Source organism: Schistocerca gregaria, chromosome 3 (assembly GCF_023897955.1).
Source record: "Schistocerca gregaria isolate iqSchGreg1 chromosome 3, iqSchGreg1.2, whole genome shotgun sequence".
Lineage (NCBI taxonomy): Eukaryota > Metazoa > Arthropoda > Insecta > Orthoptera > Acrididae > Schistocerca > Schistocerca gregaria.
In genome coordinates this window covers 11113686-11185774 of record NC_064922.1, presented here as the reverse complement: position 1 = coordinate 11185774, position 72089 = coordinate 11113686, and positions in this window count along the sequence as shown.

The following is a 72089-nucleotide window of genomic DNA, read 5'->3' as shown; positions in this document are numbered from 1 at the left end:
CAGTCTACTCTTTAATCGTTCCCTGTAAGACCAGTAGTAGTTTCCGATGCACATCTGGAGGCATTCTGTAATCTGTGGACTATCAGAGTGTTGATGAAACACAGAATATGCATCGGGATTGAATACAACAGTCACCATGGTCTCTTTCCTCCATGGGAGTTATGTCTCAAACAGTTTACGCCTTGATCGTTCCTTGGAAGACCAGTATTAGTTTCCGATGCACATCCGGGGACATTCTGTAATGTGTGGACTATCAGAGTGGTGATGAAACACAGAAATTGCATCAGGATTGAATACAACAGTCACCATGCGCACTTTCCTCCATGGGAGTAATGTCTCAAACAGTTTACGCTTTGATAGATCCCTGGAAGACCAGTAGTAGTTTCCGATGCACATCTGTGGACATTCTGTAATTTTGTGGACTATCAGAGTGTTGATGAAACACAGAAATTGCATCGGGGTTGAATACAACAGTCACCATGCGCAGTTTCCTCGATGGGAGTAGTGTCTCAAACAGTCTACGCTTTGATCGTTTCCTGGAAGACCAGTAGTAGCTTCCGATGCACATCTGGAGGCATTCTGTAATCTGTGGACCTTCAAAGTGATGATGAAACACAGAAATTGCATCGGGAGTAAATACAACAGTCACCATGCGCTCTTTACTCCATTTGAGTAATGTCTCAAACAGTCCACGCTTTGATCGATCCCTAGAAGACCAGTAGTAGTTTCCGATGCACATCTGGGTGCATTCTGTAATGTGTGGACTATCAGAGTGTTGATGAAACACAGAAATTGCATCGGGATTCAATACAACAGTCATCATGCGCACATTCCTCCATGGGAGTAATGTCTCAAACAGTTTACGCTTTGATCGTTCCCTGGAAGACCAGTAGTAGTTTCCGATTCACATCTGGAGCCATTCTGTAATCTGTGGACATTCAAAGTGTTGATGAAACACAGAAATTGCATCGGGATTGAATACAACAGTCACGATGCGCACTTTCCTCCATGGGAGTAATGTCTCAAACAGTCTACGCTTTTATCGTTCCCTGGAAGACCAGTAGTAGTTTCCGATGCACATCTGGAGGCATTCTGTAATCAATGGACTACCAGAGTGATGTTGAAACACAGATATTGCATCGGTATTGAATACAACAGTCACCATGCGCACTTTCCTCAATGAGAGTAATGTCTCAAACAGTTTACGCTCTGATCGTTATCTGGAAAACCAGTAGTAGATTCCGATGCACATCTGGGGGCATTCTGTAATGTGTGGACTATCAGAGTGTTGATGAAACACAGAAATTGCATCAGGATTGAATACAACAGTCACCATGCGCACTTTCCTCCAAGGGAGTAATGTCTCAAACAGTTTACGCTTGGATCGTTCCCTGGAAGACCAGTAGTAGTTTCCGATGCACATCTGTGGGCATTCTTTTATGTGTGGACTATCAGAGTGTTGATGGAACACAGAAATTGCATCGGGATTCAATACAACAGTCACCATGCGCACTTTCCTCCATGGGAGTAATGTCTCAAACAGTTTACTCTTTGATCGTTCCCTGGAAGACCAGTAGTAGTTTCCGATGCACATCTGTGGGCATTCTGTAATGTGTGGACTATCAGAGTGTTGATGAAACAAAGAAATTGCATCGGGATTGAATACAACAGTCGACTTGCGCACTTTCCTAAATGGGAATAATGTCTCAAACAGTCTACGCTTTGATCGTTCCCTGCAAGACCAGTAGTAGTTTCCGATGCACATCTGGAGGCATTCTGTAATCTGTGAACTATCAGAGTGCTGTTGAAACACAGATATTGCATCGGGATTGAATACAACAATCACCATGCGCTCTTTCCTCGATGGGAGTAATGTCAATAACAATCTACGCTTTGATCGTTCCCTGGAAGACCAGTAGTAGTTTCCTATGCACATCTGGAGGCATTCTGTAATCTGTGGACTATCAGAGTGTTGATGAAACACAGAAATTGCATCGGGATTTAATACAACAGTCACCATGCTCACTTTCCTCCATGGGAGTAATGTCTCAAACAGTTTACGCATTGATCGTTCCCTGGATGACCAGTAGTAGTTTCCGATGCACATCTGTGGGCATTCTGTAATGTGTGGACTCTCAGAGTGTTGTTGAAACACAGAAATTGCATCGGAACTGAATACAACAGTCGACATGCGCACTTTCCTCCATGGGAATAATGTCTCAAACAGTCTACTCTTTGAAAGTTCCCTGCAAGACCAGTAGTAGTTTCCAATGCACATCTGTAGGCATTCTGTAATCTGTGGACCTTCAAAGTGTTGATGAAACACAGATATTGCATCGGGATTCAATACAACAGTCACGATGCCACTTTCCTCCATGGGAGTAATGTCTCAAACAGTCTACGCTTTGATCGTTCCCTCGAAGACCAGTAGTAGTTTCCGATGCACATCTGGAGGCATTCTGTAATATGTGGACTATCAGGGTGTTGATGAAACACAGAAATTGCATCAGGATAGAATACAACAGTCACCATGCGCACTTCCTCCATGGGAGTAATGTCTCAAACAGTTTACGCTTTGATCGTTCCCTGGAAGACCAGTAGTAGTTTCTGATGCACATCTGGAGGCATTCTGTAATATGTGGACTATCAGGGTGTTGATGAAACACAGAAATTACATCAGGATGAAATACAATAGTCACCATGCGCACTTCCTCCATGGGAGTAATGTCTCAAATTGCCTACGACTTGATCGTTTAATGGAAGACCAGTAGTAGTTTCCGACGCACATCTGGAGGCATTCTGTAATCTGTGGACATTCAAAGTGTTGATGAAACACAGACATTGCCTCGGGATTAAATACAACAGTCACCATGCGCTCTTTCCTCCGTGGGAGAAATGTCAATAACAGTCAATGCTTTGATGGTTCCCTGGAAGACAGGTAGTAGTTTCCCATGCACAGCTGGAGGCATTCTGTAATCTGTGGACTATAAGAGTGTTGATGAAGCACATAAATTGCATCAGGATTGAATACAACAGTCACCATGCGCACTTTCCTCCATGGGAGTAATGTCTCAAAGAGTTTACGCTTTGATCGTTCCCTGGACGACCAGTAGTAGTTTCCGATGCACATCAGTAGGCATTCTGTAATGTGTGGACTATCAGAGTGTTGATGAAACACAGAAATTGCATCGGGATTGAATACAACAGTCACCATGCGCACTTTCCTCCATGGGAGTAGTGTCTCAAACAGTCTACGCTTTGATCGTTCCCTGGAAGACCAGTAGTAGTTTCCGATGCACATCTGGAGGCATTCTGTAATGTGTGGACTATCAGAGTGTTGATGAAACTCAGAGATTGCATCGGGATTGAATACAACAGTAACCATGGCCACTTTCCTCCATGGGAGTAATGTCTCAAACAGTTTTCGCTTTGATCGTTCCCTGGAAGACCAGTAGTAGTTTCTGATGCACATCTGGGGACATTCTGTAATGTGTGGACTATCAGAGTGGTGATGAAACACAGAAATTTCATCAGGATTGAACACTACAGTCACCATGCGCACTTTCCTCCATGGGAGTAATGTCTCAAATAGTTTACGCTTTGATCGTTCCCTGGATGACTAGTAGTAGTTTCCGATGCACATCTGTGGGCATTCTGTAATGTGTGGACTATCAGAGTGTTGATGAAACACAGAAATTGCATCGGGATTGAATACAACAGTCGACTTGCGCACTTTCCTCCATGGGAATAATGTCTCAAACAGTCTACGCTTTGATCGTTCCCTGGAAGACCAGTAGTAGTTTCCGATTCACATCTGGAGCCATTCTGTAATCTGTGGACCTTCATAGTGTTGATGAAACACAGAAATTGCATCGGGATTGAATACAACAGTCACGATGCGCACTTTCCTCCATGGGAGTAATGTCTCAAACAGTCTACGCTTTGATCGTTCCCTGGAAGACCAGTAGTAGTTTCCGATGCACATCTGGAGGCATTCTGTAATCTGTGGACTATCAGAGTGTTGTTGAAACTAAGATATTGCATCGGGATTGAATACAACAGTCACCATGCTTACTTTCCTCCATGGGACTAATGTCTTAAGCAGTCTACGCTTTTATCGTTCCCTGGACGACCAGTAGTAGTATCCGATGCACATCTGGAGGCATTCTGTAATCTGTGGACTATCAGAGTGTTGTTGAAACACAGTAATTGCATCGTAATTGAATACAACAGTCACCATGCGCACATTCCTCCATAGGAGTAATGTCTCAAATTGTCTACGACTTGATCGTTTAATGGAAGACCATTAGTAGTTTCCGACGCACATCTTGAGGCATTCTGTAATCTGTGGACCTTCAAAGTGTTGATGAAACACAGAAGTTGCATCGGGATACAATACAACACTCACCATGCGCACTTTCCTCCATGGGAGTAATGTCTCAAACAGTCTACGCTTTGATCATTCCCTGCAAGACCAGTAGTAGTTTCCGATGCACATCTGGGGGCATTCTGTAATGTGTGGACTATCAGAGTGTTGATGAAACACAGAAATTGCATCGGGATTGAATACAACAGTCACCATGCGCACTTACATCCATGGGAGTAATGTCTCAAACAGTTTACGCTTTGATCGTTACCATGAAGACCAATGTAGTTTACGATGCATATCTGGGGGCATTCTGTAATCTGTGGACTATCAGAGTGTTGATGGAACACAGAAATTGCATCGGGATTCAATACAACAGTCACCATGCGCACTTTCCTCCATGGGAGTAATGTCTCAAACAGTTTACGCTTTGATCGTTCCCTGGAAGACCAGTAGTAGTTTCCGATGCACATCTGTGGGCATTCTGTAATGTGTGGACTATCAGAGTGTTGATGAAACAAAGAAATTGCATCGGGATTGAATACAACAGTCGACTTGCGCACTTTCCTCCATGGGATTAATGTCTCAAACATTCTACGCTTTGATCGTTCCCCGCAAGACCAGTAGTAGTTTCCGATGCACATCTGGAGGCATTCTGTAATCTGTGAGCTATCAGAGTGTTGTTGAAACACAGATATAGCATCGGGATTGAATACAACTGTCACCATGCTCACTTTCCTCCATGGGACTAATGTCTTAAACAGTCTACGCTTTTATCGTTCCCTGGACGACCAGTAGTAGTTTCCGATGCACATCTGGAGGCATTCTGTAATCTGGGGACTATCAGAGTGTTGTTGAAACACAGAAATTGCATCAGAATTGAATACAACAGTCACCATGCGCACTTTCCTCCATGGGAGTAATGTCTCAAATAGTTTACGCTTTGATCGTTCCCTGGATGACTAGTAGTAGTTTCCGATGCACATCTGTGGGCATTCTGTAATGTGTGGACTATCAGAGTGTTGATGAAACACAGAAATTGCATCGGGATTGAATACAACAGTCGACTTGCGCACTTTCCTCCATGGGAATAATGTCTCAAACAGTCTACGCTTTGATCGTTCCCTGGAAGACCAGTAGTAGTTTCCGATTCACATCTGGAGCCATTCTGTAATCTGTGGACCTTCATAGTGTTGATGAAACACAGAAATTGCATCGGGATTGAATACAACAGTCACGATGCGCACTTTCCTCCATGGGAGTAATGTCTCAAACAGTCTACGCTTTGATCGTTCCCTGGAAGACCAGTAGTAGTTTCCGATGCACATCTGGAGGCATTCTGTAATCTGTGGACTATCAGAGTGTTGTTGAAACTAAGATATTGCATCGGGATTGAATACAACAGTCACCATGCTTACTTTCCTCCATGGGACTAATGTCTTAAGCAGTCTACGCTTTTATCGTTCCCTGGACGACCAGTAGTAGTATCCGATGCACATCTGGAGGCATTCTGTAATCTGTGGACTATCAGAGTGTTGTTGAAACACAGTAATTGCATCGTAATTGAATACAACAGTCACCATGCGCACATTCCTCCAAAGGAGTAATGTCTCAAATTGACTACGACTTGATCGTTTAATGGAAGACCAGTAGTAGTTTCCGACGCACATCTTGAGGCATTCTGTAATCTGTGGACCTTCAAAGTGTTGATGAAACACAGAAGTTGCATCGGGATACAATACAACACTCACCATGCGCACTTTCCTCCATGGGAGTAATGTCTCAAACAGTCTACGCTTTGATCGTTCCCTGCAAGACCAGTAGTAGTTTCCGATGCACATCTGGGGGCATTCTGTAATGTGTGGACTATCAGAGTGTTGATGAAACACAGAAATTGCATCGGGATTGAATACAACAGTCACCATGCGCACTTACATCCATGGGAGTAATGTCTCAAACAGTTTACGCTTTGATCGTTACCATGAAGACCAATGTAGTTTACGATGCATATCTGGGGGCATTCTGTAATCTGTGGACTATCAGAGTGTTGATGGAACACAGAAATTGCATCGGGATTCAATACAACAGTCACCATGCGCACTTTCCTCCATGGGAGTAATGTCTCAAACAGTTTACGCTTTGATCGTTCCCTGGATGACCAGTAGTAGTTTCCGATGCACATCTGTGGGCATTCTGTAATGTGTGGACTATCAGAGTGTTGATGAAACAAAGAAATTGCATCGGGATTGAATACAACAGTCGACTTGCGCACTTTCCTCCGTGGGAATAATGTCTCAAACATTCTACGCTTTGATCGTTCCCTGCAAGACCAGTAGTAGTTTCCGATGCACATCTGGAGGCATTCTGTAATCTGTGAGCTATCAGAGTGTTATTGAAACACAGATATAGCATCGGGATTGAATACAACTGTCACCATGCTCACTTTCCTCCATGGGACTAATGTCTTAAACAGTCTACGTTTTTATCGTTCCCTGGACGACCAGTAGTAGTTTCCGATGCACATCTGGAGGCATTCTGTAATCTGGGGACTATCAGAGTGTTGTTGAAACACAGAAATTGCATCAGAATTGAATACAACAGTCACCATGCGCACCTTCCTCCATAGGAGTAATGTCTCAAATTGTCTACGACTTGATCGTTAAATGGAAGACCTGTAGTAGTTTCCGACGCACATCTGGAGGCATTCTGTTATCTGTGGACCTTCAAAGTGTTGATGAAACACAGACATTGCATCGGGATTGAATACAACAATCACCGTGCGCTCTTTCCTCGATGGGAGTAATGTCAATAACAATCTACGCTTTGATCGTTCCCTGGAAGACAAGTAGTAGTTTCCTATGCACATCTGGAGGCATTCTGTAATCTGTGGACTATCAGAGTGTTGATGAAACACAGAAATTTCTTCGGGATTTAATACAACGGTCACCATTCTCACTTTCCTCCATGGGAGTAATGTCTCAAACAGTTTACGCATTGATCGTTCCCTGGATGACCAGTAGTAGTTTCCGATGCACATCTGTGGGCATTCTGTAATGTGTGGACTCTCAGAGTGTTGTTGAAACACAGAAATTGCATCGGGACTGAATACAACAGTCGACATGCGCACTTTCCTCCATGGGAATAATGTCTCAAACAGTCTACTCTTTGATCGTTCCCTGCAAGACCAGTAGTAGTTTCCAATGCACATCTGTAGGCATTCTGTAATCTGTGGACCTTCAAAGTGTTGATGAAACACAGATATTGCATCGGGATTGAATACAACAGTTACGATGCCACTTTCCTCCATGGGAGTAATGTCTCAAACAGTCTACGCTTTGATCGTTCCCTCGAAGACCAGTAGTAGTTTCCGATGCACATCTGGAGGCATTCTGTAATATGTGGACTATCAGGGTGTTGATGAAACACAGAAATTACATCAGGATAGAATACAATAGTCACCATGCGCACTTCCTCCATGGGAGTAATGTCTCAAATTGTCTACGACTTGATCGTTTAATGGAAGACCAGTAGTAGTTTCCGACGCACATCTTGAGGCATTCTGTAATCTGTGGACATTCAAAGTGTTGATGAAACACAGACATTGCATCGGGATTAAATACAACAGTCACCATGCGCTCTTTCCTCCGTGGGAGTAATGTCAATAACAGTCAATGCTTTGATGGTTCCCTGGAAGACAAGTAGTAGTTTCCCATGCACAGCTGGAGGCATTCTGTAATCTGTGGACTATAAGAGTGTTGATGAAACACAGAAATTGCATCAGGATTGAATACAACAGTCACCATGCGCACTTTCCTCCATGGGAGTAATGTCTCAAACAGTTTACGCTTTGATCGTTCCCTGGATGACCAGTAGTAGTTTCCGATGCACATCAGTAGGCATTCTGTAATGTGTGGACTATCAGAGTGTTGATGAAACACAGAAATTGCATCGGGATTGAATACAACAGTCACCATGCGCACTTTCCTCCATGGGAGTAGTGTCTCAAACAGTCTACGCTTTTATCGTTCCCTGGAAGACCACTAGTAGTTTCCGATGCACATCTGGAGGCATTCTGTAATGTGTGGACTATCAGAGTGTTGATGAAACTCAGAGATTGCATCGGGATTGAATACAACAGTCACCATGGCCACTTTCCTCCATGGGAGTAATGTCTCAAACAGTTTACGCTTTGATCGTTCCCTGGAAGACCAGTAGTAGTTTCCGATGCACATCTGTGGGCATTCTGTAATGTGTGGACTATCAGAGTGTTGATGAAACAAAGAAATTGCATCGGGATTGAATATAACAGTCGACTTGCGCACTTTCCTCCATGGGAATAATGTCTCAAACATTCTACGCTTTGATCGTTCCCTGCAAGACCAGTAGTAGTTTCCGATGCACATCTGGAGGCATTCTGTAATCTGTGAACTATCAGAGTGTTGTTGAAACACAGATATAGCATCGGGATTGAATACAACTGTCACCATGCTCACTTTCCTCCATGGGACTAATGTCTTAAACAGTCTACGCTTTTATCGTTCCCTGGACGACCAGTAGTAGTTTCCGATGCACATCTGGAGGCATTCTGTAATCTGGGGACTATCAGAGTGTTGTTGAAACACAGAAATTGCATCAGAATTGAATACAACAGTCACCATGCGCACCTTCCTCCATAGGAGTAATGTCTCAAATTGTCTACGACTTGATCGTTAAATGGAAGACCTGTAGTAGTTTCCGACGCACATCTGGAGGCATTCTGTTATCTGTGGACCTTCAAAGTGTTGATGAAACACAGACATTGCATCGGGATTGAATACAACAATCACCATGCGCTCTTTCCTCGATGGGAGTAATGTCAATAACAATCTACGCTCTGATCGATCCCTGGAAGACAAGTAGTAGTTTCCTATGCACATCTGGAGGCATTCTGTAATCTGTGGACTATCAGAGTGTTGATGAAACACAGAAATTTCATCGGGATTTAATACAACAGTCACCATGCTCACTTTCCTCCATGGGAGTAATGTCTCGAACAGTTTACGCATTGATCGTTCCCTGGATGACCAGTAGTAGTTTCCGATGCACATCTGTGGGCATTCTGTAATGTGTGGACTCTCAGAGTGTTGTTGAAACACAGAAATTGCATCGGGACTGAATACAACAGTCGACATGCGCACTTTCCTCCATGGGAATAATGTCTCAAACAGTCTACTCTTTGATCGTTCCCTGCAAGACCAGTAGTAGTTTTCAATGCACATCTGTAGGCATTCTGTAATCTGTGGACCTTCAAAGTGTTGATGAAACATAGATATTGCATCGGGATTGAATACAACAGTCACGATGCCACTTTCCTCCATGGGAGTAATGTCTCAAACAGTCTACGCTTTGATCGTTCCCTCGAAGACCAGTTGTAGTTTCCGATGCACATCTGGAGCCATTCTGTAATATGTGGACTATCAGGGTGTTGATGAAACACAGAAATTACATCAGGATAGAATACAATAGTCACCATGCGCACTTCCTCCATGGGAGTAATGTCTCAAATTGTCTGCGACTTGATCGTTTAATGGAAGACCAGTAGTAGTTTCCGACGCACATCTTGAGGCATTCTGTAATCTGTGGACATTCAAAGTGTTGATGAAACACAGACATTGCATCGGGATTAAATACAACAGTCACCATGCGCTCTTTCCTCCGTGGGAGTAATGTCAATAACAGTCAATGCTTTGATGGTTCCCTGGAAGACAAGTAGTAGTTTCCCATGCACAGCTGGAGGCATTCTGTAATCTGTGGACTATAAGAGTGTTGATGAAACACAGAAATTGCATCAGGATTGAATACAACAGTCACCATGCGCACTTTCCTCCATGGGAGTAATGTCTCAAACAGTTTACGCTTTGATCGTTCCCTGGATGACCAGTAGTAGTTTCCGATGCACATCAGTAGGCATTCTGTAATGTGTGGACTATCAGAGTGTTGATGAAACACAGAAATTGCATCGGGATTGAATACAACAGTCACCATGCGCACTTTCCTCCATGGGAGTAGTGTCTCAAACAGTCTACGCTTTTATCGTTCCCTGGAAGACCACTATTAGTTTCCGATGCACATCTGGAGGCATTCTGTAATGTGTGGACTATCAGAGTGTTGATGAAACTCAGAGATTGCATCGGGATTGAATACAGCAGTCACCATGGCCACTTTCCTCCATGGGAGTAATGTCTCAAACAGTTTACGCTTTGATCGTTCCCTGGAAGACCAGTAGTAGTTTCTGATGCACATCTGGGGACATTCTGTAATGTGTGGACTATCAGAGTGGTGATGAAACACAGAAATTTCATCAGGATTGAACACTACAGTCACCATGCGCACTTTCCTCCATGGGAGTAATGTCTCAAATAGTTTACGCTTTGATCGTTCCCTGGATGACTAGTAGTAGTTTCCGATGCACATCTGTGGGCATTCTGTAATGTGTGGACTATCAGAGTGTTGATGAAACACAGATTTTTGCATCGGGATTGAATACAACAGTCGACTTGCGCACTTTCCTCCATGGGAATAATGTCTCAAACAGTCTACGCTTTGATCGTTCCCTGGAAGACCAGTAGTAGTTTCCGATTCACATCTGGAGCCATTCTGTAATCTGTGGACCTTCATAGTGTTGATGAAACACAGAAATTGCATCGGGATTGAATACAACAGTCACGATGCGCACTTTCCTCCATGGGAGTAATGTCTCAAACAGTCTACGCTTTGATCGTTCCCTGGAAGACCAGTAGTAGTTTCCGATGCACATCTGGAGGCATTCTGTAATCTGTGGACTATCAGAGTGTTGTTGATACTAAGATATTGCATCGGGATTGAATACAACAGTCACCATGCTTACTTTCCTCCATGGGACTAATGTCTTTATCGTTCCCTGGACGGCCAGTAGTAGTATCCGATGCACATCTGGAGGCATTCTGTAATCTGTGGACTATCAGAGTGTTGTTGAAACACAGTAATTGCATCGGAATTGAATACAACAGTCACCATGCGCACATTCCTCCATAGGAGTAATGTCTCAAATTGTCTACGACTTGATCGTTTAATGGAAGACCAGTAGTAGTTTCCGACGCACATCTTGAGGCATTCTGTAATCTGTGGACCTTCAAAGTGTTGATGAAACACAGAAATTGCATCGGGATAGAATACAACACTCACCATGCGCACTTTCCTCCATGGGAGTAATGTCATAAAACAGTCTACGCTTTGATCGTTCCCTGGAAGACCAGTAGTACTTTCCGATGCTCATCTGGAGACATTCTGTAATCTGTAAAATATCAGAGTGTTGTTCAAACACAGAAATTGCATCCGGATTGAATACAACAGTCACCATGCGCACTTTCCTCCATGGGAGTAATGTCTCAAACAGTTTACGCTTTGATCGTTTCCTGGAAGACCAGTAGTAGTTTCCGATGCACATCTGGGTGCATTCTGTAATACGTGGACTATCAGAGAGTTGATGAAATACAGGAAGTGCATCGGGATTGAATACAACTGTCACCATGGGCACTTTCCTCCATAGGAGTAATGTCTCAAACAGTTTACGCTTTTATCGTTCCCTGGAAGACCAGTATAGTTTCCGATGCACATTTGGGGCATTCTGTAATCTGTGGACTATCAGAGTGGTGATGAAACACAGAAATTGCATCAGGATTGAATACAACAGTCACCATGCGCTCTTTCCTCCATGGGAGTAATGTCAATAACAGTCTATGCTTTGATCGTTCCCTGGAAAACAAGTAGTAGTTTCCGATGCACATCTGGAGGCATTCTGTAATCTGTGGACTATCAGAGTGTTGATGAAACACAGAAATTGCATCGGGATTGAATACAACAGTCACCATGCTCACTTTCCTCCATGGGACTAATGTCTCAAACAGTTTACGCTTTGATCGTTCCCTGGAAAACCAGTAGTAGTTTCCGATGCACATCTGGGGACATTCTGTAATGTGTGGACTATCAGAGTGGTGATGAAACACAGAAATTGCATCAGGATTAAATACAACAGTCACCATGCGCACTTTCCTCCATGGGAGTAATGTCTCAAACAGTTTACGCTTTGATCGTTCCCTGGATGACCAGTAGTAGTTTCCGATGCACATCTGTGGGCATTCTGTAATGTGTGGACTATCAGAGTGTTGATAAACACAGAAATTGCATCGGGATTGAATACAACAGTCGACTTGCGCACTTTCCTCCATGGGAATAATGTCTGAAACTGTTTACGCTTTGATCGTTCCCTGGAAGACCAGTAGTTGTTTCCGATGCGCATCTGGAGGCATTCTGTAATCTGTGGACTGTCAGAGTGTTGTTGAAACACAGAAATTGCATCGGAATTGAATACAACAGACACCATGAGCACATTCCTCCATAGGAGTTATGTATCAAATTGTCTACGACTTGATCGTTTAATCGAAGACCAGTAATAGTTTGCGACGCACATCTTGAGGCATTCTGTAATCTGTGGACCTTCAAAGTGTTGATGAAGCACAGACATTGCATCGGGATTGAATACAACAGTCACCATGCGCTCTTTCCTCCATGGGAATAATGTCAATAACAGTCTACGCTTTGATCGTTCCCTGGAAGACAAGTAGTAGTTTCCGATGCACATCTGCAGGCATTCTGTAATCTGTGGAATATCAGAGTGTTGATGAAACACAGAAATTGGATCGGGATTGAATACAACAGTCACCATGCTCACTTTCCTCCATGGGAGTAATGTCTCAAACAGTTTACGCTTTGATCGTTCCCTGGAAGACCAGTAGTAGTTTCCGATGCACATCTGGGGACATTCTGTAATGTGTGGACTATCAGAGTGGTGATGAAACACAGAAATTCCATCAGGATTGAATACAACAGTCGACTTGCGCACTTTCCTCCATGGGAATAATGTCTCAAACTGTCTACGCTTTGATCGTTCCCTGGAAGACCAGTAGTTGTTTCCGATGCGCATCTGGAGGCATTCTGTAATCTGTGGACCTTCAAAGTGTTGATAAAACACAGAAATAGCATCGGGATTGAATTCAACAGTCGACTTGCGCACTTTCCTCCATGGGAATAATGTCTCAAACTGTCTACGCTTTGATCGTTCCCTGGAAGACCAGTAATTGTTTCCGATGCGCATCTGGAGGCATTCTGTAATCTGTGGACCTTCAAAGTGTTGATAAAACAAAGAAATAGCATCGGGATTGAATACAACAGTCACGTTGCGCACTTTCCTCCATGGGAGTAATGTCTCAAACAGTCTACGCTTTGATCGTTCCCTGGAGGACCAGTAGTAGTTTCCGATGCACATCTGGAGGCATTCTGTAATCTGTAAACTATCACAGTGTTGTTCAAACACAGAAATTACATCGCTATTAAATACAACAGCCATCATGCGCACTTTCCTCCATGGGAGTAATGTCTCAAATAGTTTACGCTTTGATCGTTTCCTGTAAGACCAGTATTAGTTTCCGATGCAAATCTGGGTTCATTCCTTAATGTGTGGAATATCAGGGTGTTGATGAAACACAGAAAGTGCATCGGGATTGAATACTACAGTCACCATGCGCACTTTCCTCCATAGGAGTAATGTCTCACACAGTTTACGCTTTTATCGTTCCCTGGAAGACCAGTATAGTTTCCGATGCACATCTGGGGGGCATTCTGTCATCTATGGACTATCAGAGTGTTGATGAAACACAGAAATTGCATCGGGATTGAATACAACAGTCACCATGCGCACTTTCCTGTATGGGAGTAAAGTCTCAAACAGTTTACGCTTTGCTCGTTCCCTGGAAGACCTGTAGTAGTTTCCGATGCACATCTGGGGCATTCTGTAATCTGTGGACTATCAGAGTGTTGATGAAACACAAAAATTGCATCGGGATTGAATACAACAGTCACCATGCGCACTTTCCTCATTGGCAGTAATGTCACAAACAGTCTACGCTTTGGTCGTTCCCTGGAAGACCAGTAGTAGTTTCTGATGCACATCTGGAGGCATTCTGTAATTTGTGGACTATCAGTGCGTTGATGAAACACAGAAATGGCATCGGGATTGAATACAACAGTCACCATGCGCACTTTCCTCCATGGGAGTAGTGTCTCAAACAGTCTACGCTTTTATCGTCCCCTGGAAGACCAGTATAATTTCCGATGCACATCTGGGGCATTATGTAATCTGTGGACTATCAGAGGTGGTGATGAAACACAGAAATTGCATCAGGATTGAATACAACAGTCACCATGCGCACTTTCCTGTATGGGAGTAATGTCTCAAACAGTTTACGCTTTGATCGTTCCCTGGTAGACCAGTAGTAGTTTCCGATGCACATCTGGAGGCATTCTGTAATCTGTAAACTATTACAGTGTTGTTCAAACACAGAAATTACATCGCTATTGAATACAACCGCCACCATGCGCACTTTCCTCCATGGGAGTAATGTCTCAAATAGTTTACGCTTTGATCGTTTCCTGGAAGACCAGTATTAGTTTCCGATGCAAATCTGGGTTCATTCTGTAATGTGTGGACTATCAGGGTATTGATGAAACACAGAAAGTGCATCGGGATTGAATACTACAGTCACCAAGCGCACTTTCCTCCATAGGAGTAATGTCTCACGCAGTTTACGCTTTTATCGTTCCCTGGAAGACCAGTATAGTTTCCGATGCACGTCTGGGGGCATTCTGTAATCTATGGACTATCAGAGTGTTTATGAAACACAGACATTGCATCGGGATTGAAAACAACAGTCACCATGCACACTTTCCTCAATGGCAGTAATGTCACAAACAGTCTACGCTTTGATCGTTCCCTGGAAGACCAGTAGTAGTTTCCGATGCACATCTGGAGGCATTCTGTAATTTGTGGACTATCAGTGTGTTGATGAAACACAGAAATGGCATCGGGATTGAATACAACAGTCACCATGCGCACTTTCCTCCATGGGAGTAATGTCTCAAACAGTTTACGCTTTGATCGTTACCTGGAAGACCAGTAGTAGTTTCCGATGCACATCTGGAGGCACTCTGTAATCTGTGGACCTTTAAAGTGTTGATGAAACACAGAAATTGCATCGGGATTGAATACAACAGTCACCATGCGCACTTTTCACCATGGGAGTAGTGTCTCAAACAGTCTACGCTTTGATCTTTCCCTTTAAGATCAGTAGTAGTTTCCGATGCACATCTAGAGGCATTCTGTAATCTGTGGACTATCAGAGTGTTGATGAAACACAGAAATTGCATCGGGATTGAATACAACAGTCACCATGCACACTTTCCTCAATGGCAGTAATGTCACAAACAGTCTACGCTTTGATCGTTCCCTGGAAGACCAGTAGTAGTTTCCGATGCACATCTGGAGGCATTCTGTAATTTGTGGACTATCAGTGTGTTGATGAAACACAGAAATGGCATCGGGATTGAATACAACAGTCACCATGCTCACTTTCCTCCATGGGAGTAATGTCTCAAACAGTTTACGCTTTGATCGTTATTTGGAAGACCAGTAGTAGTTTCCGATGCACATCTGGAAGCACTCTGTAATCTGTTGACCTTTAAAGTGTTGATGAAACACAGAAATTGCATCGGGATTGAATACAACAGTCAGCATGCGCACTTTCTTCCATGGGAGTAGTGTCTCAAACAGTCTACGCTTTTATCGTTCCCTGGAAGACCAGTATAGTTTCCGATGCACATCTGGGGCATTCTGTAATCTGTGGACTATCAGAGTGGTGATGAAACACAGAAATTGCATCAGGATTGAATACAACAGTCACCATGTGCTCTTTCCTGTATGGGAGTAATGTCTCAAACAGTTTACGTTTTGATCGTTCCCTGGATGACCAGTAGTAGTTTCCGATGCATATCTGGGGGCATTCTGTAATGTGTGGACTATCAGAGTGTTGATGAAACACAGAAATTGCATCAGGATTGAATACAACAGTCACCATGCGCACTTTCCTTCATGGGAGTAATGTCTCAAGCAGTCTACGCTTTGATCGTTCCCTGGAAGACCAGTAGTAGTTTCGGATGCACATCTGGGGACATTCTGTAATGTGTGGACTATCAGAGTGGTGATGAAACACAAAAATTGCATCGGGATTGAATACAACAGTCACCATGCACACTTTCCTCAATGGCAGTAATGTCACAAACAGTCTACGCTTTGATCGATCCCTGGAAGACCAGTAGTAGAATCCGATGCACATCTGGAGGCATTCTGTAATTTGTGGACAATCAGTGTGTTGATGAAACACAGAAATGGCATCGGGATTAAATACAACACTCACCATGCGCACTTTCCTCCATGGGAGAAATGTCTCAAACAGTTTGCGCTTTAATCGTTCCCTGTAAGACCAGTAGTAGTTTCCGATGCACATCTGGAGGCACTCAGTAATCTGTGGACCTTTGAAGTGTTGATGAAACACAGAAATTGCATCGGGATTGAATACAACAGTCACCATGCGCACTTTCCTCCATGGGAGTAGTGTATCAAAAAATCTACCCTTTTATCGTTCCCTGGAAGACCAGTATAGTTTCCGAAGCACATCTGGGGCATTCTGCAATCTGTGGACTATCAGAGTGGTGATGAAACACAGAAATTGCATCAGGATTGAATAAAACAGTCACCATGCGCGCTTTCCTGTATGGGAGTAATGTCTCAAACAGTTTACGCTTTGCTCGTTCCCTGGAAGACCAGTAGTAGTTTCCGATGCACATCTGGGGCATTCTGTAATCTGTGGACTATCAGAGTGTTGATGAAACACAAAAATTGCATCGGGATTGAATACAACAGTCACCATGCGCACTTTCCTCATTGGCAGTAATGTCACAAACAGTCTACGCTTTGATCGTTCCCTGGAAGACCAGTAGTAGTTTCTGATGCACATCTGGAGGCATTCTGTAATTTGTGGACTATCAGTGCGTTGATGAAACACAGAAATGGCATCGGGATTGAATACAACAGTCACCATGCGCACTTTCCTCCATGGGAGTAGTGTCTCAAACAGTCTACGCTTTTATCGTTCCCTGGAAGACCACTATAATTTCCGATGCACATCTGGGGCATTATGTAATCTGTGGACTATCAGAATGGTAATGAAACACAGAAATTGCATCAGGATTGAATACAACAGTCACCATGCGCACTTTCCTGTATGGGAGTAATGTCTCAAACAGTTTACGCTTTGATCGTTCCCTGGTAGACCAGTAGTAGTTTCCGATGCTCATCTGGGGCAATTCTGTAATCTGTGGGCTATCAGAGTGATGATGAATCACAGAAATTGCAGCGGGATTGAATACAACAGTCACCATGCGCACGTTCCTCCATTTGAGTAGTGTCTCAAACAGTCTACGCTTTGATCGTTTCCTGGAAGACCAGTAGTAGTTTCCGATGCACATCTGGAGGCATTCTGCAATCTGTAGACCTTCAAAGTGTTGATGAAACACAGAAATTGCATCGGGAGTTAATACAACAGTAACCATGCGCACATTCCTCCATGGGAGTATTGTCCCAAACGGCCTACGCTTTGATCGTTAGCTAGAAGACCAGTAGTAGTTTCCGATGCACAACATGGGGCATTCTGTAATGTGTGGACCGTCAGAGTGTTGCTGAAACACAGAAAATGCATCGGGATTGAATACAACAATCACCATGCGCACTTTCCTCCATGGGAGTAATGTCACAAACAGTCTACGCTTTGATCGTTCCCTGGAAGACCAGTAGTAGTTTCCGATGCACATCTGGGGATATTCTGTAATGTGTGGACTATCAGAGTGTTGATGAAACACAGAAATTGCATCAGGATTGAATACAACAGTCACCATGCGCACTTTCCTCCATGGGAGTAATGTCTCAAACAGTTTACGCTTTGATCGTTACCTGGATGACCAGGAGTAGTTTCCGATGCACATCTGTGGGCATTCTGTAATGTGTGGACTATCAGAGTGTTGATAAACACAGAAATTGCATCGGGATTGAATACAACAGTCGACTTGCGCACTTTCCTCCATGGGAATAATGTCTCAAACTGTCTACGCTTTGATCGTTCCCTGGAAGACCAGTAGTTGTTTCCGATGCGCATCTGGAGGCATTCTGTAATCTGTGGACCTTCAAAGTGTTGATAAAACACAGAAATAGCATCGGGATTGAATACAACAGTCACGTTGCGCACTTTCCTCCATGGGAGTAATGTCTCAAACAGTCTACGCTTTGATCGTTCCCTGGAGGACCAGTAGTAGTTTCCGATGCACATCTGGAGGCATTCTGTAATCTGTAAACTATCACAGTGTTGTTCAAACACAGAAATTACATCGCTATCGAATACAACCGCCACCATGCGCACTTTCCTCCATGGGAGTAATGTCACAAATAGTTTACGCTTTGATCGTTTCCTGGAAGACCAGTATTAGTTTCCGATGCAAATCTGGGTTCATTCTGTAATGTGTGGACTATCAGGGTGTTGATGAAACACAGTAAGTGCATCGGGATTGAATACTACAGTCACCAAGCGCACTTTCCTACATAGGAGTAATGTCTCACACAGTTTACGCTTTTATCGTTCCCTGGACGACCAGTATAGTTTCCGATGCACGTCTGGGGGCATTCTGTAATCTGTGGACTATCAGAGTGTTTATGAAACACAGACATTGCATCGGGATTGAATACAACAGTCACCATGCACACTTTCCTCAATGGCAGTAATGTCACAAACAGTCTACGCTTTGATCGTTCCCTGGAAGACCAGTAGTAGTTTCGGATGCACATCTGGGGACATTCTGTAATGTGTGGACTATCAGAGTGGTGATGAAACACAGAAATTGCATCAGGATTGAATACAACAGTCACCATGCGCACTTTCCTCCATTTGAGTAATGTGTCAAACAGTTTGCGCTTTGATCGTTACCTGGAAGACCAGTGTAGTTTCCGATGCACATCTGGGGCCATTCTGTAATCTGTGGACTATCAGAGTGTTGATGAAACACAGAAATTGCATCGGGATTGAATACAACAGTCATCATGCGCACTTCCTTCCGTGGGAGTAATGTCTCAAACAGTCTTCGCTTTGATCGTTCCCTGTAAGACCAGTAGTAGTTTCCGATGCACATCTGGAGACACTCTGTAATCTGTGGACCTTTAAAGTGTTGATGAAACACAGAAATTGCATCGGGATTGAATACAACAGTCACCATGCGCACTTTCCTCCATGGGAGTAGTGTCTCAAACAGTCTACTCTTTTATCGTTCCCTGGAAGACCAGTATAGTTTCCGATGCACATCTGGGGCATTCTGTAATCTGTGGACTATCAGAGTGGTGATGAAACACAGAAATTGCATCAGGATTGAATACAACAGTCACCATGCGCACTTTCCTGTATGGGAGTAATGTCTCAAACAGTTTAAGCTTTTATCGTTCCCTGGAAGAAAAGTAGTAGTTTCCGATGCACATCTGTGGGCATTCTGTAATGTGTGGACTATCAGAGTGTTGTTGAAACACAGAAATTGCATCGAAATTGAATACATCAGTCACCATGCGCACTTTCCTCCATGGGAATAATGTCTCAAACAGTGTACGCTTTGATCATTCCCTGGAAGACCAGTACTAGTTTCCGATGCACATCTGGGGGCTTTCTGTAATGTGTGGACTATCAAAGCGTTGATGAAACACAGAAATTGCATCGGGATTGAGTACAACAGTCACCATGCGCACTTTCCTCCATGGGAGTAATATCTTAAAGAGTCTACGTTTTGATCGTTCCCTTTAAGACCAGTAGTAGTTTCCGATGCACATCTGGAGGCATTCAGCAATCTTTAAACTATCAGAGTGTTGGTCAAACACAGAAATTGCATCGGGATTGAATACAACAGTCACCATGCGCACTTTCCTCCATGGGAGTACTGTCTCAAACAGTTTACGCTTTGATCGTTCCCTGGAAGACCAGTAGTAGTTTCCGATGCACATCTGGGGACATTCTGTGATGTGTGGACTATCAGAGTAGTGATGAAACACAGAAATTGCGTCAGGATTGAATACAACAGTCACCATGCGCACTTTCCTCCATGGGAGTAATGTCTCAAACAGTCTACGCTTTGATCGTTCCCTAGATGACCAGCAGTAGTTTCCGATGCACATATGGGGGCATTCTGTAATGTGTGGATTATCAGAGTGTTGATGAAACACAGAAATTGCTTCGGGATTGAATACAACAGTCACCATGCGCACTTTCCTCCATGGGAGTATTGTCACAAACAGTCTACGGTTTGATCGTTCCCTGGAAGACCAGTAGTAGTTTCCGATGCACATCTTTAGGCAATCTGTTATCTGTGGACTATCAGATTGTTGATGAAACACAGAAATTGCATCGGGATTGAATACAACTGTCACCATGCGTTCTTTCCTCCATGGGAGTAATGTCTCAAACAGTCTACGCTTTGATCGTTCCCTGGAAGACCAGTAGTAGTTTCCGATGCACATCTGGGGACATTCTGTAATGTGTGGTCTATCAGAGTGTTGATGAAACAGACAAATTGCATCAGGATTGAATACAACAGTCACCATGCGCACTTTCCTCCATAGGATTAATGTCTGAAACAGTTTACGCTTTTATCGTTCCCTGGAAAACCTGTAGTAGTTTCCGATGCACAACTGTGGGCATTCTGTAATGTGTGGACTATCAGAGTGTTGATGAAAGACAGAAATTGAATCGGGATTAAATACAACAGTCACCATGCGCACTTTCCTCCATTGGAGTATTGTCTCCAAGAGTCTACGCTTTGATCGTTCCCTGCAAGACCAGTAGTAGTTTACGATGCACATCTGGGGACATTCTGTAATGTGTGGACTATCAGAGTGTTGATGAAACAGACAAATTGCATCAGGATTGAATACAACAGTCACCATGCGCACTTTCCTCCATAGGATTAATGTCTGAAACAGTTTACGCTTTTATCGTTCCCTGGAAAACCTGTAGTAGTTTCCGATGCACATATGGGGGCATTCTGTAATGTGTGGACTATCAGAGTGTTGATGAAACACAGAAATTGCATCAGGATTGAATACAACAGTCACCATGCGCACTTTCCTTCATGGGAGTAATGTCTCAAACAGTCTACGCTTTGATCGTTCCCTGCAAGACCAATAGTAGTTTCCGACGCACATCTGGAGGCATTCTCTAATCTGTGGACCGTCAAAGTGTTGATGAAACACAGATATTGGTGCGGGATTGATACAACAGTCACCATGCGCACTTTCCTCCATGGGAGTAATGTCTCAAACAGTCTACGCTTTGATCGTTCCCTGGAAGACCAGTAGTAGTTTCAAATGCACATCTGGAGGCACTCTGTAATCTGTGGACTTTCGAAGTGTTGATGAAACACAGGAATTGCCGCGGGATTGAATACAACAGTCACCATGCGCACTTTCCTCCATGGGAGTAATGTCTCAAACAGTCTACGCTTTGATCGTTCCCTGGAAGACCAGTAGTAGTTTCAAATGCACATCTGGAGGCACTCTGTAATCTGTGGACTTTCGAAGTGTTGATGAAACACAGGAATTGCATCGGGATTGAATACAACTGTCACCATGCGCACTTTCCTCCATGGGAGTAATGTCTCAAACAGCCTACGCTTTGATCGTTCCCTTTAAGACCAGTAGTAGTTTCCGATGAACATCTGGAGGCATTCTGTAATCTGTAAACTATCAGAGTGTTGTTCAAACACAGAAATTGCATCGGGATTGAATACAACAGTCACCATGCGCACTTACCTAAATGGGAGTAATGTCTCAAACAGTTTACGCTTTGATCGTTCCCTGGAAGACCAGTAGTAGTTTCTGATGCACATCTGGGTGCATTCTGTAATGAGTGGACTATCAGAGTGTTGATGAAACACAGAAAGTGCATCGGGATTGAGTACAACAGTCACCATGCGCACTTTCGTCCATAGGTGTTATGTCTCACAAAGTTTACGCTTTTGTCGTTCCCTGGAAGACCAGTATAGTTTCCGATGCACATCTGTGGGCATTCTGTAATCTGTGGACTATCAGAGTGTTGATGAAACACAGACATTGCATCGGGATTGAATACAACTGTCACCATGCGCACTTTCCTCCATGGGAGTAATGTCTCAAACAGCCTACGCTTTGATCGTTCCCTTTAAGACCAGTAGTAGTTTCCGATGAACATCTGGAGGCATTCTGTAATCTGTAAACTATCAGAGTGTTGTTCAAACACAGAAATGGCATCGGGATTGAATACAACAGTCACCATGCGCACTTTCCTCCATGGGAGTAGTGTCTCAAACAGTCTACGCTTTTATCGTTCCCTGGAAGACCACTATAATTTCCGATGCACATCTGGGGCATTATGTAATCTGTGGACTATCAGAATGGTAATGAAACACAGAAATTGCATCAGGATTGAATACAACAGTCACCATGCGCACTTTCCTGTATGGGAGTAATGTCTCAAACAGTTTACGCTTTGATCGTTCCCTGGTAGACCAGTAGTAGTTTCCGATGCTCATCTGGGGCAATTCTGTAATCTGTGGGCTATCAGAGTGATGATGAATCACAGAAATTGCAGCGGGATTGAATACAACAGTCACCATGCGCACATTCCTCCATTTGAGTAGTGTCTCAAACAGTCTACGCTTTGATCGTTTCCTGGAAGACCAGTAGTAGTTTCCGATGCACATCTGGAGGCATTCTGCAATCTGTAGACCTTCAAAGTGTTGATGAAACACAGAAATTGCATCGGGAGTTAATACAACAGTAACCATGCGCACATTCCTCCATGGGAGTATTGTCCCAAACGGCCTACGCTTTGATCGTTAGCTAGAAGACCAGTAGTAGTTTCCGATGCACAACATGGGGCATTCTGTAATGTGTGGACCGTCAGAGTGTTGCTGAAACACAGAAAATGCATCGGGATTGAATACAACAATCACCATGCGCACTTTCCTCCATGGGAGTAATGTCACAAACAGTCTACGCTTTGATCGTTCCCTGGAAGACCAGTAGTAGTTTCCGATGCACATCTGGGGATATTCTGTAATGTGTGGACTATCAGAGTGGTGATGAAACACAGAAATTGCATCAGGATTGAATACAACAGTCACCATGCGCACTTTCCTCCATGGGAGTAATGTCTCAAACAGTTTACGCTTTGATCGTTACCTGGATGACCAGGAGTAGTTTCCGATGCACATCTGTGGGCATTCTGTAATGTGTGGACTATCAGAGTGTTGATAAACACAGAAATTGCATCGGGATTGAATACAACAGTCGACTTGCGCACTTTCCTCCATGGGAATAATGTCTCAAACTGTCTACGCTTTGATCGTTCCCTGGAAGACCAGTAGTTGTTTCCGATGCGCATCTGGAGGCATTCTGTAATCTGTGGACCTTCAAAGTGTTGATAAAACACAGAAATAGCATCGGGATTGAATACAACAGTCACGTTGCGCACTTTCCTCCATGGGAGTAATGTCTCAAACAGTCTACGCTTTGATCGTTCCCTGGAGGACCAGTAGTAGTTTCCGATGCACATCTGGAGGCATTCTGTAATCTGTAAACTATCACAGTGTTGTTCAAACACAGAAATTACATCGCTATCGAATACAACCGCCACCATGCGCACTTTCCTCCATGGGAGTAATGTCACAAATAGTTTACGCTTTGATCGTTTCCTGGAAGACCAGTATTAGTTTCCGATGCAAATCTGGGTTCATTCTGTAATGTGTGGACTATCAGGGTGTTGATGAAACACAGTAAGTGCATCGGGATTGAATACTACAGTCACCAAGCGCACTTTCCTACATAGGAGTAATGTCTCACACAGTTTACGCTTTTATCGTTCCCTGGACGACCAGTATAGTTTCCGATGCACGTCTGGGGGCATTCTGTAATCTATGGACTATCAGAGTGTTTATGAAACACAGACATTGCATCGGGATTGAATACAACAGTCACCATGCACACTTTCCTCAATGGCAGTAATGTCACAAACAGTCTACGCTTTGATCGTTCCCTGGAAGACCAGTAGTAGTTTCGGATGCACATCTGGGGACATTCTGTAATGTGTGGACTATCAGAGTGGTGATGAAACACAGAAATTGCATCAGGATTGAATACAACAGTCACCATGCGCACTTTCCTCCATTTGAGTAATGTGTCAAACAGTTTGCGCTTTGATCGTTACCTGGAAGACCAGTGTAGTTTCCGATGCACATCTGGGGCCATTCTGTAATCTGTGGACTATCAGAGTGATGATGAAACACAGAAAGTGCATCGGGATTGAATACAACAGTCATCATGCGCACTTCCTTCCGTGGGAGTAATGTCTCAAACAGTCTTCGCTTTGATCGTTCCCTGTAAGACCAGTAGTAGTTTCCGATGCACATCTGGAGACACTCTGTAATCTGTGGACCTTTAAAGTGTTGATGAAACACAGAAATTGCATCGGGATTGAATACAACAGTCACCATGCGCACTTTCCTCCATGGGAGTAGTGTCTCAAACAGTCTACTCTTTTATCGTTCCCTGGAAGACCAGTATAGTTTCCGATGCACATCTGGGGCATTCTGTAATCTGTGGACTATCAGAGTGGTGATGAAACACAGAAATTGCATCAGGATTGAATACAACAGTCACCATGCGCACTTTCCTGTATGGGAGTAATGTCTCAAACAGTTTAAGCTTTTATCGTTCCCTGGAAGAAAAGTAGTAGTTTCCGATGCACATCTGTGGGCATTCTGTAATGTGTGGACTATCAGAGTGTTGTTGAAACACAGAAATTGCATCGAAATTGAATACATCAGTCACCATGCGCACTTTCCTCCATGGGAATAATGTCTCAAACAGTGTACGCTTTGATCATTCCCTGGAAGACCAGTAGTAGTTTCCGATGCACATCTGGGGGCTTTCTGTAATGTGTGGACTATCAAAGCGTTGATGAAACACAGAAATTGCATCGGGATTGAGTACAACAGTCACCATGCGCACTTTCCTCCATGGGAGTAATGTCTTAAAGAGTCTACGTTTTGATCGTTCCCTTTAAGACCAGTAGTAGTTTCCGATGCACATCTGGAGGCATTCAGCAATCTTTAAACTATCAGAGTGTTGGTCAAACACAGAAATTGCATCGGGATTGAATACAACAGTCACCATGCGCACTTTCCTCCATGGGAGTACTGTCTCAAACAGTTTACGCTTTAAAAGTTTCCTGGAAGACCAGTACTAGTTTCCGATGCACATCTGGATGTATTCTGTAATGTGTGGTCTATCAGAATATTGATAAAACACAGAAATTGCAACGGGATTGAATACAAAATTCACCATGCGCACATTCCTCCATAGAAGTAATGTCTGACACAGTTTACGCTATTATCGTTCCCTGGAAAACCAGTGTAGTTTCCAATGCTCATCTGGGGGCATTCTGTAATCTGTGGACTATCAGAGTTTTGATGAAACACAGAAATAGCATCGGGATTGAATACAACAGTCACCATGCTCACTTTCCTCCATGGGAGTAATGTCTCAAACAGTTTACGCTTTGATCGTTCCCTGGAAGACCAGTAGTAGTTTCCGATGCACATCTGGGGACATTCTGTGATGTGTGGACTATCAGAGTGGTGATGAAACACAGAAATTGCGTCAGGATTGAATACAACAGTCACCATGCGCACTTTCCTCCATGGGAGTAATGTCTCAAACAGTCTACGCTTTGATCGTTCCCTAGATGACCAGCAGTAGTTTCCGATGCACATATGGGGGCATTCTGTAATGTGTGGATTATCAGAGTGTTGATGAAACACAGAAATTGCTTCGGGATTGAATACAACAGTCACCATGCGCACTTTCCTCCATGGGAGTATTGTCACAAACAGTCTACGGTTTGATCGTTCCCTGGAAGACCAGTAGTAGTTTCCGATGCACATCTTTAGGCAATCTGTTATCTGTGGACTATCAGATTGTTGATGAAACACAGAAATTGCATCGGGATTGAATACAACTGTCACCATGCGTTCTTTCCTCCATGGGAGTAATGTCTCAAACAGTCTACGCTTTGATCGTTCCCTGGAAGACCAGTAGTAGTTTCCGATGCACATCTGGGGACATTCTGTAATGTGTGGACTATCAGAGTGTTGATGAAACAGACAAATTGCATCAGGATTGAATACAACAGTCACCATGCGCACTTTCCTCCATAGGATTAATGTCTGAAACAGTTTACGCTTTTATCGTTCCCTGGAAAACCTGTAGTAGTTTCCGATGCACAACTGTGGGCATTCTGTAATGTGTGGACTATCAGAGTGTTGATGAAACACAGAAATTGAATCGGGATTAAATACAACAGTCACCATGCGCACTTTCCTCCATTGGAGTATTGTCTCCAAGAGTCTACGCTTTGATCGTTCCCTGCAAGACCAGTAGTAGTTTACGATGCACATCTGGGGACATTCTGTAATGTGTGGACTATCAGAGTGTTGATGAAACAGACAAATTGCATCAGGATTGAATACAACAGTCACCATGCGCACTTTCCTCCATAGGATTAATGTCTGAAACAGTTTACGCTTTTATCGTTCCCTGGAAAACCTGTAGTAGTTTCCGATGCACAACTGTGGGCATTCTGTAATGTGTGGACTATCAGAGTGTTGATGAAACACAGAAATTGCATCAGGATTGAATACAACAGTCACCATGCGCACTTTCCTTCATGGGAGTAATGTCTCAAACAGTCTACGCTTTGATCGTTCCCTGCAAGACCAATAGTAGTTTCCGATGCACATCTGGAGGCATTCTCTAATCTGTGGACCGTCAAAGTGTTGATGAAACACAGATATTGGTGCGGGATTGAATACAACAGTCACCATGCGCACTTTCCTCCATGGGAGTAATGTCTCAAACAGTCTACGCTTTGATCGTTCCCTGGAAGACCAGTAGTAGTTTCAAATGCACATCTGGAGGCACTCTGTAATCTGTGGACTTTCGAAGTGTTGATGAAACACAGGAATTGCCGCGGGATTGAATACAACAGTCACCATGCGCACTTTCCTCCATGGGAGTAATGTCTCAAACAGTCTACGCTTTGATCGTTCCCTGGAAGACCAGTAGTAGTTTCAAATGCACATCTGGAGGCACTCTGTAATCTGTGGACTTTCGAAGTGTTGATGAAACACAGGAATTGCATCGGGATTGAATACAACTGTCACCATGCGCACTTTCCTCCATGGGAGTAATGTCTCAAACAGCCTACGCTTTGATCGTTCCCTTTAAGACCAGTAGTAGTTTCCGATGAACATCTGGAGGCATTCTGTAATCTGTAAACTATCAGAGTGTTGTTCAAACACAGAAATTGCATCGGGATTGAATACAACAGTCACCATGCGCACTTACCTAAATGGGAGTAATGTCTCAAACAGTTTACGCTTTGATCGTTCCCTGGAAGACCAGTAGTAGTTTCTGATGCACATCTGGGTGCATTCTGTAATGAGTGGACTATCAGAGTGTTGATGAAACACAGAAAGTGCATCGGGATTGAGTACAACAGTCACCATGCGCACTTTCGTCCATAGGTGTTATGTCTCACAAAGTTTACGCTTTTGTCGTTCCCTGGAAGACCAGTATAGTTTCCGATGCACATCTGTGGGCATTCTGTAATCTGTGGACTATCAGAGTGTTGATGAAACACAGACATTGCATCGGGATTGAATACAACTGTCACCATGCGCACTTTCCTCCATGGGAGTAATGTCTCAAACAGTTTACTCTTTGATCGTTCCCTCGAACACCAGTAGTAGTTTCCGATGCACAATTGGGGGCATTCTGTAGTGTGTGGACTATCAGAGTGTTGATGAAAAACAGAAATTCCTTCGGGATTGAATTCAACAGTCACTATGCGCACTTTCCTCCATGGGAGTAATGTCTCAAACAGTCTACGTTTTGATCGTACCCTGCAAGACCAGTAGTAGTTTCCGATGCACATCTGGAGGCATTCTGTAATCTGTGGACCTTCAAAGTGTTGATGAAACACAGAAATGGCATCGGGATTGAATACAACAGTCACCATGCTCACTTTCCTCCATGGGAGTAATGTCTCAAACAGTTTACGCTTTCATCGTTCCCTGGAAGACAGTAGTAGTTTCCGATGCACATCTGGGGACATTCTGTAATGTGTGGACTATCAGAGTGGTGATGAAACACAGAAATTGCATCGGGATTGAATACAACAGTCACCATGCTCACTTTCCTCCATGGGAGTAATGTCTCAAACAGTTTACGCTTTGATCGTTCCCTGGAAGACCAGTAGTAGTTTCCGATGCACATCTGGGGACATTCTGTAATGTGTGGACTATCAGAGTGGTGATGAAACACAGAAATTGCGTCAGGATTGAATACAACAGTCACCATGCGCACTTTCCTCCATGGGAGTAATGTCTCAAACAGTCTACGCTTTGATCGTTCCCTATATGACCAGCAGTAGTTTCCGATGCACATATGGGGGCATTCTGTAATGTGTGGATTATCAGAGTGTTGATGAAACACAGAAATTGCTTCGGGATTGAATACAACAGTCACCATGCGCACTTTCCTCCATGGGAGTATTGTCACAAACAGTCTACGGTTTGATCGTTCCCTGGAAGACCAGTAGTAGTTTCCGATGCACATCTTTAGGCAATCTGTTATCTGTGGACTATCAGATTGTTGATGAAACACAGAAATTGCATCGGGATTGAATACAACTGTCACCATGCGTTCTTTCCTCCATGGGAGTAATGTCTCAAACAGTCTACGCTTTGATCGTTCCCTGGAAGACCAGTAGTAGTTTCCGAAGCACATCTGGGGACATTCTGTAATGTGTGGACTATCAGAGTGTTGATGAAACAGACAAATTGCATCAGGATTGAATACAACAGTCACCATGCACACTTTCCTCCATAGGATTAATGTCTGAAACAGTTTACGCTTTTATCGTTCCCTGGAAAACCTGTAGTAGTTTCCGATGCACAACTGTGGGCATTCTGTAATGTGTGGACTATCAGAGTGTTGATGAAACACAGAAATTGAATCGGGATTCAATACAACAGTCACCATGCGCACTTTCCTCCATTGGAGTATTGTCTCCAGGAGTCTACGCTTTGATCGTTCCCTGCAAGACCAGTAGTAGTTTACGATGCACATCTGGAGGCATTCTGTAATCTGTTTACCTTCAAAGTGTTGATGAAACACAGAAATTGCATCGGGATTGAATACTACAGTCACCATGCGCACTTTCCTCCATGGGAGTAATGTCTCAAACAGTTAATTCTTTGATCGTTCCATGGAAGACCAGTAGTAGTTTCCGATGCATATCTGGGGGCATTCTGTAATGTGTGGACTATCAGAGTGTTGATGAAACACAGAAATTGCATCAGGGTTGAAAACAACAGTCACCATGCGCACTTTCCTCCATGGGAGTAATGTGTCAAACAGTCTACGCTTTGATCGTTCCCTGCAAGACCAGTAGTAGTTTCCGATGCACATCTGGAGGCATTCTCTAATCTGTGGACCGTCAAAGTGTTGATGAAACACAGATATTGGTGCGGGATTGAATACAACAGTCACCATGCGCACTTTCCTCCATGGGAGTAATGTCTCAAACAGTCTACGCTTTGATCGTTCCCTGGAAGACCAGTAGTAGTTTCAAATGCACATCTGGAGGCACTTTGTAATCTGTGGACTATCGAAGTGTTGATGAAACACAGGAATTGCCGCGGGATTGAATACAACAGTCACCATGCGCACTTTCCTCCATGGGAGTAATGTCTCAAACAGTCTACGCTTTGATCGTTCCCTGGAAGACCAGTAGTAGTTTCAAATGCACATCTGGAGGCACTCTGTAATGTGTGGACTTTCGAAGTGTTGATGAAACACAGGAATTGCATCGGGATTGAATACAACTGTCACCATGCGCACTTTCCTCCATGGGAGTAATGTCTCAAACAGCCTACGCTTTGATCGTTCCCTTTAAGACCAGTAGTAGTTTCCGATGAACATCTGGAGGCATTCTGTAATCTGTAAACTATCAGAGTGTTGTTCAAACACAGAAATTGCATCGGGATTGAATACAACAGTCACCATGCGCACTTACCTAAATGGGAGTAATGTCTCAAACAGTTTACGCTTTGATCGTTCCCTGGAAGACCAGTAGCAGTTTCTGATGCACATCTGGGTGCATTCTGTAATGAGTGGACTATCAGAGTGTTGATGAAACACAGAAAGTGCATCGGGATTGAGTACAACAGTCACCATGCGCACTTTCGTCCATAGGTGTAATGTCTCACAAAGTTTACGCTTTTGTCGTTCCCTGGAAGACCAGTATAGTTTCCGATGCACATCTGTGGGCATTCTGTAATCTGTGGACTATCAGAGTGTTGATGAAACACAGACATTGCATCGGGATTGAATACAACAGTCACCATGCACACTTTCCTCCATGGTAGTAATGTCTCAAACAGTTTACTCTTTGATCGTTCCCTCGAACACCAGAAGTAGTTTCCGATGCACAATTGGGGGCATTCTGTAGTGTGTGGACTATCAGAGTGTTGATGAAAAACCGAAATTCCTTCGGGATTGAATTCAACAGTCACCATGCGCACTTTCCTCCATGGGAGTAATGTCTCAAACAGTCTACGTTTTGATCGTTACCTGCAAGACCAGTAGTAGTTTCCGATGCACATCTGGAGGCATTCTGTAATCTGTGGACCTTCAAAGTGTTGATGAAACACAGAAATGGCATTGGGATTGAATACAACAGTCACCATGCTCACTTTCCTCCATGGGAGTAATGTCTCAAACAGTTTACGCTTTGATCGTTCCCTGGAAGACCAGTAGTAGTTTCCGATGCACATCTGGGGACATTCTGTAATGTGTGGAATATCAGAGTGGTGATGAAACACAGAAATTGCATCGGGATTGAATACAACAGTCACCATGCTCACTTTCCTCCATGGGAGTAATGTCTCAAACAGTTTACGCTTTGATCGTTCCCTGGAAGACCAGTAGTAGTTTCCGATGCACATCTGGGGACATTCTGTAATGTGTGGACTATCAGAGTGGTGATGAAACACAGAAATTGCGTCAGGATTGAATACAACAGTCACCATGCGCACTTTCCTCCATGGGAGTAATGTCTCAAACAGTCTACGCTTTGATCGTTCCCTATATGACCAGCAGTAGTTTCCGATGCACATATGGGGGCATTCTGTAATGTGTGGATTATCAGAGTGTTGATGAAACACAGAAATTGCTTCGGGATTGAATACAACAGTCACCATGCGCACTTTCCTCCATGGGAGTATTGTCACAAACAGTCTACGGTTTGATCGTTCCCTGGAAGACCAGTAGTAGTTTCCGATGCACATCTTTAGGCAATCTGTTATCTGTGGACTATCAGATTGTTGATGAAACACAGAAATTGCATCGGGATTAAATACAACTGTCACCATGCGTTCTTTCCTCCATGGGAGTAATGTCTCAAACAGTGTACGCTTTGATCGTTCCCTGGAAGACCAGTAGTAGTTTCCGATGCACATCTGGGGACATTCTTTAATGTGTGGACTATCAGAGTGTTGATGAAACAGACAAATTGCATCAGGATTGAATACAACAGTCACCATGCGCACTTTCCTCCATAGGATTAATGTCTGAAACAGTTTACGCTTTTATCGTTCCCTGGAAAACCTCTAGTAGTTTCCGATGCACAACTGTGGGCATTCTGTAATGTGTGGACTATCAGAGTGTTGATGAAACACAGAAATTGAATCGGGATTAAATACAACAGTCACCATGCGCACTTTCCTCCATTGGAGTATTGTCTCCAGGAGTCTACGCTTTGATCGTTCCCTGCAAGACCAGTAGTAGTTTACGATGCACATCTGGAGTCATTCTGTAATCTGTGGACCTTCAAAGTGTTGAAGAAACACAGAAATTGGTGCGGGATGAATACAACAGTCACCATGCGCCCTTTCCTCCATGGGAGTAATGTCTCAAACAGTTAATTCTTTGATCGTTCCATGGAAGACCAGTAGTAGTTTCCGATGCATATCTGGGGGCATTCTGTAATGTGTGGACTATCAGAGTGTTGATGAAACACAGAAATTGCATCAGGATTGAATACAACAGTCACCATGCGCACTTTCCTTCATGGGAGTAATGTCTCAAACAGTCTACGCTTTGATCGTTCCCTGCAAGACCAATAGTAGTTTCCGATGCACATCTGGAGGCATTCTCTAATCTGTGGACCGTCAAAGTGTTGATGAAACACAGATATTGGTGTGGGATTGAATACAACAGTCACCATGCGCACTTTCCTCCATGGGAGTAATGTCTCAAACAGTCTACGCTTTGATCGTTCCCTGGACGACCAGTAGTAGTTTCAAATGCACATCTGGAGGCACTCTGTAATCTGTGGACTTTCGAAGTGTTGATGAAACACAGGAATTGCCGCGGGATTGAATACAACAGTCACCATGCGCACTTTCCTCCATGGGAGTAATGTCTCAAACAGTCTATGCTTTGATCGTTCCCTGGAAGACCAGTAGTAGTTTCCTATGCACATCTGGTGTCATTCTCTAATCTGTGGACTATCAGAGTGTTGATGAACCTCAGAAATTGCATCGGGATTGAATACAACTGTCACCATGCGCACTTTCCTCCATGGGAGTAATGTCTCAAACAGTCTACGCTTTGATCGTTCCCTGGAAGACCAGTAGTAGTTTCCGATGCACATCTGGGGGCATTCTGTAATGTGTGGACTATCAGAGTGTTCATGAAACACAGAAATTGCTTCGGGATTGAATACAACAGTCACCATGCGCACTTTCCTCCTGTGGAGTAATGTCTCAAACAGCCTACGCTTTGATCGTTCCCTTTAAGACCAGTAGTAGTTTCCGATGAACATCTGGAGGCATTCTGTAATCTGTAAACTATCAGAGTGTTGTTCAAACACAGAAATTGCATCGGGATTGAATACAACAGTCACCATGCGCACTTACCTAAATGGGAGTAATGTCTCAAACAGTTTACGCTTTGATCGTTCCCTGGAAGACCAGTAGTAGTTTCTGATGCACATCTGGGTGCATTCTGTAATGAGTGGACTATCAGAGTGTTGATGAAACACAGAAAGTGCATCGGGATTGAGTACAACAGTCACCATGCGCACTTTCGTCCATAGGTGTAATATCTCACAAAGTTTACGCTTTTATCGTTCCCTGGAAGACCAGTATAGTTTCCGATGCACATCTGTGGGCATTCTGTAATCTGTGGACTATCAGAGTGTTGATGAAACACAGACATTGCATCGGGATTGAATACAACAGTCACCATGCACACTTTCCTCCATGGTAGTAATGTCTCAAACAGTTTACTCATTGATCGTTCCCTCGAACACCAGTAGTAGTTTCCGATGCACATCTGGGGGCATTCTGTAGTGTGTGGACTATCAGAGTGTTGATGAAAAACAGAAATTCCTTCGGGATTGAATTCAACAGTCACCATGCGCACTTTCCTCCATGGGAGTAATGTCTCAAACAGTCTACGTTTTGATCGTTCCCTGCAAGACCAGTAGTAGTTTCCGATGCACATCTGGAGGCATTCTGTAATCTGTGGACCTTCAAAGTGTTGATGAAACACAGAAATGGCATCGGGATTGAATACAACAGTCACCATGCTCACTTTTCTCCATGGGAGTAATGTCTCAAACAGTTTACGCTTTGATCGTTCCCTGGAAGACCAGTAGTAGTTTCCGATGCACATCTGGGGACATTCTGTAATGTGTGGACTATCAGAGTGGTGATGAAACACAGAAATTGCATCAGGATTGAATACAACAGTCACCATGCGCACTTTCCCCCATGGGAGTAATGTCTCAAACAGTTTACGCTTTGATCGTTCCCTGGATGACCAGTAGTAGTTTCCGATGCACATCTTTGGGCATTCTGTAATGTGTGGACTATCAGAGTGTTGATAAACACAGAAATTGCATCGGGATTGAATACAACAGTCGACTTGCGCACTTTCCTCCATGTGAATAATGTCTCAAACTGTCTACGCTTTGATCGTTCCCTGGAAGACCAGTAGTTGTTTCCGATGCGCATCTGGAGGCATTCTGTAATCTGTGGACCTTCAAAGTGTTGATGAAACACAGAAATTGCATCGGGATTGAATACTACAGTCACCATGCGCACTTTCCTCCATGGGAGTAATGTCTCAAACAGTTAATTCTTTGATCGTTCCATGGAAGACCAGTAGTAGTTTCCGATTCATATCTGGGGGCATTCTGTAATGTGTGGACTATCAGAGTGTTGATGAAACACAGAAATTGCATCAGGATTGAATACAACAGTCACCATGCGCACTTTCCTTCATGGGAGTAATGTCTCAAACAGTCTACGCTTTGATCGTTCCCTGCAAGACCAGTAGTAGTTTCTGATGCACATCTGGAGGCATTCTCTAATCTGTGGACCGTCAAAGTGTTGATGAAACACAGATATTGGTGCGGGATTGAATACAACAGTCACCATGCGCACTTTCCTCCATGGGAGTAATGTCTCAAACAGTCTACACTTTGATCGTTCCCTGGATACCAGTAGTAGTTTCAAATGCACATCTGGAGGCACTCTGTAATCTGTGGACTTTCGAAGTGTTGATGAAACACAGGAATTGCCGCGGGATTGAATACAACAGTCACCATGCGCACTTTCCTCCATGGGAGTAATGTCTCAAACAGTCTACGCTTTGATCGTTCCCTGGAAGACCAGTAGTAGTTTCCTATGCACATCTGGTGTCATTCTGTAATCTGTGGACTGTCAGAGTGTTGATGAACCTCAGAAATTGCATCGGGATTGAATACAACTGTCACCATGCGCACTTTCCTCCATGGGAGTAATGTCTCAAACAGTCTACGCTTTGATCGTTCCCTGGAAGACCAGTAGTAGTTTCCGATGCACATCTGGGGGCATTCTGTAATGTGTGGACTATCAGAGTGTTCATGAAACACAGAAATTGCTTCGGGATTGAATACAACAGTCACCATGCGCACTTTCCTCCTGTGGAGTAATGTCTCAAACAGCCTACGCTTAGATCGTTCCCTTTAAGACCAGTAGTAGTTTCCGATGAACATCTGGAGGCATTCTGTTATCTGTAAACTATCAGAGTGTTGTTCAAACACAGAATTTGCATCGGGATTGAATACAACAGTCACCATGCGCACTTACCTAAATGGGAGTAATGTCTCAAACAGTTTACGCTTTGATCGTTCCCTGGAAGACCAGTAGTAGTTTCTGATGCACATCTGGGTGCATTCTGTAATGAGTGGACTATCAGAGTGTTGATGAAACACAGAAAGTGCATCGGTATTCTGTACAACAGTCACCATGCGCACTTTCGTCCATAGGTGTAATGTCTCACAAAGTTTACGCTTTTGTCGTTCCCTGGAAGACCAGTATAGTTTCCGATGCACATCTGTGGGCATTCTGTAATCTGTGGACTATCAGAGTGTTGTTGAAACACAGACATTGCATCGGGATTGAATACAACAGTCACCATGCACACTTTCCTCCATGGTAGTAATGTCTCAAACAGTTTACTCTTTGATCGTTCCCTCGAACACCAGTAGTAGTTTCCGATGCACAATTGGGGGCATTCTGTAGTGTGTGGACTATCAGAGTGTTGATGAAAAACAGAAATTCCTTCGGGATTGAATTCAACAGTCAACATGCGCACTTTCCTCCATGGGAGTAATGTCTCAAACAGTCTACGTTTTGATCGTTCCCTGCAAGACCAGTAGTAGTTTCCGATGCACATCTGGAGGCATTCTGTAATCTGTGGACCTTCAAAGTGTTGATGAAACACAGAAATGGCATCGGGATTGAATACAACAGTCACCATGCTCACTTTCCTCCATGGGAGTAATGTCTCAAACAGTTTACGCTTTGATCGTTCCCTGGAAGACCAGTAGTAGTTTCCGGTGCATATCTGGGGACATTCTGTAATGTGTGGACTATCAGAGTGGTGATGAAACACAGAAATTGCATCGGGATTGAATACAACAGTCACCATGCTCACTTTCCTCCATGGGAGTAATGTCTCAAACAGTTTACGCTTTGATCGTTCCCTGGAAGACCAGTAGTAGTTTCCGATGCACATCTGGGGACATTCTGTAATGTGTGGACTATCAGAGTGGTGATGAAACACAGAAATTGCGTCAGGATTGAATACAACAGTCACCATGCGCACTTTCCTCCATGGGAGTAATGTCTCAAACAGTCTACGCTTTGATCGTTCCCTAGATGACCAGCAGTAGTTTCCGATGCACATATGGGGGCATTCTGTAATGTGTGGATTATCAGAGTGTTGATGAAACACAGAAATTGCTTCGGGATTGAATACAACAGTCACCATGCGCACTTTCCTCCATGGGAGTATTGTCACAAACAGTCTACGGTTTGATCGTTCCCTGGAAGACCAGTAGTAGTTTCCGATGCACATCTTTAGGCAATCTGTTATCTGTGGACTATCAGATTGTTGATGAAACACAGAAATTGCATCGGGATTGAATACAACTGTCACCATGCGTTCTTTCCTCCATGGGAGTAATGTCTCAAACAGTCTACGCTTTGATCGTTCCCTGGAAGACCAGTAGTAGTTTCCGATGCACATCTGGGGACATTCTGTAATGTGTGGACTATCAGAGTGTTGATGAAACAGACAAATTGCATCAGGATTGAATACAACAGTCACCATGCGCACTTTCCTCCATAGGATTAATGTCTGAAACAGTTTACGCTTTTATCGTTCCCTGGAAAACCTGTAGTAGTTTCCGATGCACAACTGTGGGCATTCTGTAATGTGTGGACTATCAGAGTGTTGATGAAACACAGAAATTGAATCGGGATTAAATACAACAGTCACCATGCGCACTTTCCTCCATTGGAGTATTGTCTCCAAGAGTCTACGCTTTGATCGTTCCCTGCAAGACCAGTAGTAGTTTACAATGCACATCTGGAGGCATTCTGTAATCTGTGGACCTTCAAAGTGTTGATGAAACACAGAAATTGCATCGGGATTGAATACTACAGTCACCATGCGCACTTTCCTCCATGGGAGTAATGTCTCAAACAGTTAATTCTTTGATCGTTCCATGGAAGACCAGTAGTAGTTTCCGATGCATATCTGGGGGCATTCTGTAATGTGTGGACTATCAGAGTGTTGATGAAACACAGAAATTGCATCAGGATTGAATACAACAGTCACCATGCGCACTTTCCTCCATGGGAGTAATGTCTCAAACAGTATACGCTTTGATCGTTCCCTGGAAGACCAGTAGTAGTTTCAAATGCACATCTGGAGGCACTCTGTAATCTGTGGACTTTCGAAGTGTTGATGAAACACAGGAATTGCCGCGGGATTGAATACAACAGTCACCATGCGCACTTTCCTCCATGGGAGTAATGTCTCAAACAGTCTACGCTTTGATCGTTCCCTGGAAGACCAGTAGTAGTTTCCTATGCACATCTGGTGTCATTCTCTAATCTGTGGACTATCAGAGTGTTGATGAACCTCAGAAATTGCATCGGGATTGAATACAACTGTCACCATGCGCACTTTCCTCCATGGGAGTAATGTCTCAAACAGTCTACGCTTTGATCGTTCCCTGGAAGACCAGTAGTAGTTTCCGATGCACATCTGGGGGCATTCTGTAATGTGTGGACTATCAGAGTGTTCATGAAACACAGAAATTGCTTCGGGATTGAATACAACAGTCACCATGCGCACTTTCCTCCTGTGGAGTAATGTCTCAAACAGCCTACGCTTTGATCGTTCCCTTTAAGACCAGTAGTAGTTTCCGATGAACATCTGGAGGCATTCTGTAATCTGTAAACTATCAGAGTGTTGTTCAAACACAGAAATTGCATCGGGATTGAATACAACAGTCACCATGCGCACTTACCTAAATGGGAGTAATGTCTCAAACAGTTTACGCTTTGATCGTTCCCTGGAAGACCAGTAGTAGTTTCTGATGCACATCTGGGTGCATTCTGTAATCAGTGGACTATCAGAGTGTTGATGACACACAGAAAGTGCATCGGCATTGAGTACAACAGTCACCATGCGCACTTTCGTCCATAGGTGTAATGTCTCACAAAGTTTACGCTTTTATCGTTCCCTGGAAGACCAGTGTAGTTTCCGATGCACATCTGTGGGCATTCTGTAATCTGTGGACTATCAGAGTGTTGATGAAACACAGACATTGCATCGGGATTGAATACAACAGTCACCATGCACACTTTCCTCCATGGTAGTAATGTCTCAAACAGTTTACTCTTTGATCGTTCCCTCGAACACCAGTAGTAGTTTCCGATGCACATCTGGGGGCATTCTGTAGTGTGTGGACTATCAGAGTGTTGATGAAAAACAGAAATTCCTTCGGGATTGAATTCAACAGTCACCATGCGCACTTTCCTCCATGGGAGTAATGTCTCAAACAGTCTACGTTTAGATCGTTCCCTGCAAGACCAGTAGTAGTTTCCGATGCACATCTGGAGGCATTCTGTAATCTGTGGACCTTCTAAGTGTTGATGAAACACAGAAATGGCATCGGAATTGAATACAACAGTCACGATGCGCACTTTTCTCCATGGGAGTAATGTCTCAAACAGTCTACGCTTTGATCGTTCCCTGGAAGACCAGTAGTAGTTTCCGATGCACATCTGGAGGCATTCTGTAATCTGTAAACTATCACAGTGTTGTTCAAACACAGAAATTACATCGCTATTGAATACAACAGCCATCATGCGCACTTTCCTCCATGGGAGTAATGTCTCAAATAGTTTACGCTTTGATCGTTTCCTGGAAGACCAGTATTAGTTTCCGATGCAAATCTGGGTTCATTCCTTAATGTGTGGAATATCAGGGTGTTGATGAAACACAGAAAGTGCATCGGGATTGAATACTACAGTCACCATGCGCACTTTCCTCCATAGGAGTAATGTCTCACACAGTTTACGCTTTTATCGTTCCCTGGAAGACCAGTATAGTTTCCGATGCACATCTGGGGGGCATTCTGTCATCTATGGACTATCAGAGTGTTGATGAAACACAGACATTGCATCGGGATTGTATACAACAGTCACCATTCGCACTTTCCTCCATGGGAGTAATGTCTCAAACAGTCTACGCTTTGAACGTTCCCTGCAAGACCAGTAGTAGTTTCCGATGCACATCTGGGGGCACTCTGTAATGTGTGGACTATCAGAGTGTTGATGAAACACAGAAATTGCATCGGGATTGAATACAACAGTCACCATGCGCACTTTCCTCCATGGGAGTAATGTCTCAAACAGTCTACGCTTTGATCTTTCCCTTTAAGATCAGTAGTAGTTTCCGATGCACATCTGGAGGCATTCTGTAATCTGTGGACTATCAGAGTGTTGATGAAACACAGAAATGGCATCGAGATTGAATACAACAGTCACCATGCGCACTTTCCTCCATGGGAGTAGTGTCTCAAACAGTCTACGCTTTTATCGTTCCCTGGAAGACCAGTATAATTTCCGATGCACATCTGGGGCATTATGTAATCTGTGGACTATCAGAGTGGTGATGAAACACAGAAATTGCATCAGGATTGAATACAACAGTCACCATGCGCACTTTCCTGTATGGGAGTAATGTCTCAAACAGTTTACGCTTTGATCGTTCCCTGGTAGACCAGTAGTAGTTTCCGATGCACATCTGGGGCAATTCTGTAATCTGTGGACTATCAGAGTGATGATGAATCACAGAAATTGCAGCGGGATTGAATACAACAGTCACCATGCGCACATTCCTCCATTTGAGTAGTGTCTCAATCAGTCTACGCTTTGATTGTTTCCTGGAAGACCAGTAGTAGTTTCCGATGCACATCTGGAGGCATTCTGCAATCTGTAGACCTACAAAGTGTTGATGAAACACAGAAATTGCATCGGGAGTTAATACAACAGTAACCATGCGCACATTCCTCCATGGGAGTAATGTCCCAAACGGCCTACGCTTTGATCGTTAGCTAGAAGACCAGTAGTAGTTTCCGATGCACAACATGGGGCATTCTGTAATGTGTGGACCGTCAGAGTGTTGCTGAAACACAGAAAATGCATCGGGATTGAATACAACAATCACCATGCGCACTTTCCTCCATGGGAGTAATGTCACAAAGAGTCTACGCTTTGATCGTTCCCTGGAAGACCAGTAGTAGTTTCCGATGCACATCTGGGGATATTCTGTAATGTGTGGACTATCAGAGTGGTGATGAAACACAGAAATTGCATCAGGATTGAATACAACAGTCACCATGCGCACTTTCCTCCATGGGAGTAATGTCTCAAACAGTTTACGCTTTGATCGTTACCTGGATGACCAGTAGTAGTTTCCGATGCACACCTGTGGGCATTCTGTAATGTGTGGACTATCAGAGTGTTGATAAACACAGAAATTGCATCGGGATTGAATACAGCATTCGACTTGCGCACTTTCCTCCATGGGAATAATGTCTCAAACTGTCTACGCTTTGATCGTTCCCTGGAAGACCAGTAGTTGTTTCCGATGCGCATCTGGAGGCATTCTGTATTCTGTGGACCTTCAAAGTGTTGATAAAACACAGAAATAGCATCGGGATTGAATACAACATTCACGTTGCGCACTTTCCTCCATGGGAGTAATGTCTCAAACAGTCTACGCTTTGATCGTTCCCCGGAAGACCAGTAGTAGTTTCCGATGCACATCTGCAGGCATTCTGTAATCTGTAAACTATCACAGTGTTGTTCAAACACAGAAATTACATCGCTATTGAATACAACCGCCACCATGCGCACTTTCCTCCATGGGAGTAATGTCTCAAATAGTTTACGCTTTGATCGTTTCCTGGAAGACCAGTATTAGTTTCCGATGCAAATCTGGGTTCATTCTGTAATGTGTGGACTATCAGGGTGTTGATGAAACACAGAAAGTGCATCGGGATTGAATACTACAGTCACCAAGCGCACTTTCCTCCATAGGAGTAATGTCTTACACAGTTTACGCTTTTATCGTTCCCTGGAAGACCAGTATAGTTTCCGATGCACGTCTGGGGGCATTCTGTAATCTGTAAACTATCAGAGTGTTTATGAAACACAGACATTGCATCGGGATTGAATACAACAGTCACCATGCACACTTTCCTCAATGGCAGTAATGTCACAAACAGTCTACGCTTTGATCGTTCCCTGGAAGACCAGTAGTAGTTTCCGATGCACATCTGGAGGCATTCTGTAATTTGTGGACTATCAGTGTGTTGATGAAACACAGAAATGGCATCGGGATTGAATACAACAGTCACCATGCGCACTTTCCTCCATGGGAGTAATGTCTCAAACAGTTTACGCTTTGTTCGTAACCTGGAAGACCAGTAGTAGTTTCCGATGCACATCTGGAGGCACTCTGTAATCTGTGGACCTTTAAACTGTTGATGAAACACAGAAATTGCATCGGGATTGAATACAACAGTCACCATGCGCACTTTCCACCATGGGAGTAGTGTCTCAAACAGTCTACGCTTTGATCTTTCCCTTTAAGATCAGTAGTAGTTTCCGATGCACACCTAGAGGCATTCTGTAATCTGTGGACTATCAGAGTGTTGATGAAACACAGAAATTGCATCGGGATTGAATACAACAGTCACCATGCACACTTTCCTCAATGGCAGTAATGTCACAAACAGTCTACGCTTTGATCGTTCCCTGGAAGACCAGTAGTAGTTTCCGATGCACATCTGGAGGCATTCTGTAATTTGTGGACTATCAGTGTGTTGATGAAACACAGAAATGGCATCGGGATTGAATACGACAGTCACCATGCGCACTTTCCTCCATGGAAGTAATGTCTCAAACAGTTTACGCTTTGATCGTTACCTGGAAGACCAGTAGTAGTTTCCGATGCACATCTGGAAGCACTCTGTAATCTGTGGACCTTTAAAGTGTTGATGAAACACAGAAATTGCATAGGGATTGAATACAACAGTCAGCATGCGCACTTTCTTCCATGGGAGTAGTGTCTCAAACAGTCTACGCTTTTATCGTTCCCTGGAAGACTAGTATAGTTTCCGATGCACATCTGGGGCATTCTGTAATCTGTGGACTATCAGAGTGGTGATGAAACACAGAAATTGCATCAGGATTGAATACAACAGTCACCATGCGCACTTTCCTGTATGGGAGTAATGTCTCAAACAGTTTACGTTTTGATCGTTCCCTGGATGACCAGTAGTAGTTTCCGATGCATATCTGGGGGCATTCTGTAATGTGTGGACTATCAGAGTGTTGATGAAACACATAAATTGCATCAGGATTGAATACAACAGTCACCATGCGCACTTTCCTTCATGGGAGTAATGTCTCAAACAGTCTACTCTTTGATCGTTCCCTGGAAGACCAGTAGTAGTTTCGGATGCACATCTGGGGACATTCTGTAATGTGTGGACTATCAGAGTGGTGATGAAACACAGAAATTGCATCAGGATTGAATACAACAGTCACCATGCGCACTTTCCTCCATGGGAGTAATGTCTCAAACAGTTTACGCTTTGATCGTTCCCTGGATGACCAGTAGTAGTTTCCGATGCACATCTGGAGGCATTCTGTAATGTGTTGACTATCAGAGTGTTGATAAACACAGAAATTGCATCGAGATTGAATACATCAGTCGACTTGCGCACTTTCCTCCATGGGAATAATGTCTCAAACTGTCTACGCTTTGATCGTTCCCTGGAAAACCAGTAGTTGTTTCCGATGCACATCTGGAGGCATTCTGTAATCTGTGGACCTTCAAAGTGTTGATGAAACATAGAAATTGCATCGGGATTGAATACAACAGTCACCGTGCGCACTTTCCTCCACGGGAGTAATGTCTCAAACAGTCTACGCTTGGATCGTTCCCTGCAAGACCACTAGTAGTTTCCGAAGCAGATCTGGAGGCATTCTGTAACTTGTGGACCTTCAAAGTGCTGATGAAGCACAGAAATTGCTTCGGGATTGAATACAACAGTCATCATGCGCATTTTCCTCCATGGTAGTAATGTCTCAAACAGTCTACGTTTTGATCTTTCCCTTTAAGATCAGTAGTAGTTTCCGATGCACATCTGGAGGCATTCTGTAATCTGTAAACTATCACAGTGTTGTTTAAACACAGAAATTACATCGCTATTGAATACAACAGCCACCATGCGCGGTTTCCTCCATGGGAGTAATGTCTCAAACAGTTTACGCTTTGATCGTTTCCTGGAAGACCAGTATTAGTTTCCGATGCACATCTGGGTTCATTCTGTAATGTGTGGACTATCAGGGTGTTGATGAAACACAGAAATGGCATCGGGATTGAATACAACAGTCACCATGCGCACTTTCCTCCATGGGAGTAATGTCTCAAACAGTTTGCGCTTTGATCGTTACCTGGAAGACCAGTGTAGTTTCCGATGCACATCTGGGGCCATTCTGTAATCTGTGGACTATCAGAGTGTTGATGAAACACAGAAATTGCATCGGGATTGAATACGACAGTCATCATGCGCACTTCCTTCCATGGGAGTAATGTCTCAAACAGTCTTCGCTTTGATCGTTCCCTGTAAGACCAGTGTAGTTTCCGATGCACATCTGGGGCCATTCTGTAATCTGTGGACTATCAGAGTGTTGATGAAACACAGAAATTGCATCGGGATTGAATACAACAGTCACCATGCGCACTTTCCTCCATGGGAGTAGTGTCTCAAACAGTCTACGCTTTTATCGTTCCCTGGAAGACCAGTATAGTTTCCGATGCACATCTGGGGCATTCTGTAATCTGTGGACTATCAGAGTGGTGATGAAACACAGAAATTGCATCAGGATTGAATACAACAGTCACCATGCGCACTTTCCTGTATGGGAGTAATGTCACAAACAGTTTACGCTTTTATCGTTCCCTGGAAGAAAAGTAGTAGTTTCCGATGCACATCTGTGGGCATTCTGTAATGTGTGGACTATCAGAGTGTTGTTGAAACACAGAAATTGCATCGAAATTGAATTCATCAGTCACGATGCGCACTTTCCTCCATGGGAATAATGTCTCAAACAGTGTACGCTTTGATCATTCCCTGGAAGACCAGTAGTAGTTTCCGATGCACATCTGGGGGCTTTCTGTAAAGTGTGGACTATCAAAGCTTTGATGAAACACAGAAATTGTATCGGGATTGAGTACAACAGTCACCATGCGCACTTTCCTCCATGGGAGTAATGTCTTAAAGAGTCTACGTTTTGATCGTTCCCTTTAAGACCAGTAGTAGTTTCCGATGCACATCTGGAGGCATTCAGCAATCTTTAAACTATCAGAGTGTTGGTCAAACACAGAAATTGCATCGGGATTGAATACAACAGCCACCATGCGCACTTTCCTCCATGGGAGTACTGTCTCAAACAGTTTACGCTTTAAAAGATTCCTGGAAGACCAGTAGTAGTTTCCGATGCACATCTGGATGTATTCTGTAATGTGTGGTCTATCAGAGTATTGATAAAACACAGAAAGTGCATCGGGATTGAATACAAAATTCACCATGCGCACATTCCTCCATAGAAGTAATGTCTCACACAGTTTACGCTATTATCGTTCCCTGGAAAACCAGTGTAGTTTCCAATGCTCATCTGGGGGAATTCTGTAATCTGTGGACCATCAGAGCTTTGATGAAACACAGAAATTGCATCGGGATTGAATACAACAGTCACCATGCTCACTTTCCTCCATGGGAGTAATGTCTCAAACAGTTTACGCTTTGATCGTTCCCTGGAAGACCAGTAGTAGTTTCCGATGCACATCTGGGGACATTCTGTAATGTGTGGACTATCAGAGTGGTGATGATACACAGAAATTGCGTCAGGATTGAATACAACAGTCACCATGCGCACTTTCCTCCATGGGAGTAATGTCTCAAACGGTCTACGCTTTGATCGTTCCCTAGATGACCAGTAGTAGTTTCCGATGCACATATGGGGGCATTCTGTAATGTGTGGATTATCAGAGTGTTGATGAAACACAGAAATTGCTTCTGGATTGAATACAACAGTCACCATGCGCACTTTCCTCCATGGGAGTATTGTCACAAACAGTCTACGGTTTGATCGTTCCCTGGAAGACCAGTAGTAGTTTCCGATGCACATCTTTAGGCAATCTGTTATCTGTGGACTATCAGATTGTTGATGAAACACAGAAATTGCATCGGGATTGAATACAACTGTCACCATGCGTTCTTTCCTCCATGGGAGTAATGTCTCAAACAGTCTACGCTTTGATCGTTCCCTGGAAGACCAGTAGTAGTTTCCGATGCACATCTGGGGACATTCTGTAATGTGTGGACTATCAGAGTGTTGATGAAACAGACAAATTGCATCAGGATTGAATACAACAGACACCATGCGCACTTTCCTCCATAGGATTAATGTCTGAAACAGTTTACGCTTTTATCGTTCCCTGGAAAACCTGTAGTAGTTTCCGATGCACAACTGTGGGCATTCTGTAATGTGTGGACTATCAGAGTGTTGATGAAACACAGAAATTGAATCGGGATTAAATACAACAGTCACCATGCGCACTTTCCTCCATTGGAGTATTGTCTCCAAGAGTCTACGCTTTGATCGTTCCCTGCAAGACCAGTAGTAGTTTACGATGCACATCTGGAGGCATTCTGTAATCTGTGGACCTTCAAAGTGTTGATGAAACACAGAAATTGCCTCGGGATTGAATACAACAGTTATCAAGCGCATTTTCCTCCATGGGAGTAATGTCTCAAACAGTCTACGCTTTGATCGTTCCCTGGAAGACCAGTAGTAGTTTCCTATGCACATCTGGTGTCATTCTGTAATCTGTGGACTATCAGAGTGTTGATGAACCTCAGAAATTGCATCGGGATTGAATACAACAGTCACCATGCGCACTTTCTTCCATGGAAGTAATGTCTCAAACAGTCTACGCTTTGATCGTTCCCTGGAAGACCAGTAGTAGTTTCCGATGCACATCTGGGGGCATTCTGTAATGTGTGGACTATCAGAGTGTTCATGAAACACAGAAATTGCTTCGGGATTGAATACAACAGTCACCATGCGCGTTTTCCTCCTGTGGAGTAATGTCTCAAACAGCCTACGCTTTGATCGTTCCCTTTAAGACCAGTAGTAGTTTCCGATGAACATCTGGAGGCATTCTGTAATCTGTAAACTATCAGAGTGTTGTTCAAACACAGAAATTGCATCGGGATTGAATACAACAGTCACCATGCGCACTTACCTAAATGGGAGTAATGTCTCAAACAGTTTACGCTTTGATCGTTCCCTGGAAGACCAGTAGTAGTTTCTGATGCACATCTGGGTGCATTCTATAATGAGTGGACTATCAGAGTGTTGATGAAACACAGAAAGTGCATCGGGATTGAGTACAACAGTCACCATGCGCCCTTTCGTCCATAGGTGTAATCTCTCACAAAGTTTACGCTTTTATCGTTCCCTGGAAGACCAGTATAGTTTCCGATGCACATCTGTGGGCATTCTGTAATCTGTGGACTATCAGAGTGTTGATGAAACACAGACATTGCATCGGGATTGAATACAACAGTCACCATGCACACTTTCCTCCATGGTAGTAATGTCTCAAACAGTTTACTCTTTGATCATTCCCTCGAACACCAGTAGTAGTTTCCGATGCACATCTGGGGGCATTCTGTAGTGTGTGGACTATCAGAGTGTTGATGAAAAACAGAAATTCCTTCGGGATTGAATTCAACAGTCACCATGCGCACTTTCCTCCATGGGAGTAATGTGTCAAACAGTCTACGTTTTGATCGTTCCCTGCAAGACCAGTAGTAGTTTCCGATGCACATCTGGAGGCATTCTGTAATCTGTGGACCTTCAAAGTGTTGATGAAACACAGATATTGCCGCGGGAATGTATACAACAGTCACCATGCGCACTTTCCTCCATGGGAGTAATGTCTCAAACAGTCTACGCTTTGATCGTTCCCTGGAAGACCAGTAGTAGTTTCAAATGCACATCTGGAGGCACTCTGTAATCTGTGGACTTTCAAAGTGTTGATGAAACACAGGAATTGCCTCGGGATTGAATACAACTGTCACCATGCGCACTTTACTCCATGGGAGTAATGTTTGAAACAGTCTACGATTTGATCGTTTCCTGGAAGACAAGTAGCAGTTTCCTATGCACATCTGGTGTCATTCTGTAATCTGTGGACTATCAGAGTGTTGATGAAACTCAGAAATTGCATCGGGATTGAATACAACTGTCACCATGCGCACTTTCATCTGTGGGAGATTTGTCTCAAACAGTTTACGCTTTGATTGTTCCCTGGAAGACCAGTAGTAGTTTCCGATGCACATCTGGGGGCATTCTGTAATGTGTGGAAAATCCGAGTGTTGATGAAACACAGAAATTGAATCAGGATAGAATACAACAGTCACCATGCGCACTTTCCACAATGGGATTAATGTCTCAAACAGTCTACGCTTTGATCGTTCCCTGGAATATCAGTAGTAGTTTCCGATGAACATCTGGGTTCATTCTGTAATGTGTGGACTATCGGAGTGATGATGGAACACAGAAATTGCATCTTGATTGATTACAACAATCACCATGCGCACTTTCCTCCATGGGACTAATGTCTCAAAGGGTCTACGCTTTGATCGTTCCCTGGAAGACCAGTAGTAGTTTCCGATGCACATCTGGAGGCACCTCTGTAATCTGTGTAACTTTCAAGTGTTGATGAAACACAGATATTGCATCAGGATTGAATACAACAGTCACCATGCGCACTTTCCTTCATGGGAGTAATGTCTCAAACAGTCTACGCTTTGATCGTTCCCTGCAAGACCAGTAGTAGTTTCCGATGCACATCTGGAGGCATTCTCTAATCTGTGGACCGTCAAAGTGTTGATGAAACACAGATATTGGTGCGGGATTGAATACAACAGTCACCATGCGCACTTTCCTCCATGGGAGTAATGTCTCAAACAGTCTACGCTTTGATCGTTCCCTGGAAGACCAGTAGTAGTTTCAAATGCACATCTGGAGGCACTCTGTAATCTGTGGACTTTCGAAGTGTTGATGAAACACAGGAATTGCCGCGGAATTGAATACAACAGTCACCATGCACACTTTCCTGCATGGGAGTAATGTCTCAAACAGTCTACGCTTTGATCGTTCCCTGGAAGACCAGTAGTAGTTTCCTATGCACATCTGGTGTCATTCTGTAATCTGTGGACTATCAGAGTGTTGATGAAACTCAGAAATTGCATCGGGATTGAATACAACTGTCACCATGCGCACTTTCCTCCATGGGAGTAATGTCTCAAACAGTCTACGCTTTGATCGTTCCCTGGAAGACCAGTAGTAGTTTCCGATGCACATCTGGGGGCAATCTGTAATGTGTGGACTATCAGAGTGTTCTTGAAACACAGAAATTGCTTCGGGATTGAATACAACAGTCACCATGTGCACTTTCCTCCTCTGGAGTAATGTCTCAAACAGCCTACGCTTTGATCGTTCCCTTTAAGACCAGTAGTAGTTTCCGATGAACATCTGGAGGCATTCTGTAATCTGTAAACTATCAGAGTGTTGTTCAAACACAGAAAATGCATCGGGATTGAATACAACAGTCACCATGCGCACTTACCTCCATGGGAGTAATGCCAATAACAGTCTGCGCTTTGATCGTTCCCTGGAAGACCAGTAGTAGTTTCAGATGCACATATGGGTGCATTCTGTAATGAGTGGACTATCAGAGTGTTGATGAAACACAGAAAGTGCATCGGGATGGAGTACAACAGTCACCATGCGCACTTTCGTCCATAGGAGTAATGTCTCACAAAGTTTACGCTTTTATCGTTCCCTGGAAGACCAGTATAGTTTCCGATGCACATCTGTGGGCATTCTGTAATCTGTGGACTATCAGAGTGTTGATGAAACACAGACATTGCATCGGGATTGAATACAACAGTCACCATGCACACTTTCCTCCATGGTAGTTATGTCTCAAACAGTTTACTCTTTGATCGTTCCCTCGAACACCAGTAGTAGTTTCCGATGCACATCTGGGGGCATTATGTAGTGTGTGGACTATCAGAGTGTTGATGAAAAACAGAAATCCCTTCGGGATTGAATTCAACAGTCACCATGCGCACTTTCCTCCATGGGAGTAATGTCTCAAACAGTCTACGCTTTGATCGTTCCCTGCAAGACCAGTAGTAGTTTCCGATGCACATCTGGAGGCATTCTGTAATCTGTGGACCTTCAAAGTGTTGATGAAACACAGAAATTAAATCGGGAGTGAATACAACAGTAACCATGCGCACTTTCCTCCATGGGAGTAATGTCTCAAACAGTCTACGCTCTGATCGTCCCCTTGAGGACCAGTAGTAGTTTCCGATGCACATCTGGAGGCATTCTGTAATCTGTGGACCTTCAAAGTGTTGTGAAACACTGAAATTGCGTCGGGATTGAATACAACAGTCACCATGCGCACTTTCCTCCATGGGGGTAATGTCTCAAACAGTCTACGGTTTGATCGTTCCCTTCAAGACCAGTAGGAGTTTCAGATGCATATCTGGAGGCATTCTGTAATCTGTGGACCTTCAAAATGTTGATGAAACACAGGAATTGATGCGGGGTTGAATACAAGAGTCACCATGCGCACTTTCCTCAATGGGAGTAATGTCTCAAACAGTCTACGCTTTGATCGTTCCCTTTAAGACCGGTAGTAGTTTCCGATGCACATCTGGAGGCATTCTGTAATCTGTAAGCTATCAGAGTGTTGTTCAAACACATAAATTGCATCGGGATTGAATACAACAGTCACCATGCGCACTTTCCTCCATGGGAGTAATGTCTCCAACAGTTTACGCTTTGATCGTTCCCTGGAAGACCAGTAGTAGTTTCCGATGCACATCTGGAGGCACTCTGTAATCTGTGGACCTTTAAAGTGTTGATAAAACACAGAAATTACATCGGGAGTGAATACAACAGTAACCATGCGCACTTTCCTCCGTGGTAGTTATGTCTCAAACAGTGTACGCTTTGATCGTTCCATAGAAGACCGGTAGTAGTTTCCGATGCACATCTGGAGGCATTCTGTAATCTGTAAGCTATCAGAGAATTGTTCAAACACATAAATTGAATCTGGATTGAATACAACAGTCACCATGCGCACTTTCCTCCATGGGAGTAATGTCTCAAACAGTTTACACTTTGATCGTTCCCTGCAAGACCGCTAGTAGTTTCCGTTGCAGATCTGGAGGCATTCAGTAATCTGTGGACCTTCAAATTTTTAATGAAACACAGAAATTTTCCTCGGGATTGAATACAACAGTCATCATGCGCATTTTCCTCCATGGGAGTAATGTCTCAAACAGTCTACGCTTTGATCGTTCCCTTTAAGACCGGTAGTAGTTTCCGATGCACATCTGGAGGCATTCTGTAATCTGTAAGCTATCAGAGTGTTGTTCAAACACATAAATTGCATCGGGATTGAATACAACAGTCACCATGCGCACTTTCCTCCATGGGAGTAATGTCTCAAACAGTCTACGCTTTGATCGTTCCCTGCAAGCCCAGTAGTAGTTTCCGATGCACATCTGATGGCATTCTGTAATCTGAGGACCTTCAAAGTGTTGACGAAACACAGATATTGCCGCGGGATTGAATACAACAGTCACCATGCGCACTTTCCTCCATGGGAGTAATGTCTCAAACAGTGTACGCTTTTATCGTTACCTGGAAGACCAGTGTAGTTTCCGATGCACATCTGATGGCATTCTGTAATCTGTGGACCATCAGAGTGTTGATGAAACACATAATCTGCATCGGGATTGAATACAACAGTCACCATGCCCACTTTCCTCCATGGGAGTAGTGTCTCAAACAGTCTACGCTTTGATCGTTCCCTGGAAGACCAGTAGTAGTTTCCGATGCACATCTGGTGTCATTCTGTAATCTGTGGACTATCAGAGTGTTGATGAAACACGATAATTGCATCGGGAGTGAATACAACAGTCACCATGTGCACTTTCCTCCATGGGAGTAATGTCTCAAACAGTTTACGCTTTGATCGTTCACTGGAAGACCAGTAGTTGTTTCCGATGAACATCTGGGGGCAATCTGTAATGTGTGGTCTATCAGAGTGTTGATGAAACACAGAAATTGCATCGGGATTGAATACAACGTTCACCATGCGCACTTTCCTCCATGGCAGTTGTGTCTCAAACAGTCTATGATTTGCTCGTTTCCTGGAAGACCAGTAGTAGTTTCCGATGCACATCTGGGGGCATTCTGTAATCTGTAAGCTATCAGAGTGTTGTTCAAACACCTACATTGCATCGGGATTGAATACAACAGTCACCTTGCGCACTTTCCTCCATGGGAGTCATGTCTCAAACAGTCTACGCTTTGATCGTTCCCTGCAAACCCAGTAGTACTTTCCGATGCACATCTGATGGCATTCTGTAATCTGTCCACATTCTAAGTGTTGATGAAACACAGAAATTGCATCGTTAGTGAATATAACAGTCACTATGCGCACTTTGCTCCATGGGAGTAATGTCTAAAACAGTTTACGCTTTTATCGTTACCTGGAAGACCAGTGTAGTTTCCGATGCACATCTGATGGCATTCTGTAATCTGTGGACTATCAGAGTGTTGATGAAACACATAAACTTCATCGGGATTGAATACAACAGTCACCATGCCCACTTTCCTCCATGGGAGTAGTGTCTCAAACAGTCTACGTTTTGATCGTTCCCTGGAAGACCAGTAGTAGTTTCCGATGCACATCTGGTGTCATTCTGTAATCTGTGGACTATCAGAGTGTTGATGAAACACGATAATTGCATCGGGAGTGAATACAACAGTCACCATGTGCACTCTCCTCCATGGGAGTAATGTCTCAAACAGTCTACGCTTTGATCGTTCCCTTTAAGACCGGTAGTAGTTTCCCATGCACATCTGGAGGCATTCTGTAATCTGTAAGCTATAAGAGTGTTGTTCAAACACATAAATTGCATCGGGATTGAATACAACAGTCACCATGCGCACTTTCCTCCATCGGAGTAATGTCTCCAACAGTTTACGGTTAGATCGTTCCCTGGAAGACCAGTAGTAGTTTCCGATGCACATCTGGAGGCACTCTGTAATCTGTGGACCTTTAAAGTGTTGATAAAACACATAAATTACATCGGGAGTGAATACAACAGTAACCATGCGCACTTTCCTCCATGGGAGTTATGTCTCAAACAGTGTACGCTTTGATCGTTCCCTAGAAGACCGGTAGTAGTTTCCGATGCACATCTGGAGGCATTCTGTAATCTGTAAGCTATCAGAGAATTGTTCAAACACATAAATTGCATCGGGATTGAATACAACAGACACCATGCGCACTTTCCTCCATGGGAGTAATGTCTCAAACAGTTTACGCTTTTATCGTGACCTGGAAGACCAGTGTAGTTTCCGATGCACATCTGATGGCATTCTGTAATCTGTGGACTATCAGAGTGTTGATGAAACACATAAACTGCATCGGGATTGAATACAACAGTCACCATGCCCACTTTCCTCCATGGGAGTAGTGTCTCAAACAGTCTACGTTTTGATCGTTCCCTGGAAGACCAGTAGTAGTTTCCGATGCACATCTGGAGGCACTCTGTAATCTGTGGACCTTTAAAGTGTTGATAAAACACATAAATTACATCGGGAGTGAATACAACAGTAACCATGCGCACTTTCCTCCATGGGAGTTATGTCTCAAACAGTTTACGCCTTGATCGTTCCCTGGAAGACCAGTAGTAGTTTCCGATGCACATCTGGAGGCACTCTGTAATCTGTGGACCTTTAAAGTGTTGATAAAACACAGAAATTACATCGCTATTGAATACAACAGTCACCATGCGTACTTTCCTCAATGGGAGTAATGTCTCAAACAGTTTACACTTTGATCGTTCCCTGGAAGACCAGTAGAAGTTTCCGATGCACATATGGTGTAATTCTGTAATGTGTGGATTATCAGAGTGTTGATGAAACGCAGAAATTGCATCGGGATTGAATACAACAGTTACCATGCGCACATTCCTCCATGGGAGTAATGTCTCAAACAGTGTACGCTTTGATCGTTCCCTTTAAGACCGGTAGTAGTTTCCGATGCACATCTGGAGGCATTCTGTAATCTGTAAGCTATCAGAGTGTTGTTCAAACACATAAATTGCATCGGGATTGAATACAACGGTCACCATGCGCACTTTCCTCCATGGGAGTAATGTCTCAAACAGTTTACGCTTCGATCGTTCCCTGGAAGACCAGTAGTTGTTTCCGATGAACACCTGGGGGCAATCTGTAATCTGTGGACTATCAGAGTGTTGATGAAACACAGAAATAGCATCAGGACTGAATTCAACAGTCACCATGCGCCCTTTCCTCCATGGGACTAATGTCTCAAACAGTCTCCGCTTTGATCGTTTCCTGGAAGACCAGTAGTAGTTTCCGATGCGCATCTGGAGCATTCTGTAATCTGTGGACATTCAAAGTGTTGATGGAACACAGAAATTGCATCGTTAGTGAATACAACAGTCACTATGCGCACTTTCCTCCATGGGAGTAATGTCTCAAACAGTCTATGGTTTGATCGTTCCCTTCAAGACCAGTAGGAGTTTCAGATGCACATCTGGAGGCATTCTGTAATCTGTGGACCTTCAAAATGTCGATGAAACACAGGAATTGATGCGGGATTGAATACAAGAGTCACCATGCGCTTTTTCCTCCATGGGAGTAATGTCTCAAACAGTCTACGCTTTGATCGTTCCCTGGAAGTCAAGTAGTAGTTTCCGATGCACATCTCGTGTCATTCTATAATTTGTGGACCTTCAAATTTTTAATGAAACACAGAAATTGCCTCGGGGTTGAATACAACAGTCATCATGCGCACTTTCCTCAATGGGAGTAGTGTCTCAAACAGTCTACGCTTTGATCGTTCCCTGGAAGACCAGTAGTAGTTTCCGATGCACATCTGGTGTCATTCTGTAATCTGTGGAATATCAGAGTGTTGATGAAACACGATAATTGCATCGGGAGTGAATACAACAGTCACCATGTGCACTTTCCTCCATGGGAGTAATGTCTCAAACAGTTTACGCTTTGATCGTTCCCTGGAAGACCAGTAGTTGTTTCCGATGAACATCTGGGGGCAATCTGTAATGTGTGGTCTATCAGAGTGTTGATGAAACACAGAAATTGCATCAGGATTGAATACAACAGTCACCATGCGCACTTTCCTCCATGGCAGTAGTGTCTCAAACAGTCTATGATTTGATCGTTTCCTGGAAGACCAGTAGGAGTTTGCGATGCACATCTGGAGGCATTCTGTAATCTGTGGACCTTCAAAGTGTTGATGAAACACAGAAATTACATCGGGAGTGAATACAACAGTAACCATGCGCACGTTCCTCCCTGAGAGTAATGTCTCAAACAGTCTACGCTTTGATCTTCCCTAGAAGACCAGTAGTAGTTTCCGATGCACATCTGGGGGCATTCTGTAATCTGTGGACTATCAGAGTGTTGATGAAACACAGAAATGGCATCGGGATTTAATTCAACAGTCACCATGCGCACTTACCTCCATGGGAGTGATGTCTCAAACATTTACGCTTTGATCGTTCCCTGCAAGACCAGTAGTAGTTTCCGATGCACATCTGGGTTCATTCTGTAGTCTGTGGAACTTTAAAGTGTTGATGAAACACAGAAATTTCCTCGGGATTGAATACAACAGTCACCATGCGCCCTTTCCTCCATGGGAACTAATGTTTCAAACAGTATCCGCTTTGATCGTTTCCTGGAAGACCAGTAGTAGTTTCCGATGCGCATCTCTAGCATTCTCTAATCTGTGGACTTTCAAAGTGTTGATGGAACACAGAAATTGCATCGTTAGTGAATACAACAGTCACTATGCGCACTTTCCTCCATGGGAGTAATGTCTCAAACAGTTTACGCTTTTATCGTTACCTGGAAGACCAGTGTAGTTTCCGATGCACATCTGATGGCATTCTGTAATCTGTGGACTATCAAGGTGTTGATGAAACACAGAAATTTCATCGGGAGCGAATACAACAGTCACCATGTGCACTTTCCTCCATGGGAGTAGTGTCTCAAACAGTCTACGCTTTTATCGTTCCCTGGAAGACCAGTAGTAGTTTGCGATGCACATCTGGTGTCATTCTGTAATCTGTGGACTATCAGAGTGTTGATGAAACACGATAATTGCATCGGGATTGAATACAACAGTCACCATGCGCACTTTCCTCCATGGGATTAATGTCTCAAACAGTTTACACTTTGATCGTTCCCTGGAAGACCAGTAGAAGTTTCCGATGCACATATGGTGTAATTCTGTAATGTGTGGATTATCAGAGTGTTGATGAAACGCAGAAATTGCATCGGGATTGAATACAACAGTTACCATGCGCACTTTCCTCCATGGGAGTAATGTCTCAAACAGTGTACGCTTTGATCGTTCCCTTTAAGACCGGTAGTAGTTTCCGATGCACATCTGGAGGCATTCTGTAATCTGTAAGCTATCAGAGTGTTGTTCAAACACATAAATTGCATCGGGATTGAATACAACGGTCACCATGCGCACTTTCCTCCATGGGAGTAATGTCTCAAACAGTTTACGCTTCGATCGTTCCCTGGAAGACCAGTAGTTGTTTCCGATGAACACCTGGGGGCAATCTGTAATCTGTGGACTATCAGAGTGTTGATGAAACACAGAAATAGCATCGGGATTGAATTCAACAGTCACCATGCGCACTTTCCTCCATGGGAGTGATGTCTCAAACATTTACGCTTTGATCGTTCCCTGCAAGACCAGTAGCAGTTCCCGATGCACATCTGGAGGCATTCTGTAATCTGTGGACCTTCAAAGTGTTGATGAAACACAGAAATTTCCTCGGGATTGAATACAACAGTCACCATGCGCCTTTTCCTCCATGGGACTAATGTCTCAAACAGTCTCCGCTTTGATCGTTTCCTGGAAGACCAGTAGTAGTTTCCGATGCGCATCTGGAGCATTCTGTAATCTGTGGACATTCAAAGTGTTGATGGAACACAGAAATTGCATCGTTAGTGAATACAACAGTCACTATGCGCACTTTCCTCCATGGGAGTAATGTCTCAAACAGTCTATGGTTTGATCGTTCCCTTCAAGACCAGTAGGAGTTTCAGATGCACATCTGGAGGCATTCTGTAATCTGTGGACCTTCAAAATGTTGATGAAACACAGGAATTGATGCGGGATTGAATACAAGAGTCACCATGCGCACTTTCCTCCATGGGAGTAATGTCTCAAACAGTCTACGCTTTGATCGTTCCCTGGAAGTCAAGTAGTAGTTTCCGATGCACATCTCGTGTCATTCTATAATTTGTGGACCTTCAAATTTTTAATGAAACACAGAAATTGCCTCGGGGTTGAATACAACAGTCATCATGCGCACTTTCCTCAATGGGAGTAGTGTCTCAAACAGTCTACGCTTTGATCGTTCCCTGGAAGACCAGTAGTAGTTTCCGATGCACATCTGGTGTCATTCTGTAATCTGTGGAATATCAGAGTGTTGATGAAACACGATAATTGCATCGGGAGTGAATACAACAGTCACCATGTGCACTTTCCTCCATGGGAGTAATGTCTCAAACAGTTTACGCTTTGATCGTTCCCTGGAAGACCAGTAGTTGTTTCCGATGAACATCTGGGGGCAATCTGTAATGTGTGGTCTATCAGAGTGTTGATGAAACACAGAAATTGCATCAGGATTGAATACAACAGTCACCATGCGCACTTTCCTCCATGGCAGTAGTGTCTCAAACAGTCTATGATTTGATCGTTTCCTGGAAGACCAGTAGGAGTTTCCGATGCACATCTGGAGGCATTCTGTAATCTGTGGACCTTCAAAGTGTTGATGAAACACAGAAATTACATCGGGAGTGAATACAACAGTAACCATGCGCACGTTCCTCCCTGAGAGTAATGTCTCAAACAGTCTACGCTTTGATCTTCCCTAGAAGACCAGTAGTAGTTTCCGATGCACATCTGGGGGCATTCTGTAATCTGTGGACTATCAGAGTGTTGATGAAACACAGAAATGGCTTCGGGATTTAATTCAACAGTCACCATGCGCACTTACCTCCATAGGAGTGATGTCTCAAACATTTACGCTTTGATCGTTCCCTGCAAGACCAGTAGTAGTTTCCGATGCACATCTGGAGGCATTCTGTAGTCTGTGGAACTTTAAAGTGTTGATGAAACACAGAAATTTCCTCGGGATTGAATACAACAGTCACCATGCGCCCTTTCCTCCATGGGAACTAATGTTTCAAACAGTATCCGCTTTGATCGTTTCCTGGAAGACCAGTAGTAGTTTCCGATGCGCATCTCTAGCATTCTCTAATCTGTGGACTTTCAAAGTGTTGATGGAACACAGAAATTGCATCGTTAGTGAATACAACAGTCACTATGCGCACTTTCCTCCATGGGAGTAATGTCTCAAACAGTTTACGCTTTTATCGTTACCTGGAAGACCAGTGTAGTTTCCGATGCACATCTGATGGCATTCTGTAATCTGTGGACTATCAAGGTGTTGATGAAACACAGAAATTGCATCGGGAGCGAATACAACAGTCACCATGTGCACTTTCCTCCATGGGTGTAATGTCTCAAACAGTTTACGCTTTGATCGTTCCCTGGAAGACCAGTAGTTGTTTCCGATGAACATCTGGAGGCATTCTGTAATCTGTGGACCTTCAAAGTGTTGTGAAACACGGAAATTGCGTCGGGATTGAATACAACAGTCACCATGCGCACTTTCCTCCATGAGAGTAATGTCTCAAACAGTGTACGCTTTGATCGATTCCTGGAGGACCAATAGTAGTTTCCGATGCACATCTGCAGGCATTCTGTAATCTGTGGATATTCAAAGTGTTGATGAAACACAGAAATTGCATCGTTAGTGAATATAACAGTCACTATGCGCACTTTGCTCCATGAGAGTAATGTCTCAAACATTTTACGCTTTTATCGTTACCTGGAAGACCAGTGTAGTTTCCGATGCACATCTGATGGCATTCTGTAATCTGTGGACCTTCAAAGTGTTGATGAAACACAGAAATTACTTCGGGAGTGAATACAACAGTAACCATGCGCTCTTTCCTCAAAGGGAGTAATGTCTCAAACAGTCTACGCTTTGATCGTTCCCTAGAAGACCAGTAGTAGTTTCCGATGCACATCTGGGGGCATTCTGTAATGTGTGGACTATCAGAGTGTTGATGAAACGCAGAAATTGCATCGGGATTGAATACAACAGTCACCATGCGCACTTTCCTCCATGGGAGTAATGTCTCAAACACTCTACGATTAGATCGTTCCCTGCAAGACCAGTAGTAGTTTCCGATGCACATCTGGAAGAATTCTGTAATCTGTGGACCTTCAAAGTGTTGATGAAACACAGGAGTTGCCGCGGGATTGAATACAACAGTCACCATGCGCACTTTCCTCCATAGGAGTAATGTCTCAAACAGTCTACGCTCTGATCGTCCCCTTGAGGACCAGTAGTAGTTTCCGATGCACATCTGGAGGCATTCTGTAATCTGTGGACCTTCAAAGTGTTGTGAAACACTGAAATTGCGTCGGGATTGAATACAACAGTCACCATGCGCACTTTCCTCCATGGGGGTAATGTCTCAAACAGTCTACGGTTTGATTGTTCCCTTCAAGACCAGTAGGAGTTTCCGATGCACATCTGGAGGCATTCTGTAATCTGTAAGCTATCAGAGTGTTGTTCAAACACATAGATTGCATCGGGATTGAATACAACAGTCACCATGCGCACTTTCCTCCATGGGAGTAATGTCTCAAACAGTTTACGCTTTGATCGTTCCCTGGAAGACCAGTAGTAGTTTCCGATGCACATCTGGTGTCATTCTGTAATCTGTGGACTATCAGAGTGTTGATGAAACACGATAATTGCATCGGGAGTGAATACAACAGTCACCATGTGCACTTTCCTCCATGGGAGTAATGTCTCAAACAGTTTACGCTTTGATCGTTCCCTGGAAGACCAGTAGTTGTTTCCGATGAACATCTGGGGGCAATCTGTAATGTGTGGTCTATCAGAGTGTTGATAAAACACAGAAATTGCCGCGGGATTCAATACAACAGTCACCATGCGCACTTTTCTCCATGGGAGTAATGTCTTAAACAGTCTACGCTTTGATCGTTCCCTGCAAGGGCAGTAGCAGTTTCCCATGCACATCTGGAGGCATTCTGTAATCTGTGAACCTTTAAAGTGTTGATGAAACACAGAAATTGCATCGGGATTGAATACAACAGTCACCATGCGCACTTTCCTCCATGGGAGTAGTGTCTCAAACAGTCTACGCTTTGATCGTTTCCTGGAAGACCAGTAGTAGTTTCCGATGCACATCTGGAGGCATTCTGTAATCTGTGGACCTTCAAAGTGATGATGAAACACAGAAATTGCATCAGGAGTGAATACAACAGTCAACATGCGCACTAACCTCCATGGCAGTAGTGTCTCAAACAGTCTATGATTTGATCGTTTCATGGAAGACCAGTAGCAGCTTCCGATGCACATCTGGAGGCATTCTGTAATCTGTGGACCTTCAAAGTGTTGATGAAACAGAGAAATTACATCGGGAGTGAATACAACAGTAACCATGCACACTTTCCTCCATGGGAGTAATGTCTCAAACAGTCTACGCTTTGATCGTTCCCTAGAAGACCAGTAGTAGTTTCCGATACACATCTGGGGGCATTCTGTAATGTGTGGACTATCAGAGTGTTGATGAAACACAGAAATTGCATCGGGATTAAATACAACAGTCAGCATGAGCACTTTCCTCCATAGGAGTAATGTCTCAAACAGTCTACGCTTTGATCGTTCCCTGCAAGACCAGTAGTAGTTTCCCATGCACATCTGGAAGCATTCTGTAATCTATGGGCCTTAAAAGTCTTGATGAAACACAGAAATTACCACGGGATTGAATACAACAGTCACCATGCGCACTTTCCTTCATGGGAGTAATGTCTCAAAGAGTCTACGATCTGATCGTCCCCTGGAGAACCAGTAGTAGTTTCCGATGCAGATCTGGAGGCATTCTGTAATCTGTGGACCTTCAAAGTGTTGATGAAACACTGAAATTGCGTCGGGATTGAATACAACAGTCACCATGCGCACTTTCCTTCATAGGGGTGATGTCTCAAACAGTCTACGGTTTGATCGTTCCTTGCAAGACCAGAAGCAGTTTCAGATGCACATCTGGAAGCATTCTGTAATCTGTGGACCTTCAAAATGTTGATGAAACACAGGAATTGCCGCGGGATTGAATACAACAGTCACCATTCGCACTTTACCCCATGGGAGTAATGTCTCAAACAGTCTACGGTTTGATCGTTTCCTGGAAGACCAGTAGTAGTTTCCGATGCACATCTGGTTGCATTCTGTAATCTGTGGACTATCAGAGTGTTGATGAAACACATAAACTGCTTCGAGATTGAATACAACAGTCACCAGGCGCACTTTCCTCCATGGGAGTGGTGTCTCAAACAGTCTACGCTTTAATCTTCCCTGGAAGACCAGTAGTAGTTTCCGATGCACATCTGGTGTCATTCTGTAATCTGTGGACTATCAGAGTGTTGTTGAAACACGATAATTGCATCGGGAGTGAATACAACAGTCACCATGTGCACTTTCCTCCATGGGAGTAATGTCTCAAACAGTCTACGCTTTGATCGTTCCATAGAAGACCAGTAGTAGTTTCCGATGCACATCTGATGGCATTCTGTAATCTGTGGACCATCAGAGTGTTGATGAAACACAGAAATTACATCGGGATTGACTACAACAGTCACCATGCGCACTTTCCTCCATGGGAGTGATGTCTCAAACAGTCTACGCTTTGATCGTTCCCTGCAAGACCATTAGTAGCTTCCGATGTACATCTGGAGGCATTCTGTAATCTGTGGAACTTTAAAGTGTTGATGAAACACAGAAATTTCCTCGGGATAGAATACAACAGTCACCATGGGCCCTTCCCTCTATGGGACTAATGTCTCAAACAGTCTCCGTTTTGATCGTTTCCTGGAAAACCAGTAGTAGTTTCCGATGCGCATCTGGAGCATTCTGTAATCTGTGGACCTTCAAAGTGTTGATGAAACACAGAAATTGCATCGTTAGTGAATACAACAGTCACTATGCGCCCTTTCCTCCATGGGAGTAATGTCTCAAACAGTTTACTTTTTTATCATTACCTGGAAGACCAGTGTAGTTTCCGATGCACATCTGATGGCATTCTGTAATCTGTGGACTATCAAGGTGTTGATGAAACACAGAAATTGCATCGGGAGCAATACAACAGTCACCATGTGCACTTTCCTCGATGGGAGTAATGTCTCAAACAGTTTACGCTTTGATCGTTCCCTGGAAGACCAGTAGTTGTTTCCGATGAACATCTGGGGGCATTTGGTAATATGTGGTGTATCAGAGTGTTGATGAAACACAATAATTGCATCGGGATTGAATACAACAGTCACCATGCGCACTTTGCTCCATGGGAGTAATGTCTCAATCAGTTTACGCTTTGATCGTTCCCTGGAAGACCAGTAGTAGTTTCCGATGCACATCTGGTGTCATTCTGTACTCTCTGGACTATCAGAGTGTTGATGAAACACAATAATTGCATCGGGATTCAATACAAGAGTCACCATGCGCACTTTCCTCCATGGGAGTAGTGTCTCAAACAGTCTACGTCTTGATCGTTCCCTGCAAGGCCAGTAGCAGTTTCCCATGCACATCTGGAGGCATTCTGTAATCTGTGGATCTTCAAAGTTTTGATGAAACACAGAAATTTCCTCGGGATTGAATACAACAGTCATCATGCGCCTTTTCCTCTATGGGAGTAATATCTCAAACAGTCTACGCTTTGATCGTTCCCTGGAAAACCAGTAGTAGTTTTGATGCACATCTGGAGGCACTCTGCAATCTGCGGACCTTTAAAGTGTTGATGAAACACAGAAATTGCATCGGGATTGAATACAACAGTCACCATGCGCACTTTCCTCCATGGGAATAATGTCTCAAACAGTCTACGCTTTGATCGTTTCCTGGAAGACCAGTAGTAGTTTCCGCTGCACGTCTGGAGGCATTTTGTAATCTGTGGACATTCAAAGTGTTGATGAAACACAGAAATTGCAACGTTAGTGAATATAACAGTCACTATGCGCACTTTGCTCCATGGGAGTAATGTCTCAAACAGTTTACGCTTTTGTCGTTACCTGGAAGACCAGTGTAGTTTCCGATGCACATCTGATGGCATTCTGTAATCTGTGGACTATCAAGGTGTTGATGAAACACAGAAATTGCATCGGGAGCGAATACAACAGTCACCATGTGCACTTTCCTCCATGGGTGTAATGTCTCAAACAGTTTACGCTTTGATCGTTCCCTGGAAGACCAGTAGTTGTTTCCGATGAACATCTGGAGGCATTCTGTAATCTGTGGACCTTCAAAGTGTTGTGAAACACGGAAATTGCGTCGGGATTGAATACAACAGTCACCATGCGCACTTTCCTCCATGGGAGTAATGTCTCAAACAGTGTACGCTTTGATCGATTCCTGGAGGACCAATAGTAGTTTCCGATGCACATCTGCAGGCATTCTGTAATCTGTGGATATTCAAAGTGTTGATGAAACACAGAAATTGCATCGTTAGTGAATATAACAGTCACTATGCGCACTTTGCTCCATGAGAGTAATGTCTCAAACATTTTACGCTTTTATCGTTACCTGGAAGACCAGTGTAGTTTCCGATGCACATCTGATGGCATTCTGTAATCTGTGGACTATCAGAGTGTTGATGAAACACATAAACTGCATCGGGATTGAATACAACAGTCACCATGCGCACTTTCCTCCATGGGAGTAGTGTCTCAAACAGTCTACGCTTTGATCGTTCCCTGGAAGACCAGTAGTAGTTTCCGATGCACATCTGGAGGCATTCTGTAATCTGTGGACCTTCAAAGTGTTGATGAAACACAGAAATTACTTCGGGAGTGAATAGAACAGTAACCATGCGCTCTTTCCTCAAAGGGAGTAATGTCTCAAACAGTCTACGCTTTGATCGTTCCCTAGAAGACCAGTAGTAGTTTCCGATGCACATCTGGGGGCATTCTGTAATGTGTGGACTATCAGAGTGTTGATGAAACGCAGAAATTGCATCGGGATTGAATACAACAGTCACCATGCGCACTTTCCTCCATGGGAGTAATGTCTCAAACACTCTACGATTAGATCGTTCCCTGCAAGACCAGTAGTAGTTTCCGATGCACATCTGGAAGAATTCTGTAATCTGTGGACCTTCAAAGTGTTGATGAAACACAGGAGTTGCCGCGGGATTGAATACAACAGTCACCATGCGCACTTTCCTCCATAGGAGTAATGTCTCAAACAGTCTACGCTCTGATCGTCCCCTTGAGGACCAGTAGTAGTTTCCGATGCACATCTGGAGGCATTCTGTAATCTGTGGACCTTCAAAGTGTTGTGAAACACTGAAATTGCGTCGGGATTGAATACAACAGTCACCATGCGCGCTTTCCTCCATGGGGGTAATGTCTCAAACAGTCTACGGTTTGATTATTCCCTTCAAGACCAGTAGGAGTTTCCGATGCACATCTGGAGGCATTCTGTAATCTGTAAGCTATCAGAGTGTTGTTCAAACACATAGATTGCATCGGGATTGAATACAACAGTCACCATGCGCACTTTCCTCCATGGGAGTAATGTCTCAAACAGTTTACGATTTGATCGTTCCCTGGAAGACCAGTAGTAGTTTCCGATGCACATCTGGTGTCATTCTGTAATCTGTGGACTATCAGAGTGTTGATGAAACACGATAATTGCATCGGGAGTGAATACAACAGTCACCATGTGCACTTTCCTCCATGGGAGTAATGTCTCAAACAGTTTACGCTTTGATCGTTCCCTGGAAGACCAGTAGTTGTTTCCGATGAACATCTTGGGGGCAATCTGTAATGTGTGGTCTATCAGAGTGTTGATAAAACACAGAAATTGCCGCGGGATTCAATACAACAGTCACCATGCGCACTTTCCTCCATGGGAGTAATGTCTCAAACAGTCTACGCTTTGATCGTTCCCTGCAAGGGCAGTAGCAGTTTCCCATGCACATCTGGAGGCATTCTGTAATCTGTGAACCTTTAAAGTGTTGATGAAACACAGAAATTGCATCGGGATTGAATACAACAGTCACCATGCGCACTTTCCTCCATGGCAGTAGTGTCTCAAACAGTCTACGCTTTGATCGTTTCCTGGAAGACCAGTAGTAGTTTCCGATGCACATCTGGAGGCATTCTGTAATCTGTGGACCTTCAAAGTGATGATGAAACACAGAAATTGCATCAGGAGTGAATACAACAGTCAACATGCGCACTAACCTCCATGGCAGTAGTGTCTCAAACAGTCTATGATTTGATCGTTTCATGGAAGACCAGTAGCAGCTTCCGATGCACATCTGGAGGCATTCTGTAATCTGTGGACCTTCAAAGTGTTGATGAAACAGAGAAATTACATCGGGAGTGAATACAACAGTAACCATGCACACTTTCCTCCATGGGAGTAATGTCTCAAACAGTCTACGCTTTGATCGTTCCCTAGAAGACCAGTAGTAGTTTCCGATACACATCTGGGGGCATTCTGTAATGTGTGGACTATCAGAGTGTTGATGAAACACAGAAATTGCATCGGGATTAAATACAACAGTCAGCATGAGCACTTTCCTCCATAGGAGTAATGTCTCAAACAGTCTACGCTTTGATCGTTCCCTGCAAGACCAGTAGTAGTTTCCCATGCACATCTGGAAGCATTCTGTAATCTATGGGCCTTAAAAGTCTTGATGAAACACAGAAATTACCACGGGATTGAATACAACAGTCACCATGCGCACTTTCCTTCATGGGAGTAATGTCTCAAAGAGTCTACGATCTGATCGTCCCCTGGAGAACCAGTAGTAGTTTCCGATGCAGATCTGGAGGCATTCTGTAATCTGTGGACCTTCAAAGTGTTGATGAAACACTGAAATTGCGTCGGGATTGAATACAACAGTCACCATGCGCACTTTCCTCCATAGGGGTGATGTCTCAAACAGTCTACGGTTTGATCGTTCCTTGCAAGACCAGAAGCAGTTTCAGATGCACATCTGGAAGCATTCTGTAATCTGTGGACCTTCAAAATGTTGATGAAACACAGGAATTGCCGCGGGATTGAATACAACAGTCACCATTCGCACTTTACCCCATGGGAGTAATGTCTCAAACAGTCTACGGTTTGATCGTTTCCTGGAAGACCAGTAGTAGTTTCCGATGCACATCTGGTTGCATTCTGTAATCTGTGGACTATCAGAGTGTTGATGAAACACATAAACTGCTTCGAGATTGAATACAACAGTCACCAGGCGCACTTTCCTCCATGGGAGTGGTGTCTCAAACAGTCTACGCTTTAATCTTCCCTGGAAGACCAGTAGTAGTTTCCGATGCACATCTGGTGTCATTCTGTAATCTGTGGACTATCAGAGTGTTGTTGAAACACGATAATTGCATCGGGAGTGAATACAACAGTCACCATGTGCACTTTCCTCCATGGGAGTAATGTCTCAAACAGTCTATGCTTTGATCGTTCCATAGAAGACCAGTAGTAGTTTCCGATGCACATCTGATGGCATTCTGTAATCTGTGGACCATCAGAGTGTTGATGAAACACAGAAATTACATCGGGATTGACTACAACAGTCACCATGCGCACTTTCCTCCATGGGAGTGATGTCTCAAACAGTCTACGCTTTGATCGTTCCCTGCAAGACCATTAGTAGCTTCCGATGTACATCTGGAGGCATTCTGTAATCTGTGGAACTTTAAAGTGTTGATGAAACACAGAAATTTCCTCGGGATAGAATACAACAGTCACCATGGGCCCTTCCCTCTATGGGACTAATGTCTCAAACAGTCTCCGTTTTGATCGTTTCCTGGAAAACCAGTAGTAGTTTCCGATGCGCATCTGGAGCATTCTGTAATCTGTGGACCTTCAAAGTGTTGATGAAACACAGAAATTGCATCGTTAGTGAATACAACAGTCACTATGCGCACTTTCCTCCATGGGAGTAATGTCTCAAACAGTTTACTTTTTTATCATTACCTGGAAGACCAGTGTAGTTTCCGATGCACATCTGATGGCATTCTGTAATCTGTGGACTATCAAGGTGTTGATGAAACACAGAAATTGCATCGGGAGCGAATACAACAGTCACCATGTGCACTTTCCTCGATGGGAGTAATGTCTCAAACAGTTTACGCTTTGATCGTTCCCTGGAAGACCAGTAGTTGTTTCCGATGAACATCTGGGGGCATTCGGTAATATGTGGTGTATCAGAGTGTTGATGAAACACAATAATTGCATCGGGATTGAATACAACAGTCACCATGCGCACTTTGCTCCATGGGAGTAATGTCTCAATCAGTTTACGCTTTGATCGTTCCCTGGAAGACCAGTAGTAGTTTCCGATGCACATCTGGTGTCATTCTGTACTCTCTGGACTATCAGAGTGTTGATGAAACACAATAATTGCATCGGGATTCAATACAAGAGTCACCATGCGCACTTTCCTCCATGGGAGTAATGTCTCAAACAGTCTACGCCTTGATCGTTCCCTGCAAGGCCAGTAGCAGTTTCCCATGCACATCTGGAGGCATTCTGTAATCTGTGGATCTTCAAAGTTTTGATGAAACACAGAAATTTCCTCGGGATTGAATACAACAGTCACCATGCGCCTTTTCCTCTATGGGAGTAATATCTCAAACAGTCTACGCTTTGATCGTTCCCTGGAAGACCAGTAGTAGTTTCGATGCACATCTGGAGGCACTCTGCAATCTGCGGACCTTTAAAGTGTTGATGAAACACAGAAATTGCATCGGGATTGAATACAACAGTCACCATGCGCACTTTCCTCCATGGGAATAATGTCTCAAACAGTCTACGCTTTGATCGTTTCCTGGAAGACCAGTAGTAGTTTCCGCTGCACGTCTGGTGGCATTCTGTAATCTGTGGACATTCAAAGTGTTGATGAAACACAGAAATTGCATCGTTAGTGAATATAACAGTCACTATGCGCACTTTGCTCCATGGGAGTAATGTCTCAAACAGTTTACGCTTTTATCGTTACCTGGAAGAGCAGTGTAGTTTCCGATGACATCTGATGGCATTCTGTAATCTGTGGACTATCAGAGTGTTGATGAAACACATAAACTGCGTCGGGATTGAATACAACAGTCACATTGCGCACTTTCCTCCATGGGAGTAGTGTCTCAAACAGTCTACGCTTTGATCGTTCCCTGGAAGACCAGTAGTAGTTTCCGATGCACATCTGGTGTCATTCTGTAATCTGTGGACTATCAGAGTGTTGATGAAACACGATAATTGCATCGGGAGTGAATACAACAGTCACCATGTGCACTTTCCTCGGTGGGAGTATTGTCTACGCTTTGATCGTTCCCTGGAAGACCAGTAGTAGTTTCCGATGCACATCTAATGTCATTCTGTAATCTGTGGACTATCAGAGTGTTGATAAAACACAGAAATTGCCGCGGGATTCAATACCACAGTCACCATGCGCACTTTCCTCCATGGGAGTAATGTCTCAAACAGTCTACGCTTTGATCGTTCCCTGCAAGGGCAGTAGCAGTTTCCCATACACATCTGGAGGCATTCTGTAATCTGTGGACCTTTAAAGTGTTGATGAAACACAGAAATTGCATCGGGATTGAATTCAACAGTCACCATGCGCACTTTCCTCCATGGGAGTAGTGTCTCAAACAGTCTACGCTTTGATCGTTTCCTGGAAGACCAGTAGTAGTTTCCGATGCACATCTGGAGGCATTCTGTAATCTGTGGACCTTCAAAGTGTTGATGAAACAGAGAAATTACATCGGGAGTGAATACAACAGTAACCATGCGCACTTTCCTCCACGGGAGTAATGTCTCAAACAGTCTACGCTTTGATCGTTCCCTAGAAGACCAGTAGTAGTTTCCGATACACATCTGGGGGCATTCTGTAATGTGTGGACTATCAGAGTGTTGATGAAACACAGAAATTGCATCGGGATTGAATACAACAGTCAGCATGAGCACTTTCCTCCATGGGAGTAATGTCTCAAACAGTCTACGCTTTGATCGTTCCCTGCAAGAAAAGTAGTAGTTTCCCATGCACATCTGGAAGCATTCTGTAATCTATGGACCTTCAAAGTGTTGATGAAACACAGAAATTTCCACGTAATTGAATACAACAGTCACCATGCGCACTTTCCTCCATGGGAGTAATGTCTCGAACAGTCTACGCTCTGATCGTCCCCTGGAGAACCAGTAATAGTTTCCGATGCACATCTGGAGGCATTCTGTAATCTGTGGACCTTCAAAGTGTTGATGAAACACTGAAATTGCGTCGGGATTGAATACAACAGTCACCATGCGCACTTTCCTCCATAGGGGTGATGTCTCAAACAGTCTACGGTTTGATCGTTCCTAGCAAGACCAGTAGCAGTTTCAGATGCACATCTGGAGGCATTCTGTAATCTGTGGACCTTCAAAATGTTGATGAAACACAGGAATTGCCGCGGAAATGAATACAACAGTCACCATGCGCACTTTACCCCATGGGAGTAATGTCTCAAACAGTCTACGGTTTGATCGTTTCCTGGAAGACCAGTAGTAGTTTCCGATGCACATCTGGTTGCATTCTGTAATCTGTGGACTATCAGAGTGTTGATGAATCACATAAACTGCTTCGAGATTGAATACAACAGTCACCATGCGCACTTTCCTCCATGGGAGTAGTGTCTCAAACAGTCTACGCTTTAATCTTCCCTGGAAGACCAGTAGTAGTTTCCGATGCACATCTGGTGTCATTCTGTAATCTGTGGACTATCAGAGTGTTGATGAAACACGATAATTGCATCGGGAGTGAATACAACAGTCACCATGTGCACTTTCCTACATGGGAGTAATGTCTCAAACAGTCTACGCTTTGATCGTTCCCTAGAAGACCAGTAGTAGTTTCCGATACACATCTGGGGGCATTCTGTAATGTGTGGACTATCAGAGTGTTGATGAAACACAGAAATTGCATCGGGATTAAATACAACAGTCAGCATGAGCACTTTCCTCCATAGGAGTAATGTCTCAAACAGTCTACGCTTTGATCGTTCCCTGCAAGACCAGTAGTAGTTTCCCATGCACATCTGGAAGCATTCTGTAATCTATGGGCCTTAAAAGTCTTGATGAAACACAGAAATTACCACGGGATTGAATACAACAGTCACCATGCGCACTTTCCTTCATGGGAGTAATGTCTCAAAGAGTCTACGATCTGATCGTCCCCTGGAGAACCAGTAGCAGTTTCCGATGCAGATCTGGAGGCATTCTGTAATCTGTGGACCTTCAAAGTGTTGATGAAACACTGAAATTGCGTCGGGATTGAATACAACAGTCACCATGCGCACTTTCCTCCATAGGGGTGATGTCTCAAACAGTCTACGGTTTGATCGTTCCTTGCAAGACCAGAAGCAGTTTCAGATGCACATCTGGAAGCATTCTGTAATCTGTGGACCTTCAAAATGTTGATGAAACACAGGAATTGCCGCGGGATTGAATACAACAGTCACCATTCGCACTTTACCCCATGGGAGTAATGTCTCAAACAGTCTACGGTTTGATCGTTTCCTGGAAGACCAGTAGTAGTTTCCGATGCACATCTGGTTGCATTCTGTAATCTGTGGACTATCAGAGTGTTGATGAAACACATAAACTGCTTCGAGATTGAATACAACAGTCACCAGGCGCACTTTCCTCCATGGGAGTGGTGTCTCAAACAGTCTACGCTTTAATCTTCCCTGGAAGACCAGTAGTAGTTTCCGATACACATCTGGTGTCATTCTGTAATCTGTGGACTATCAGAGTGTTGTTGAAACACGATAATTGCATCGGGAGTGAATACAACAGTCACCATGTGCACTTTCCTCCATGGGAGTAATGTCTCAAACAGTCTACGCTTTGATCGTTCCATAGAAGACCAGTAGTAGTTTCCGATGCACATCTGATGGCATTCTGTAATCTGTGGACCATCAGAGTGTTGATGAAACACAGAAATTACATCGGGATTGACTACAACAGTCACCATGCGCACTTTCCTCCATGGGAGTGATGTCTCAAACAGTCTACGCTTTGATCGTTCCCTGCAAGACCATTAGTAGCTTCCGATGTACATCTGGAGGCATTCTGTAATCTGTGGAACTTTAAAGTGTTGATGAAACACAGAAATTTCCTCGGGATAGAATACAACAGTCACCATGGGCCCTTCCCTCTATGGGACTAATGTCTCAAACAGTCTCCGTTTTGATCGTTTCCTGGAAAACCAGTAGTAGTTTCCGATGCGCATCTGGAGCATTCTGTAATCTGTGGACCTTCAAAGTGTTGATGAAACACAGAAATTGCATCGTTAGTGAATACAACAGTCACTATGCGCACTTTCCTCCATGGGAGTAATGTCTCAAACAGTTTACTTTTTTATCATTACCTGGAAGACCAGTGTAGTTTCCGACGCACATCTGATGGCATTCTGTAATCTGTGGACTATCAAGGTGTTGATGAAACACAGAAATTGCATCGGGAGCGGATACAACAGTCACCATGTGCACTTTCCTCGATGGGAGTAATGTCTCAAACAGTTTACGCTTTGATCGTTCCCTGGAAGACCAGTAGTTGTTTCCGATGAACATCTGGGGGCATTCGGTAATATGTGGTGTATCAGTGTGTTGATGAAACACAATAATTGCATCGGGATTGAATACAACAGTCACCATGCGCACTTTGCTCCATGGGAGTAATGTCTCAATCAGTTTACGCTTTGATCGTTCCCTGGAAGACCAGTAGTAGTTTCCGATGCACATCTGGTGTCATTCTGTACTCTCTGGACTATCAGAGTGTTGATGAAACACAATAATTGCATCGGGATTCAATACAAGAGTCACCATGCGCACTTTCCTCCATGGGAGTAATGTCTCAAACAGTCTACGCCTTGATCGTTCCCTGCAAGGCCAGTAGCAGTTTCCCATGCACATCTGGAGGCATTCTGTAATCTGTGGATCTTCAAAGTTTTGATGAAACACAGAAATTTCCTCGGGATTGAATACAACAGTCATCATGCGCCTTTTCCTCTATGGGAGTAATATCTCAAACAGTCTACGCTTTGATCGTTCCCTGGAAGACCAGTAGTAGTTTCGATGCACATCTGGAGGCACTCTGCAATCTGCGGACCTTTAAAGTGTTGATGAAACACAGAAATTGCATCGGGATTGAATACAACAGTCACCATGCGCACTTTCCTCCATGGGAATAATGTCTCAAACAGTCTACGCTTTGATCGTTTCCTGGAAGACCAGTAGTAGTTT